A 72089-nucleotide genomic window follows, 5' to 3' on the forward strand; every position below is an offset into this window, starting at 1 on the left:
TCTGCTCAAAGTATAATATTTGTCAATGGTATTATGTCATTGCTATATATATTGTATTTCTGAAAATTTACTGAGAGTCCACTTGCACAGAACCACTTAGCAATTTTGTGAGAGACACTATTTACAATTTCCTTAGCTAAATCTTCTTTGTTCAGTGTGGTTACTATACTTGTTTCACCAGCAAAAATAACTAGCTTTGCATCTTCATGAATAGAGTAGCAAGTCATTAACATATATTAAGAATAATAACAGACCCAAAACTGAACCTTGTGGGACACCGTTCTTGATACTTCCCCAGTTAGAGGCCTTGCTGATTTTTGCAGACTACCTGTACTGTTAATTTCAACCTTCTGCATTCTTCCAGTTAATTGTAAATTAAACCATTTGTGCACTTTTTCACTCATAACACAATAATTAAGCTCATCTAGAAGAATTCCATGATTCACACAGTAAAAAGGCTTTGAGAGATCATAAAAATTTCCAATGCTTCACGCCCGATTATTGAGAGCACTTAATATTTTATCAGTGAAAGCGTAAATAGCATTTATTGTTGTAAAGCATTTCTGAAAACGAAACTGACATTTTGTTAGTACGTCATTTTTACAATCTTGGATAAAGATTGGAAGTGAGACTGGGCAATAGTTCTTAGTATCAGACCTATCCCCCTTTTTGTGCCATAGTTTAATAATAACATATTTCAATGTGTCCGAAAAAATGCCCTCTTTCAGCGAGCTACTACATAAGTTTACATTTTTTACATTAACGCCAACCATTTTTCGAGCGGTAGTCTGCAGTGTGAGTCCATGGACAGCAACAGCAGCAGTAGTAGTCTGATTCTATGTCATCATGTTTCAAAAGCATTCATCCGATTTCACAAGACTACATCTTCTACATGAATTAAAGCAGAGACTTAGGGTACATTTTAACAAACACATACGTCTAAAAAGTTTTTATTTTTAGGAGAACCATCCGATTTTACAAAGGTATATCTTTTACATTCATGCACATACGTCAGTGGGCTACATTTCAAAGTTATGTTCAGGATCAAAGTTTTCATTTACCCTTGACCAACGTTCAAGTAGCTCTCCACCGGAAGCACGACAAACATGCGAACGATTATCATACCAATTAACTCGAGCGTATCTCAAGTTACGCCGTTCGGTTCTGTTGCTGTTCGCCCTTACAGTTCACTCAGAGTTGTTGCCAGAGGAGGCACACAGACCGAGCCTTTCACGAACCATCATAAGAAATAAAAACACGCATACGGTGATATCAAGCGAACTTAAAGGCGAGTCGTGCAATGCAAGATCAGTAAGTTTGAGGAGGGACAGTGCTGTACTGTCGAAGAAAAAATCACGTCTTACAGTCGTAACTCAATTGCACCTGTCGAAAGCTGGAATGCAGAACATCTTTTGTTGCTGTGTTATCGCAGTCTTGGCTCTAAGAGGAAAGGAGCTGTTCCTGGGAGACTCTAACGAGCATCACATGAACCGGAAACTTACGACTAGCGCCAAGATAAACTTCTAGTTATGCAGCGTGGGTTAAAATTCACTTCAAATTTTTATTTTATTTCGTGTAGAAGAGGTGGTCTCGTGAAATAGAATGAATCTTCTTGTAACAGCCCGTCCTTTGTTTTACATGTGTAACTGAACGGTGGTCACTCACCTACTCCGGTTAGAAGCGTCACAAGGAACCGGTTGACATTTCAGCGGGCCAGCCCCGTTCCAGATATCTGAACGCCAAGATATCTGAATCTGCTCGACTCTGGAGCGTTTGTGAAAGCACTCGTGGAGGGCTGCGCAGTACAGATTCCGAGAAAAATACGTGTACACCGTCAGGGAGTTGCGTGAAGTCCGTAATGCTTATCTCATACGTGAATGATTGTGATCCAGTTAAACAATTAGTGTCCCAAAGAAACTGAACTGAGTAATTGTCATAAACTGAAGTTATGTGAGACCACACCAACTCGCGGTAACTTTTACTGTGCGTCAAGGCATCAAATAAGGGATGCGTTGAAAGTACCCGTATATACTGACAAGAAACCCCTTGATTGCGAGGTCGAAAGTTCAGTCTTTAGTAAGGAATATTTGAAAGTGTTGTGTTAACAGTTACGGCAAGGAAAATATTAACAGCTAATGACTCACCATGTGCTTCAGAAGGACGACAGAAAATGAGTGTTCTGGAGGTGTAGAGATCAAATTTCTATGGGATGTACGTATTACACTTCACAAAACGGACATCATGGACATTCGAGAAATGTTGGATGCAAATACTTGCAACATGAACACCGAATGAGAAATGGCGCTACGGTGATCACAAAGCTTTTCACCATCAAGATCGAATGCAGACTCCTTGGGAGTTACAAACCATGCTGGGCGTTTAGCTAACTATCCACTACTAAAGAATGTGTATATAGAATCGTATTTGTGTAATGGGGTGACGAGAACTGATGGAATGTGACGGCATGCAACAGAATGTGAAACAGTCAGACGCGTGTAACAGGCTATCCTTTAAGACGTAACTGTATATAATGCGACAGTATGTTTTATAGGCACAGATAAAAGAAACATGCAGAGGGGTTTAAACTGCAATGTTACACACTTTCCAAGAGGAATAGTTTAGTTTAAAGGAGTATGATTTTTATACACAGAGCAGGAATCAAGCAAAAGCGAAATGATTCGAATGGTTCTGAGCACTATGGGACTTAACATCTGAGGTCATCAGTCCCCTAGAACTTAGAACTACTTAATCCTGACTAATCTAAGGACGTCACACACATCCATGCCCGTGGCAGGATTCTAACCTGCGACCGTAGCGGCAGCGCGGTTCCGGACTGAAAAGTCTAGCACCTCTCTGCCACAGCGGCCGGCAAGCAAAAGCAAGTTATTTAGACCATCTATTGGCCAAAAGCAGTTCTCATACCACAACTGTAGTTCCCATATACCCATTTTCCCACTCTTGCTTTCTCTGAAGTAAATATTCCCTACGGCCCTTGCAAGGTCACACGGTAGAAAGAATCGGGGAGAAGGGGGGGGGGGGGGGGGAGGGGAGCAGAGCATCTCCAACTTCTCGCAGAACAATAAATAACTTTCCAGTCAATTTATCATCCAGATTAACAGTCTCATAATTACACACCATAATGCATTAAGCAACTGATGTTAGTTGACGATACAACTCTCTTGCTACCTTTAATTTTCCGCATTTCTTTCATGTGCATTTCCTCTTCAAATCCTGACTGGCTGTAGTTGAAAACAAATTCACTATCGAATGATAAGTATGTTTATCTCGTCTACAAATTTTCGAGCCAATTCTGCAGTTTGCTGTGCATCATCAAGTTGTGGCTTTGTTTGAAACTCCCTTACCTTACGTCTTCCAATTCCGTAGCACGTTAAAAATTATGCAGTCATCCACTACTTCCGTTGAAATCACTGTAATCCATGTCGTGCACAATTTGATGTGCATAACGCAGTAGATCACTATCATGCATATCTTGTAAACTGCATCGAGCGTCCTTGAAACGCGCAAACTCCAGTTTTTGCAATAAGTGTGACTTGTCCTCCCTTGAACATCCTAGTTTTTCTTATGCACTATACGGTTATATTACTGTGCATTTATTCTAAATCGGTACGTAATTGTTTCTTTACTACGCTGCGGATGACTTTCGATGTACGTAATAATATTTAGTACCTGCTCCTTGGACAGCGATTGTCCATTACTATGTTTCACTAGAGACGGGATTTGTGACTCCCTGCCCGAGGAAGATGATACATTACATGGCTCGACATCTGTTTCAGCATGTATCGTCACCATTGTATTCCTCATGTACATTACCCGCAAAGTACGGCACCATGTATGCCACTGACTCGAGCAGAAACGCTAATATCTCATATGCCAGTTCTTTCTCACTCTATGAAATACCTTGGGTTCCTTTCTGACAAAATGTCAACTTCGGCATCTGTTTTGTATATGTAATGCAATTTGGTTTGTTTATCGTTACCATTGCTCTGCTTTGTATCAACAGCACTGGCACTGTAGTCTTGTTGTGAGTCACTCGTCGAATAAGGAGTTCAGTTACTCTTCGTAGTCTCATGCCGAGCCCACCATTGGATACCTCCATTGCCGTCCCCTCTCGCCTTTAGCAGCGAATGTTGTGGTTGCGTGATAGACAATATGTGGGGCGTTGAAGGCCGTAAACGTCATTGGCCTGTTGCGACCTCGCACTGAAAGGGTTCCTTATGGGGATCCAGACCGTTAAGGCCGGCTCGTTGGTTGGTTCAAATGGCTCTGAGCACTATGGGACTTAACACCTGAGGTCATCGGTCCCCTAGAACTTAGAACTACTTAAACCTAACTAACCTAAGGACATCACACACATCCATGCCCGAGGCAGGATGCGAACTTGCGACCGTAGCGGTCGCGTGGTTCCAGACTGTAGCGCCTAGAACCGCTCGGCCACCCCGGCCGGCGCCGGCACCTTAATAGTGTGCAGGTCCACCTTTGTAACACCATACAGCAGCCACTCTGCGTGGCATGAATTTCGACAGGTCCTTTCTACATTTCCGGAAGAATGTGGCACCAGACGTCCATGCACAGGCCACGAAATTCCCGTAAATTATGTGCAAGCGGTTTGTAGCCGCAGAGCTGGCACCCAATAACGTTCTAGGATTGTTGGATCGGGTGGCCAAGCTATGAATGTGAATTCATTACCATGCTCCTCAAACTCTAGTATTTTTCTCGTCTGGTGACACAGGGAGCTACGTCACTCGATGATGTCGTCGCTGTTGGGGAAGACGTCAAGCATGAAGGGACGCAGGAGGTCCTCAGTAATGTACACCCACCGTCGGTTCCACAGCAGCCCAGGTGAATATCCACCGTAGCATAACAACGTCCCTCACCGGGGTGCGTCTGCACCGCTGTACGTGTGTCCGGATGACGGAGACTGCAAACAAACAGTGTAACAATAAACGTGACTCCTCGACCAGGCGACACATTTAGACTGATCCACGGGCCAGTACCGATGATTCTGCGCCCACTGTAATTGTAACTGCCGATATCGTTGGGTCAACAGGGGCCGCCGTAGAGATAGTCTGCTGCCGAGCCACAAGTTCAACAACGTGCGCTGAACGGCGTGCTCAGAAACACTTGTGTCTGCATCGGTATTGTACTCTGTCGTCAGACTTGTCACAGATCGCCGCCTATCCTGCCTCACGGAACGAGAGAGCTGCAGACCTCCAGTTTCTGTGAGGACGCCACTCGTAATTTCTGTTGTGTTGGCAGAAGAGCCAACACCGTGTTATCAGTGGAGGCCGAAATGCACGCGTTTTAGCTCACGCATGCTCGCGTGAGGAGGGAAGAACTATACTGGCGTGAGGTCTGGAACGTGACAAGGAATTAGAATTCAGAAAGAGGACGTAATTAGTTTGATACCTAACTTTAATCCATTAATGATGAACGTCGCTCTTGACGGTACATGATTCACAATATTATCTGTTCAGAATACATTCGTAGTAACTGAATATGGCGCCTTGCTACGTCGTAGCAAATGACGTAGCTGAAGGCTATGCTAAACTGTCGTCTCTGCAAACGAAAGCGTATGTGGACAGCGTAACATCGCTAGCAAAGTCGGCTGTACAACTGGGGCGCGTGCTAGTGATTCTCTCTAGACTAGACCTGCCGTGTGGCGGCGCTCGGTCTGCAATCACTGATAGTGGCGACACGCGGGTCCGACGTATACTAACGGACCGCGGCCGATTTAAAGGCTACCACCTAGCAAGTGTGGTATCTGGCGGTGACACCACATTTTCACCCTCCGTAAACCACTTTCCATAGATACTCACGGTAGTAGCACACGAACAGCCAACCAGCTTCACCATTTCCAAGACGCTCGTCCGCAGGAAGCGAGCCATAACAATCTGGCCTTAGGCGAAGTCGTTCATGCCACTTGTGGATTTCCTCGTTTGCGGCGCGAAAGAATCCACATTCCTCTCTGCTCCGCTTGTATACTGAGGAGGCAAAAGTCAAGGGATAGTGGTATACACTTATACAGGTGACGGAAGTATCGCATACACAAGGTATAAAAATGGCAAAAGGGCACTGCATTGGCAGAGATGTCATTTGTACTCAGGTGATTTTTGTGAAAATGTTCTTGACGTTGTTATGACCCCACGACGGGTATCAACAGACTTTGAACGCGGAATAGTGCTCGGAGCTACACGTAAGGGGCAGTCCCTTTCGGAAATCGTAGGAAAATCAATAATCCAAGACACACAGTGTCAGGAGTGTGAAAGTTGGACGTTTATGATTCTGCTGTGTGCGTAAACAAACTCTGAGTGTGAGATATTATTATCGCGAGTAGTAGCGAGCGAGCTGTTGTCGAGGGGAGTCGGAAGTGGTTAGACGCAGTGTGCGATGGAGAGAAGCCTGCCGTAATCGTGCTGGTAGCGCCGGAGGAGACTTTGGTGTTAATTGAGGTTTTTTCGGTAATTTGCCTTTTCACTGCACGTGGTTGTCGGTTGCTTGCACACTGGAAGGATTTTCTCAGGTTTACGTATGCATACACTCAGAGTCATATTCACCCGCCAGGGTTGCCGAGAGCGCTAATGCGGTGCCTCTTGGACTCGGGTAGGCGCGCCGGTCCCGGATCGAATCCGCCCGGCGGATTAACGCCGAGGGCCGGTATGCCGGCAAGCCTGGATGTGGTTTTTAGGCGGTTTTCCACATCCGCTAGGTGAATACCAGACTGGTCCCCACGTTCCACCGCTACACGACTCAGACACATTTGAAAACGTTCGCACTATTTCATGACCTACTCTAGATGTAGACAGCTGGGGTACACTACTTCCGTCCCAGGGGGTTTGGGGTGGCGTCAGGAAGGGCATGTGGGCACCCTCTGCAATTAACACTTCCAAATCCGTATTAACAAAGCCGACCCCGTGTTGGAGTGGGACAAAGACCCCGAGAAAGAAAGATAAACAATCAGAGTCATATTCGTATCTTTGTTGTGGCCAGAAACGTGTTTACTCAGTACAGATATCGTGGAAGTTGGCTCTGAGCACTATGGGACTTAACATCCATGGTCATCAGTCCCCTAGAACTTAGAACTACTTAAACCTAACTAACCTAAGGACGCCACATAGCACACAGTCATCACGAGGCAGAGAAAAGCCCTGACCCCGCCGAGAATCGAACCCGGGAACCCGGGCGTGGGAAGCGAGAACGCTACCGCACTACCACGAGCTACATCGTGGAACTCTCCGTAAAGTTTTTTCAGCATTTAAATCAACAATTTTCTGAATATAGTAAATTAAAAGTTTTTATTGGTTTCTTTCATTTTTCATTACATCGTTTAAGGTTAGTTAACCAAACTCCTCCTGGTCTTTCAATTTCTTTGTATAAAAGTATGGCAGTAATTGTTACAATTAGCCCTTGCATTGCAAACTGCATTGATCGCAGTATTGCTTTTTCAAATATTTTAGCATGTTGCTGATCACGCAGTTGCAGCGGGAAGACGAGATAAATTGTCTGTTGCGTACAAAGAGCATTGCAGAACAGTTGTTAGGAGATGTTAAGGGTTACTTTAAAACAGTCAGATGATAGAGAACTGATGTGTTTATAATTCGTGGGAATGATAAACATTTATTTTGAAAATTCTGTTCATTATTGTTCTAGCCGGCAGGTGTGGCCGTGAGGTTCTAGGCGCTTCAGTCTGGAACCGCGTGACCCTACGGTCGCAGGTTCGTATCCTGCCTCGGGCATTAATGTGTGTGATGTCCATAGATTAGTAGGTTTAAGTAGTTCTAAGTTCTAGAGGACTGATGACAACAGATGTTAAGTCCCATCGCGCTCAGAGACATTTGAACCTTTTTTATTTTTTTGGTTCTACATTACTGGCCATTAAATTTGCAACACCAAGAAGAAAAGCAGATGATAAACGGGTATTCATTGGACAAATATATTGTACTAGAACTGACATGTGATTACATTTTCACGCAATTTGGGTGCATAGATCCTGAGAAATCAGTACCCAGAACAACCACCTCAGGCCGTAATAACGGCTTTGATACGCCTGGGCATTGAGTCAAACAGAGCTCGGATGGCGTGTGCAGGTACAGCTTCAACACGATACCACAGTTCATCAAGAGTTGTGACTGGCGTATTGTGACAAGCCAGTTGCACGCCCACCATTGACCAGGCGTTGTCAATTGGTGAGAGATCTGGAAAATGTGCTGACTAGGGCAGCAGTCGAACATTTTCTGTGTCCAGAAAGGCCCGTACAGGACCTGCAACATGCGGTCGTGCATTATCCTGCTGAAATGTAAGGTTACGCAGGATTATCACGCCGGGTGATACGCCAGTATGGCGATGACGAATACTCGGTTCCAATGTGCGTTCACCGCGATGTCGCCAAACACGGAGGCGACCATCATGATGCTGTAAACAGAATCTAGATTCATGCGAAAAAATGACGTTATGCCATTAGTGCACCCAGGTTCGTCGTTGAGAACACCATCGCAGGCGCTCCTGTCTGTTAAGTAGCGTCAAAGGTAACCGCAGCCATGGTCTCCGGGCTGATAGGCCATGCTGCTGCAAACGTCGTCGAACTGTTCGTGCAGATGGTTGTTGTCTTGCAAACGTCCCCATCTGTTGACTCAGAGATCGAGACGTGGCTACACGATCCGTTGCAGCCATGCGGATAACATGCATGTCATCTCGACTGCTAGTGATACGATGCCGTTGGGATCCAGCACGGCGTTCCCTATTACCCTCCTGAACCCCCCGATTCCATATTCCGCTAACAGTCATTGGATCTAGACCAACGCGAGCAGCAATGTCGCGATACGGTAAACCGCAATCGTAATAGGCTACAATCCGACGTTTATCAAAGTCGGAAACGTTATGATACGCGTTTCTGCTCCTTACATGAGGCATCGCAACAACGTTTCACCAGGCAACGCCTGTCAACTGCAGTTTGTATATGAGAAATCGGTTGGAAACTTTCCTCATGTCAGCATGGTGTAGGTGTCGCCACCGGCGCCAACCTTGTGTGAATGCTCTGAAAAGCTAATCATTTGCATATCACAGTATCTTCTTCCTGTCGGTTAAATTTCACGTCTGTAGCACGTCATCTTCGTGGTGTAGCAATTTTAATGGCCAGTAATGTAAATCAGAGTTCCGTTATTGTCTGCTGAAGTTAAGCCACTGTTTAAGAAGGGAGATAATGAAATAGCATCAAATTTCCGACCATTTTCACTGTTGCCAGCATTCTCAACAATTTTAGAAAAAGTAATGTACAATCAGCTTTATAATCACCTTATCTCAGATAACATACTGTCAATGTCACAGTTTGGATTTCTAAAGGGTTCTGATATTGAGAAGGCTATCTACACTTGCAGTGAAAATGTGCTTATTTCATTAGACAAACAATTGCAGGCAACTGGTATATTCTGTGATCTGTCAAAGGCATTTGACAGTGTAAATGACAATATCCTTTTAAATAAATTAGAATATTATAGTGCAACAGGAAATTCTGCAAAATGGTTCAAATCTTATATCTCTGACTGGAAACAAAGGATGTTATTAGGAAAGAGACATGTATCAAGCTATCAGGCATCATCCAACTTGGAACTAATTACGTGTGGGGTCCCACAAGGTTCCATTTTGGGTCCCTTACTTTTTCTTGTGTTTATCAATGACCTTTCACTAGTAACATTACCAGATGCCAAGTTCGTTTTGTTTGGCGATGATAAAAACATTGCAATAGATAGCAAATCAAGTGTAGTCTTAGAAAGATCAGCTAATAAAATATTTGTGGACATTAATAACTGGTTCCTAGCCAATTCATTGTCACTAAACTTTGAAAAAACACACTACATTCAGTTCAGAACTTGTAAAGGGTGTGCCACAAGTATATGCCTAACATACGATGACTATCAGATAGAAGAAGTGGACAGTGTTAAATTCTTGAGATTACAGCTTGATAATAAATTCAACTGGGAGGAGCACACCATAGAGCTGCTGATGCGTCTTAACAAATCTCTGTTTGCAATGCAAATTGTGTCAGACACAGGGGACATAAAAATGAAAAAGGTGGCATACTATGCTTACTTTCATTCCATAATGTCATATGGGATTATTTTTTGGGGTTATTCATCAAGCCAAGCTAAAGTTTTTCGGGCACAAAAACGTGCAGTAAGAGTTATAGATGGTGTGAACTCAAGAACATCCTGCAGAAGCCTGTTTTGGGAACTAGGGATACTAACTACAGCTTCCCAATATATTTATTCCTTAATGAAATTTGTCATTAAAAATACATCACTTTTTCAAATCCACAGCTCAATTCATGGAATCAGTACTAAAAAAATAAGAATAATCTTCAAAAGGATTTAAAGTCACTTAGTCTTGTACAAAAAGGTGCGCATTATTCAGGAACACACATTTTCAATAACCAACCAATGAAATTCAGTTTAAGAGAAGCCTAAAGGATTTATTGATGGCCAACTCCTACTCCATTCATGAATTTCTCAGTAAAACCAACTGATATATATATATATATATATATATATATATATATATATATATATATATATATATAAGTACAATATAACTTCTTAACAATTTCACTGCAGTAATGTATTCATTGTAAATATGTGTGTGTGTAAGTACAATCTAACTTCTGCACCATTTCAGTGCAGTATTGTGTTCACTGTAAACAAGTATTATAGTAGTTGTATTACACGTTTATTACCTCATAAATAAACAAAAAACTTTTTTATTTTAAATTCAGTGCATTAGTATTTGTAAAATGACTCTTTCATATAGTGTTCATTAAGAAATGACGATCATTCCACTCGGGACCTGTGGAATGGTACATTAGCTTATTTGTTTTAGTTGTAAATATTTGTCATGTATTGTTGTCTTTCTGGCATGTTCTACATCCTGAAGGACCTCTTCACTACAGATCAAATGGAATGAAAGTAGCATTCGCAAGGACGACTGTTCATGTTCCGGTCCCGCCATCCAGTTTTAGATTTCCCGTGGTTTCCTTAAATCGCTTAAGGGAGAAGCCGAGACGGTTCCTTTTTAAATGAAAACGATTGATTTCCTTCTCAATGTTCAACCCATTCGGAGTTAGCGGCCCGGCTCTAAAGACCTAGTCGTCGACGGGACTTAAAACTCCGGTCGTCCTTCCTTCTTTTCTTTCTTGAAGTCTCTCTGATAATCATCCTGATTTAGTTTCCCCGTAGTTTCAGTAAAATATTTCTCCGAACGGTCCTATAGTTACTTCGATAAACCCACACACGGTCTCCTCTCCCGATATATGGCCACACGAAATTGATGTAAAGATCCAAATGTATATTTTCACCAAAGCAGTCTTGAAGGCAGTGTACTAGAAACAAATCGACAGGCTCTTTAAATGAAATTCATGAAATTTGTGACGTGTTTTTTACGTTACCTCCAGTTTCGGTTTGGTGACTGGGAGGCAGTAAGATCCTCAATTCAGGCTGATTTGCAAAGACTGTGTAACAAAAGATACGTGACTACTTCTCTGAGTGCCCGTGAAATATTTCTGACACTTCAGGAGCATTTCCTCTCTGAAAATGCTGTATACAAATGAAAAATGCTTAGAACCACAATATTACATTTTACGTTCGCCCATATTTAGTAGGGTTTCTCATATATTGGAAAGCCATGATTAAACAACTTCCTTTAGAAGCATGCCGAGTGAAACTGTGTTCAAATCAAATTTCTGTTTATGTTTTCTTGTTGCTTCACAGCTTCACAAAATAACAAGACTGTGCTTGGATCGAACCGATTTGGGTGCATGATTGAAACACAAAACATTAATTGGGAGGAATGATTGTCAGCACCCAATGAAGCACACGTTTTCTCGCTTTAGACAGGTCGCTGAGGCTTAACGCCGGAATAGTTCCTTCAAGAAGTCCGACCTTGTCCAATTATATGTTCTGATTTCCTTGACGTAGACGGGATATCCAACATAAAATTTTCTTCCCACCCTATTCGATTCAGTGATTCGGTTGTATTGAAACGACAAGTTAGTTGTCTATTGCTCTCCCTATTAGTCACACGATACCATCAGACTACTATTGCGACCTCTACACGGCTTTGCAATTCCTCAGTCCAGTAGTGTAATTGGAGACTGCGGTGGCAGGCAGTCACGCGGAAGAGCAATCGCGGACAGCATTCCAGCCCGCTGGCCTGTAGCAGCGCAGCTGGTAGCCAGGCAGGCGACATGTCGCAAGCCTTTGGAGAGCGTCCTCGACGGATGGATAAGGTTGCCATCCGTCCGTATTTTGTTGCATTAATGCAGCTGAAATGGAAAAAGAAATGAACATTGGAAGGACTGATTCAACGTACTGAAAATTCAAAAAAACCTTCGGTGAAATTAAAAGCAAAGGCGTCAACATCAAGAGTGTAAGAGGAATCCCATTGATAAATACAGAACAGACGGCGAATCGGTGGAAACAGGATATGGAAGTCATCTACGAGAGAGGATCCGTCTAATGACGTGACAGACGAAGATATGGGAGTCGGTATGGAAAACGTAGGGGATCCAATATTAGAGTTAGAAACTTCCTGGCAGATTAAAACTGTGTGCCGGACCGAGACCCGAACTCGGGACCTTTGCCTTTCGCGGGCAAGTGCTCTACCGGCTGAGCTACCCAAGCACGACTCACACCGCGTCCTCAAAGCTTTACTTCCGGCAGTACCTCGCCTCCTGCCTTCCAAACTTTACAGAAGCTCTCCTGCGAACCTTGCAGTACCAGCACTCCTGAAAGAAAGGATATTGCGGAGACTGGGCTTAGCCAGAGCCTGGGGGATGTTTCTCTACCAACTGAGCTACCCAAGCACGACTCACGACCCGCCCTCACAGCTTCAACTCTGCCAGTACCTCGTCTCCTACCTTCCAAACTGTCAGGAAGTTCCATATCAGCGCACACTACACTGCAGAGTGAAAATCTCATTCTGAAAACGACTGGGAAGCTCTTTTGAAATGCCAGCGGGTTTGAGCATGGTAATGTGTTGCGTTTTTGGTGTTTCCATATTTTTGTCCATGCCGTGTGTTTCTCTATTCTAGCCCAGGACTTCTCTGAGGAACGTAATGAAGAATATTACACGAATAGCAATTGCTTATCAGGCTTGTTACTATTCGCCCTGCAGTCCACCCCAGATGTGACCCGGCACCTCGGTTAGGAGTAGCTCACTGCCAGCAGTAGGAGGGGCATTTTGGTCCGAGCTGTTGTCAAACAACCGGCAGAGGAGTAGCTCGTATACACAGGCAGCTTCCAGCCTTGGCGGCCAGGTTTACCGCCGTTACGGCGGCTGCCGCTCTACGGTCTGCTGAGTTATTCGCCAAAACTGCCCTCCACGTAATGCTGGCTGATTTTTCCACTCTGTGCGAGGACGTTCTCGGCGACCTTGCTCGTCACTCTCGCAGAGGTGATTAAAGGCGACCTAATGAGCAAGCCACTGTAAATGTAGTGAGAGTGCTCGCGGCCGCAGGAATTCTGTACAAAATGAGGAGAAAAAGGATCAGAACGCGCAAGACGTTAGATTGGCTATAAAGATTGAAAATACTCTACTGACTAATTCTTGGAGAACTCTTGCACGTTTTCGTAGCCTTAACTGGAGCCCCATAGGCTACGCTAAGTGTGGCGCGAGAAACGCGATGTGTTGCACGTCACTTCCACGATTATACGTTGATAATCCCAAAAATAAGGTCTCCTATTTTTTTTATAAGTACATAGACCTGTTTATTTCTACAATGGCTTACATCAGTTTACAACTCGAACCTTTAGCTATTTTGAGACATAATCACCATTTCTGTCGATGCGTTTTTGTAGACGCTGTGGCACTTTTTGTATGCCCATATCATACCAGCTCACTAGGGGTAAGATAGATACTGCCTACAGGAAAATTAAAGAGACCTTTGGAGAGAAGAGAACCACGTGTATGAATATCAAGAGCTCAGATGGCAGCCCAGTTCTAAGCAAAGAAGGGAAGGCAGAAAGGTGGAAGGAGTATATAGAAGGTTTATACAAGGGCGATGTACTTGAGGACAATATTATGGAAATGCAAGAAGATGTAGATGAAGACGAAATGGGAGATACGATACTGCGTGTAGAGTTTGACAGAGCACTGAAAGACCTGAGTCGAAACAAGGCCCCCGGAGTAGACAACATTCCATTTGAACTACTGACGGCCTTGGGCCAACCAGTCCTGACAAAACTCTACCAGCTGGTGAGCAAGATGTATGAGACAGGCGAAATACCCTCAGACTTCAAGAAGAATATAATAATTCCAATCCCAAAGAAAGCAGGTGCTGAGAGATGTGAAAATTATCGAACTATCAGTTTAATAAGCCACAGCTGCAAAATACTAACACGAATTCTTTACAGACGAATGGAAAAACTGGTAGATGCAGACCTCGGGGAGGATCAGTTTGGATTCCGTCGAAATGTTGGAACACGTGAGGCAATACTGACCTTACGACTTATCTTAGAAGAAAGATTAGGAAATGAGACACTTAAAGTAGTAAAGGAGTTTTGCTATTTAGGAAGTAAAATAACTGATGATGGTCGAAGTAGAGAGGATATAAAATGTAGAGTGGAAATGGCAAGGAAAGCGTTTCTGAAGAAGAGAAATTTGGTAACATCGAATATAGATTTATGTATCAGGAAGTCGTTTCTGAAAGTATTTGTTTGGAGTGTAGCCAAGTATGGAAGTGAAACATGGACGATAACTAGTTTGGACAAGAAGAGAATAGAAACTTTCGAAATGTGGTGCTACAGAAGAATACTGAAGATAAGGTGGATAGAGCACGTAACTAATGAGGAGGTATTGAATAGGATTGGGGAGAAGAGAAGTTTGTGGCACAACTTGACTAGAAGAAGGGATCGGTTGGTAGGACATGTTTTGAGGCATCAAGGGATCACAAATTTAGCATTGGAGGGCAGCGTGGAGGGTAAAAATCGTAGAGGGAGACCGAGAGATGAGTACACTAAGCAGATTCAGAAGGATGTAGGTTGCAGTAGGTACTGGGAGATGAAGCAGCTTGCACAGGATAGAGTAGCATGGAGAGCTGCATCAAACCAGTCTCAGGACTGAAGACAACAACAACAACAACATCATACCAGCTCGCCGCCATGCTGTTTGGAAAGTTATGAACCTCTTCTTTTACCTCGTTGTCGGAGCCGAATAGCTGAGACCACAATTAACGCTGACAAGTACTGCGAGACTCTGAAAAAGCTCAAACGGGCAATTCAGAACCGGAGAAGAGGAATGTTGAGCAAGGGCGTACACATTCTCTATGACAACGCTCGCCCACACGTCACTCGGCAAACCGTTGCTCTCCTGCAACAGTTCCGGTGGAACATAGTCATCCACCCACCCTATAGTCCTGATGTGGCGACCAGTGGCTAACACCTGTTCCCTAGGTTAAAAGAGCATTTGGCCGCAAAGCGAGTCAGTTCCGACGACGAGGTGAAAGAAGGGGTTCATAGCTTTCTGAACAGCATTGCGGCAAGCTGATAAGACATGGTCATACGAAAACTGCTACAGCGTCTACAAAAACTCATCGACAGAAATGGTGATTATGTCGGAAAATATCTAAATGTTCAATCTGTAAACTGTTGGAAACCATTAGGTCTATGTACTTATAAATTAGGTCTATGTACTTATAAAAAAATAGGAAACCTTACTTTTGGGATTACCCTCGTAGAATGAAGTTGACGTGACTCGCCAGCTTCGTTATGCCCCGGTAGAGGTGATAAAAGTTGGTACTGCACCACCGATACATGCCCTGTAGCCGTCCATATGCATTCAGAAAGATACCGGGATCAGATCAGTAGACAGGAAAACCTACACCGCTAAATAATCAAAACACTGCCTCTAACAAGCTTCTGCGGATAGGCTACTCTCCACAAAGACACTAAAAGGTAGTAGTTCCACAGTTACACAAAATACAAGAACATTTCAATAGAAACAGGTGCCGTTTCTTAGCTTTTATTAATCCTTGTCAAGTGTGTCTCTCTCATTAGACACCACCTTCAGGTAGTAAACAGCTCCACACTTGCGAATCCTTTTAAGCTTTTCGTGCTGGCAGAACAACTTTACCGAAGACTGGTGATCAGTAGCTCTTAACTTGAAACACGCAACACTTAAAACTCAATTCTTCCGCACTGGGCCACAACTGCCGGCCAACTGTTAGATTTAAGACCTCCCACGAACTCCCAAAACTATTCTAATTGACACGTCATTCACCCAGTCAGCTTCAGCAACAGTAATGGAACATTCGAATTGATCACGTTCTTCTCCAGTTAACAAAAGTGCTCTAGAAAGTGCTTTCTCCTGCCAGGACTTCTCGGAAGGTTATTTCCGATATAAAAGTACTGGAAAAACTTGAACTGTGGAACGTGTCTAGCCCTAAGTCTGCCTCTTAAGGTTTGAACACAACTTTCAGCATCCCCTGTATATCTTTCCCACAGTCCACTACACGCGAGTTACTGAACAACTTATCAGCTCCAGGCCGTATAAAGCAAAATTGCGCCGGATGCCGGTTCTTGGGTCCCTAACAGCTAAGAGGACGTCCCCACCACGGGATCGTACCCGAAAGGAATACTATACTGTCCCGACTAAACTCCGGTTAGGCTAATTATTCCCTTGAAACGTTGTCTCAACAGGTATAAGACCGTTGGAAAAATAATAGAAGTAATAACGAAATCATAGTGACGCGTTTCGTTCTTACGACCACTTACCGCCTTTAACGCAGGTTGGGGGTAGAATGTGGAACGTTCAATATATGATGCCTTGTGGCTGTACGACAAACATCGAGAAATGCCACCGACATGCAGGGCGTCGCAAACCTTCGCGGACAAAAAATAAACAACAATAATAAAGAAGTGAAAGCTGAAAGTTGGAAGGAGTACACAAAGGCTTTTTTTTTTTTACAGGAGATATGAACTTACAGGTAATATTATAAAAACAGAACAGGACGTAGATGAAAATTAGATGTGAAACATGATTCTGCGAGAAGAATTTGACAGAGCACTGTAAGACCTAAGTCGAAACAAGGCCCCAGGAACAGACTACATTCCATCAGAATTACTGATAGCGTTGGGAGAACCAGCCATGGCAAAACTCTTCCATCTGATGTGCAATATCTATGAGACAGGCAAAATACCCTCTGACTTCAAGAAGAATGTAGTAATTCCATTTCCAAAGAAAGCAGGTGCTGACAGGTGTGAATATTACCGAACTATCGGTTTAATAAGCCATGGCAGCACATATAAAACACAGGCAGCAAAACGCTATTTACAACTTGAATAGAAATCAGACGACAGTTGTAAGAGTCGAGAGGCATGGAAGGCGAGCAGTGACTGGGAAGGGAGCTAGACAGGGTTGTAGCCTCTCCTCAATGTTATTCAGTCAGTACATTGAGCAAGCAGTAAAGCAAACCAAAGAAAAATTGGGAGTAAGAATGAAAGTCCAGGGAGAAGAAATAAGAACTTCGAGGCTTGGCGATGACACTGTAATTCTGTCACATACAGCAATTTACCTGGAAGAGCAGTTGAACGGAATGGACTGTGCCTTGAACTGAAAACATGAGATGAACATAAACAAAAGCAAAACAAGGATAATGAAATGTAGTCGAATTAAATCAGGAGATGCTAAGGGAATTAGATTATGAAACGAGACAACAAATTTGTGATACAAATAGACCAAAAGAAAGGATCAGTCTTTTCTGAAATTACACTCCTGGAAATTGAAATAAGAACACCGTGAATTCATTGTCCCAGGAAGGGGAAACTTTATTGACACATTCCTGGGGTCAGATACATCACATGATCACACTGACAGAACCACAGGCATATAGACACAGGCAACAGAGCATGCACAATGTCGGCACTAGTACGGTGAATATCCACCTTTCGCAGCAATGCAGGCTGCTATTCTCCCATGGAGACGATCGTAGAGATGCTGGATGTAGTCCTGTGGAACGGCTTGCCATGCCATTTCCACCTGGCGCCTCAGTTGGACCAGCGTTCGTGCTGGACGTGCAGACCGCGTGAGACGACGCTTCATCCAGTCCCAAACATGCTCAATGGGGGACAGATCCGGAGATCTTGCTGGCCGGGTAGTTGACTTACACCTTCCAGAGCACGTTGGGTGGCACGGGATACATGCGGACGTGCATTGTCCTGTTGGAACAGCAAGTTCTCTTGCCGGTCTACGAATGGTAGAACGATGGGTTCGATGACGGTTAGGATGTACCGTGCACTATTCAGTGTCCCCTCGACCATCACCAGAGGTGTACGGCCAGTGTAGGAGATCGCTCCCCACACCATGATGCCGGGTGTTGGCCCTGTGTGCCTCAGTCGTATGCAGTCCTGATTGTGGCGCTCACCTGCACAGCGCCAAACACGCATACGACCATCATTGGCACCAAGGCAGAAGCGACTCTCATCGCTGAAGACGACACGTCTCCATTCGTTCCTCCATTCACGCCTGTCGCGACACCACTGGAGGCGGGCTCTACGATGTTGGGGCGTGAGCGGAAGACGGCCTAACGGTGTGCGGGACCGTAGCCCAGCTTCATGGAGACGGTTGCGAATGGTCCTCGCCGATACCCCAGGAGCAACAGTGTCCCTAATTTGCTGGGAAGTGGCGGTGCGGTCCCCTACGGCACTGTGTAGGATCCTACGGTCTTGGCGTGCATCCGTGCGTCGCTGCGGTCCGGTCCCAGATCGACGGGCACGTGCACCTTCCGCAGAACACTGGCGACAACATCGATATACTGTGGAGACCTCACGCCCCACGTGTTGAGCAATTCGGCGGTACGTCCACCCGGCCTCCCACATGCCCACTATACGCCCTCGCTCAAAGTCCGTGAACTGCACATACGGTTCACGGCCACGCTGTCGCGGCATGCTACCAGTGTTAAAGACTGCGATGGAGCTCCGTATGCCACGGCAAACTGGCTGACACTGACGGCGGCGGTGCACAAATGCTGCGCAGCTAGCGCCATTCGACGGCCAACACCGCGGTTCCTGGTGTGTCCGCTGTGCCGTGCGTGTGATAATTGCTTGTACAGCCCTCTCGCAGTGTCCGGAGCAAGTATGGTGGGTCTGACACACCGGTGTCAATGTGTTCTTTTTTCCATTTCCAGGAGTGTATTTGTATGGAGTGTAGCCATGTACGGAAGTGAAAGACGCATCATAAACAGTGTAGACAAGAAGAGAACAGAAGCTTCTGAAATGTGGTGATACAGAAGAATGCTGAACATTAGACGGGTAGGTCACATTAACTAATGAAAATGCTGAATACAACTGAGGAAAAATGAAATTTGTGGCACAACCTAACCAGAAGGAGTGATCGGTTAATAGGACACATACTTAGTACTGAAGGGAAGTGTGGCACCTAAAAATCGAGGAATGAGGCGAAGAGACGAATACAGCAAGCAGAGTCACAAGGATGTAGGTTGCAGCAGTTATTCTGAAATGAAGAGGCTTGCACAGGTTAGAGTAGAATGGGGGGGGGGGTTGCATTAAACTAGTCTTCGGACTGAAGACAACAACAAAAATAAGAATACAATAGAGGATCTTAAACCGAGGATTTTGGGATAAAAAAACAATAGTGGAAAAGAATAATTTGAGGTTTACGTGATCTAGAAGCAGAAATGCGTGTTTCTAAACTGCTTATGTATCACAATTAAATACTTTCTGCTACGCGGTTAGCTGAAACCAATACTTGTAAAACAGTACACAATGCCTCCCCCCCCATGAACCATGGACCTTGCCGTTGGTGGGGAGGCTTGCGTGCCTCAACGATACAGATAGCCGTACCGTAGGTGCAACCACAACGGAGGGGTATCTGTTGAGAGGCCAGACAAACGTGTGGTTCCTAAAGAGGGGCGGCAGCCTTTTCAGTAGTTGCAGGGGCAACAGTCTGGATGATTGACTGATCTGGCGTTGTAACACTAACCAAAACGCCTTGCTGTGCTGGTACTAAAAAATGGTTCAAATGGCTCTGAGCACTATGTGACTCAACTGCTGTGGTCATTAGTCCCCTAGAACTTAGAACTACTTAAACCTAACTAACCTTAGGACATCACACACATCCATGCCCGAGGCCCGATTCGAACCTGCGACCGTAGCAGTCGCACGGTTCCGGACTGCGCGCCTAGAACCGCGAGACCACCGCGGCCGGCTGTGCTGGTAATGCGAACGGCTGAAAGCAAGGGGAAACTACGGCCGTAATTTTTCCCCAGGGCATGCAGCTTTACTGTATGATTAAATGATGATGGCGTCCTCTTGGGTAAAATATTCCGGAGGTAAAACAGTCCCCCATTCGGATCTCCGGGAAGGGACTACTCAAGAGGATGTCGTTATCAGGAGAAAGAAAACTGGCGTTCTACGGATCGGAGTGTTGAATGTCAGATCCCTTAATCGGGCAGGTAGGTTAGAAAATTTAAAAAGGGGAATGGGTAGGTTAAAGTTAGATATAGTGGGAATTGGTGAAGTACGGTGGCAGGAGGAACAAGACTTCTGGTCAGGTGACTACAGGGTTATAAACACAAAATCAAATAGGGGTAGTGCAGGAGTAGGTTTAATAATGAATAGGAAAATAGGAATGCGGGTAAGCTACTACAAACAGCATAGTGAACGCATTATTGTGGCCAAGATAGATACGAAGCCCACACCTACTACAGTAGTACAAGTTTATATGCCAACTAGCTCTGCAGATGATGAAGAAATTGAAGAAATGTATGATGAGATAAAAGAAATTATTCAGATAGTAAAGGGTGACGAAAATTTAATAGTCATGGGTGACTGGAATTCGAGTGTACGAAAAGGGAGAGAAGGAAACGTAGTGGGTGGATATGGATTGGGGCTAAGAAATGAAAGAGGAAGCCGCCTGGTAGAATTTTGCACAGAGCACAACATAGTCATAGCTAACACTTGATTTCAGAATCGTGAAAGAAGGTTGTATACATGGAAGAACCCTGGAGATACTAAAAGGTATCAGATAGATTATATAATGGTAAGACAGAGATTTAGGAACCAGGTTTTAAATTGTTAGACATTTCCAGGGGCAGATGTGGACTCTGACCACAATCTATTGGTTATGACCTGTAGATTAAAACTGAAGAAACCTCAAAAAGGTGGGAATTTAAGGAAATGGGACCTGCAAAAACTGAAAGAACCAGAGGTTGTACAGAGTTTCAGGGGGAGCATAAGCGAACAATTGTTAAGAATATGGGAAATAAAAACGTCTCGAAAATGAGATCGACAGGAAGTGCAAAATGGCTAAGCAGGGATGGCTAGAGGACAAATGTAAGGATGTAGAGGGTTATCTTCCTAGGGGTAAGATAGATACTGCCTACAGGAAAATTAAAGAGACTTTTGGAGATAAGAGAACCACTTGTATGAACATGAAGAGCTCAGATGGAAACCCAGTTCTAAGCAAAGAAAGGAAAGGAGTATATAGAGGGTCTATACAAGGGCGATGTACTTGAGGACAATATTATGGAAATGGTAGAGGATGTAGATGAAGATGAAATGAGAGATACGATACTGCGTGAAGAGTTTGACAGAGCACTGAAAGACCTGAGTCGAAACAAGGCCCCCGGAGTCGACAACATTCCATTGGAACTACTGACTGCCTTGGGAGAGCCAGTCCTGACAAAACTCTACCATCTGGTGAGCAAGATGTATGAGACAGGCGAAATACTCTCAGACTTCAAGAAGAATATAATAATTCCAATCCCAAAGAAAGCAGGTGTAGACAGATGTGAAAATTACCAAACTATCATTTTAATAAGCCATAGCTGCAAAATACTAACACGAATTCTGTACAGACGAATGGAAAAACTAGTAGAAGCCGACATCGGGGATGATCAGTTTGGATTCCGTAGAAATACTGGAACACGTGAGGCAATACTGACCTTACGACTTATCTTAGAAGAAGGATTAAGGAAAGGGAAACCTACGTTTCTAGCATTTGTAGACTTAGAGAAAGCTTTTGACAATGTTGACTGGAATACTCTCTTTCAAAATCTAAAGGTGGCAGGGGTAAAATACAGGGAGCGAAAGGCTATTTACAATTTGTACAGAAACCAGATAGCAGTTATAAGAGTCGAGGGACATGAAAGGGAAACAGTGGTTGGGAAGGGAGTAAGACAGGGTCGTAGCTTCTCCCCGATGTTATTCAATCTGTATATTGAGCAAGCAGTAAAGGAAACAAAAGAAAAATTTGGAGTAGGTATTAAAATCCATGGAGAAGAAATAAAAACTTTGAGGTTCGCCGATGACATTGTCATTCTGTCAGAGACAGCAAGGGACTTGGAAGAGCAGTTGAATGGAATGGACATTGTCTTGAGAGGAGTATATAAGATGAACATTAACAAAAGCAAAACGAGGATAATGGAATTTAGTCGAATTAAGTCGGATGATGCTGAGGGAATTAGATTAGGAAATGAGACACTTAAAGTAGTAAATGAGTTTTGCTATTTGGGGAGCAAAATAACTGATGATGGTCGAAGTAGAGGGGATATAAAATGTAGTCTGGCAATGGCAAGGAAAGCGTTTCTGAAGAAGAGAAATTTGTTAACGTCCAGTATAGATTTCAGTACCAGGAAGTCTTTTCTGCAAGTATTTGTATGGGCTGTAGCCATGTATGGAAGTGAAACATGGACGATAAATAGTTTTGACAAGAAGAGAATAGAGGCTTTCGAAATGTGGTGCCACAGAAGAATGCTGAAGATTAGATGGGTAGATGACATAACTAATGAGGAAGTATTGAATAGGATTGGGGAGAAGAGAAGTTTGTGGCAGAGCTTGACAAGAAGAAGGGATCGGTTGGTAGGACATGTTCTGAGGCATCAAGGGATCACCAATTTAATATTGGAGGGCAGCATGGAGGGTAAAAATCGTAGAGGGAGACCAAGAGATGAATACACTAAGCAGATTCAGAAGGATGTAGGTTGCAGTAGGTACTGGGAGATGTAGAAGCTTGCACAGGATAGAGTAGCATGGAGAGCTGCATCAAACCAGTCTCAGCACTGAAGACCACAACAATAACAACAGTACACAATGGTTTGTGATGTGTTCACGGTAGAGTCTTGCCAATTTTTACAGCGGTTCTATGCCTGTAACAGACATGGAGACACCAGAAAATTCCACATCGGTTACGCAATGTTAAGACAAAAGTTTAGAAACCAGATTTTGAACTGCAAACCATTTACAGGGGGAAATGTTGACTTTTTGGTTATGAACTGCAGATGAAGACTGAATGCATCGCAGAAAGGTAAGAAATTCAGGAGACGGGACGCGGATAAGTTGAAAGAATCAGAGGCTGTTGCAATTTTCGGAGGCGACATTATGCAACTATTGGCTGAAACTGGAGAAAGGAGCACAGCAGAAGACGAGCGGGTAGCTTTGGGAGATGTATAGTGCAAGCAGCACAGTAATAACCGCGGAGAGTGGCATGGTCAGATATAACACAAGAGGTATTGAATGTAAATGACCAAAGCAGCAAATAGAAGAAGACATCAAGTGAAGCAGGCGAAAAGGAAAACAGATATCTAAAAGAAATGAGACTGATAAAAGGTCAAAATGGCAAAGCAGAACTGGCTAGAAGACAAAATGGAGGCTGTAGAAGCATGCGTGTCTATGAGGAAGATAGATACAGCCCATAGGAAAATTAAAGAAACCTATGGGCAAAAAGACAAGCCGTTGTATGAAAATCAAAAGCTCGGGTGACAAGCTAGAAACAAGCAAAGAAGGGCATGCTGAAACATGGAAGGCGTATGTAGAGGGGCAAAACAAAGGTAAACATCCGTTGTAATGTTGTCTATATTTTATTGCAGATCAAGAGTTCAGCTGACAGCGCAGCACCAGAGCGTTACAAGTAGGCGTGTAGACCAGTGTAGTTGAAACGAAACATTTTACAATATCAGTCTGACTGATGCCTGTACATGTCAAAGTTATATTGAAATATGTGTCGTTACAACTATAATGGTCTATACGACTACTTGTTACGCACTGGTGATAGCCGCGTTGTCAACTGAAATTTACACTACATTAAAATTCCTACACCACGAAAATGACATGCTACAGACGCGAAATTTAACCGACAGGAAAAAGATGCTGTGATATGCAAATGATGAGCTATTCAAAGCATTCACACAAGGTTGGCACCGATGGCGACACCTACAACGTGTTGACATGAGGAAAGTTTCCAACCGATTTCTCATACACAAACAGCAGTTGCCCGGCGTTACCTGGTGAAACGTTGTTGTGATGCCTCGTGTAAGGAGGAGAAATGCGTACCATCAAGTTTCCGACTTTGATAAAGATCGGATTGTAGCCTATCGCGATTGCGGTTTATCGTATCGCGACTTTGCTGCTCTCGTTGGTCGAGATCCAATGACTGTTAGCAGAATATGGAATCGATGGGTTCAGGAGGGTAATACGAAACGCCGTGCTGGATCCCAACGTCCTCGTATCACTAGCAGTCGAGATAACAGGCATCTTATCCGCATGGCTGTAACGGATCGTGCAGCCACGTCTCGATCCCTGAGTCAACAGATGGGGACGTTTGCAAGACAACAACCATCTGCACGAACAGTTAGACGACATTTGCAGCAGCAAGGACTATCAACCCGGAGGCCGTGGCTGCGGTTACCCTTAACACTGCATCACAGGCAGGAGCGCCTGCGATGATGTACTCAACGACGAACCTGGGTGCACGAATGGCATAACGTCATGTTTTCGGATGAATCCAGGCACTGTTTACAGCATCATGATGGTCGCATCTGTGTTTGGCGACATGGCGGTGAACGCACATTGGAAGCGTGTATTCGTCATCGCCAAACTGGCGTAACACCCGGCGTGATGGTTCGGGGTGCCATTGGTTACACATCTCGGTCACCTCTTTTTCGCATTGACGGTACTTTGAACAATGGACGTTACATTTCAGATGTGTTACGACCCGTGGGTCTACCCTTCATTCAATCCCCGTGAAACCCCACATTTCAGCAGGATAATGCGCGAACGCATTTTGCAGGTCCTGTACGGGCCTTTCTGGACACAGATTTCTCACCAACTGAAAACGTCTGGTTAATGGTGGCCGAGCACTGGCTCGTCACAATACGCCAGTCACAACTCTTGATGAACTGTGGTATCGTGTTGACGCTGCATAGGCAGCTGTACCTGTACACGCCATCCAAGCTCTGTTTGACTCAATGCCCAGGCGTATCAAGGCCGCTATTACGGCCCTAAGTGGTTGTTCTGGGTACCGATTTCTCAGGATCTATGCACCCAAATTGCGTGAAAATGTAATCACATGTCAGTTCTAGTATAGTAGTCCAATGAACACCCGTTTATCATTTTCATTTCTTCTTGGTGTATTAATTTCAACGGCCAGTAGTGTATATCGGTCCCCTGGGGGACGCCCGAAGTTATTTTTAGGTCTGTTGACTTCTCTCTATTGAGAATAACAAGCAGTATTCTGTTTGGTAGAAATTCTTCAATCCAATCACACAGCTGGTCTGATATTGCGTATGATTGCATTTTGTTCATTGTGTGGCAGTGCGGAACTATATCGCCTTCAGGAAGTCTAGGAACGCGGCACCTACCTGTGTGTGACTATGGATTGAGAACAGTAAGCAGGTTCCAATGGATGTTGTTGTTGTTGTGGTCTTCAGTCCTGAGACTGGTTTGATGCAGCTCTCCATGCTACTCTATCCTGTGCAAGTTTCTTCATTTCCCAGTACCTACTGCAACCTACATCCTTCTGAATCTGCTTAGTGTATTCATCTCTTGGTCTCCCTCCACGATTTTTACCCTCCACGCTGCCCTCCAATACTAAATTGGTGATCCCTTGATGCCTCAGAACATGTCCTACCAACCGATCCCTTCTTCTAGTGAAGTTGTGCCACAAACTTCTCTTCTTCCCAATCCTATTCAATACCTCCTCATTAGTTCCATGACCTACCCATCTAATCTTCAGCATTCTTCTGTAGCACCACGTTTCGAAAGCTTCTATTCTCTCCTTGTCCAAACTAGTCATCGTCCATGTTTCACTTCCATACATGGCTACACTCCATACAAATACTTTCAGCAACGACTTCCTGACGCTTAAATCTATCTACTTTGACCATCATCGGTTATTTTGCTCCCCAAATAGCAAAACTCTTTTACTACTTTAAGTGTCTCATTTCCTAATCGAATTCTCTCAGCATCACCGGACTTAATTCGACTACATTCCATTATTCTCGTTTTGCTTTTGGCACAATTATTCCCACGGAATGAAACCACATGTATAGAAGTCTATACAAACGAAGCGAGCTATAAAACTACACAAAGCAGATTCAATGGATGTAGGTTGCAGTCGTTATGCGGGGCTGAAGAAGGTCGGACAGGATAGAATAGCGTGGAATCTACATCAAATCGCTCTTCAGACTGTAAACCACATCATCAACAACAGAGTTTAAGGACTGGTGGTTGCAAATGAAGCATTCTTTGCAAGAACTTCAAGAGATACATTTAAGTGGGCTGTAGCGTCCGGAAACCTAATGAATGTGCAGATAACAATTTCGCAACAGACCACATACTGAATGGAAGAAATTTATTGTTGTGGATGGAAACTTACGAGGTAATTATTCGTGCCAGTAACAGAAAGCTGACTAAAATTCCTGACAAAGAATTGTTCGCACAACGGAAGTTTAGGAGATGTTGTTGCACCGTGTGGGAAACGAGTGGTCAATAACAAACCATTAAATTTCCAGAAAAATGCGCATTCGAAGAGTGCTGTGTGTTCGTGTGCGTAGAACGATATTTTTATTTTCTATGTGTTGCCCGTGGACCACGGTTTTCTTTGGACTGAATACCGTCCATTCGGATTGTATGGACTGTATTAAATGACGTATGTCATTGGGAAATCGCTTATTGCTCACGAAAAAAGGAATATTTACTTCATAAAACACTTGTTCCCTCTTTCATACACAAAGCAGTCAGCGGCGTGGTGGTGCGCCGACTGCAAGGTTACCACAAAGCGACCGGCCAGGGCATTGTTCACTGCTTCTCCCTCGCGGGGTGCGTGTGTACCGTCAAGTGCTTTTGTACCGGACTATCTGCTGAACATCGTCCCCCAGGCACCCGTAACTTCAGAGAGGGCAGCACTCACTCGCTCGAATCCAGCGAAGGAACACAGGGAGAGAGTAACGTTAAAGCAAGAATTCTACATCTACATGTATACTGACGACGCATGGCGTTAGGTACATCGTACCAGTCTCGTTGATTTTCTGTCCCCGCACGAGGCCTAATCTTATTCTCAGTGATCCTACGTGGGAAGTACAATGGTGTCAGCATAAACTGCCGCACAGTATTCTTAGGATACAGGTTCTCTAGATTCGGCCGACTGGGTTTCGTGAGAACTGAGTCATCCTTCTGCCAGACATCCCTATTTCACTTTGGTACGCACTATGTCGACCAGCCACGTTCCTGGCAGCGAGTCTATGAATTTTTCCGATGTCTTTTGTTGTTGTTGTTGTTGTTGTGTTCTTCAATCCGTAGACTGGTTTAGCACTGCTCTTCGCGCTCGTCAATTCTGTGGAAGCCTCTTCGTCTCTGCACAGTTACGACAGCAGATCCTGCTTACTGTTCTCAACCCATGGTCACCGTCTACAGTTTTCACTCCTCCTCCACACCCACTCCCCACCCCTCACCTCCTCACATCTCCCTCGATTACCAAATTGACGATTTCTTGACGCCTCAGTATGTATCACGTCAATCGATCCCCACTTTTACTCAAGTTGTGCCCCACATTCCGTTTTTCTAATCCGTGCCACGTATCAGAGTATTTGAGTCCGAAGATATTCCAGAGAGATTAATTTCGTTTTTCCCCAACTCCATTCAGTACCTCCTCTTTGGTTATCCAATCTACCCTTCGGATCTCCGGCATTCTTCTGAAGCCCCGCGCATCAAAAGCTTCAATTCTCTTTCTGTCTGAACTGTTTAATGCCCACGTTGCACTTTCGTGCAACATTACACTTCATAGTAGACTTCCTAATATTTAAATTTCTATTCGATGTCTCCATTTTATATTCACTCCACTTCGGCTCTCGTATTCTGCTGCCAAAATAACAAAGCTCATCTATTTTACCATGTTATTTTCTAGTGTATTTTCCCAGCGTCACCTATCAACTTAATTGTTTCGAAAAAAGCCAAATTCTAGTGTACAGCCATTGTTTCCATATGTTAAACACTGTTCAGGATGAAGGCTGTCTGTGGAACATAGAAAAGTTTTCAGTGTATAAGTGAAGGATATCAATGGAAACATGGAAGGAGTTGGATTTGGTTCAAATGGCTCTAAGCACTATGGGACTTAACATCTGAGGTCATCAGTCCCCTAGACTTAGAACTGCTTAAACCTAACTAACCTAAGGGCATCACACACTTCCATGCCCAGAGCAGGATTCGAACCTGTTGACCGTAGCAGCTGCGTACTTCCGGACTGAAGCGCCTACAACCGCTCGACCACTGCGCCGGCTGTTGGATTTGGAAAGGATTATTGCATACAATAAAGTTGTGATTATCTTAAATTAATTGAAATAAATAAATAAGTTAACTTGAGCCAATGGTAAGATAAACCGCATATATCACTGGTTTACTAAGCATTAATAAACAACGTGGCTCTTATAATTAGACAAAGTGCGTATTTGGGAGTGTGTGGCACTGCAATGCGTAGTTATCCGAATATGCACATTAAACAATGTATTACAAACTTGATAAAAAGAACGAAAGACCTGATTTCAACTGAGCATGGAAACAGCTTTAGTATGTGCACGTATAACTCAGCAAATATGGGGATATACACTACTGGCCATTAAAATTGCTACACCATGAAGATGACGTGTTACAGACGTGGAATTTAACCGACAGGAAGAAGATGCTCTGATATGCAAATCATTAGCTTTTCAGAACATTCACATAAGGTTGGCACAGGTGGCAACACCTACAACGTGCTGACACGAGGAGAGTTTCCAACCGATTTCTCATACACAAAGAGGTGTTGACAGGCGTTGCCGGGTGAAACGTTGTTGTGATGCCTCGTGTAAGTAGGAGAAAGGCGTACCATCACTTTTCCGACTATGATAAAGTTCGGATTGTAGCCTGTCGTGATTGCGGTTTATCGTATCGCGACACTGCTGCTCGGGTTGGTCGAGATCCAATGAATGTTAGCGGAATATGGAATCGGTGGGATCAGGAGGGTAATACGGAACGCCGTGCTGGATCCCAACGTCCTCGTATCACTAGCAGTCGAGATGACAGACATCTTATCCGCATGGCTGTAACGGATCGTGCAGCCACGTCTTGATCCCTGAGTCAACAGATGGGAACGTTTGCAAGATAACAACCATCTGCACGGACAGTTTGACGACGTTTGCAGCAGCATGGACTATCAGCTCGGAGACCATGGCTGTGGTTACCCTTGACGCTGCATCACAGACAGGAGCGCCTGCGATGGTGTACTCAACGACGAACCTGGGTGAACGAATGGTAAAACGTAATTTTTTCGGATGAATCCAGGCACTGTTTACAGCATCATGATGGTCGCATCTGTGTTTGGCGACATGGCGGTGAACGCACATTGGAAGCGAGTATTCGTCATCGCCAAACTGGCGTAACACCCGGCGTGATGGTACGGGGTGCCATTGGTTATACGTCTCGGTCACCTCTTTTTCGCATTGACGGTACTTTGAACAATGGACGTTACATTTCAGATGTGTTACGACCCGTGGGTCTACCCTTCATTCAATCCCTGCGAAACCCCACATTTCAGCAGAATAATGCACGACCGCATGTTGCAGGTCCTGTACGGGCCTTTCTGGACACAGATTTCTCACCCAACTGAAAACGTCTGGTTAATGGTGGCCGAGCAACTGGTTCGTCACAATACGCCAGTCACAACTCTTGATGAACTGTGGTATCGTGTTGACGCTGCATGGGCAGCTGTACCTGTACACGCCGTCCAAGCTCTGTTTGACTCAATGCCCAGGCGTATCAAGGCCGTTATTACGGCCAGAGGTGTTTGTTCTGGGTACTGATTTCTCAGGATCTATGCACCCAAATAGAGTGAAAATGTAATCACATGTCAGTTCTAGTATAATATATTTGTCCAGTGAATACCCGTTTATCATCTGCATTTCTTCTTGGTGTAGCAATTTTAATGGCCAGTAGTGTATTCCTAATACTGCATCTGAAATTCAATTCAATGTGAACTGAACATTTTATTTATGAGACATATTCACCAGATGCAAGGACATTAAAATGCAGTTAGTCTCAACTGCTAGTGCCCGCTTCACTAGATATGATTCACAGAATTAACACGAATATCTGACCTCGTAGCTTGTGCACAGTAAATAGTTGGCAAAATGTAGATAGCGGAGTGCACAGGGACACAAACGTACTTTGACATTCACACTAGGACAGTACAGACAGCAGGCAAAGAGGACATCTCTCACAACCACATGCATCATTAATGGAACTTGGGAACTTCACACATTAAAACTGAATAAGAAGCCAGAGAATCAGATGGAATTTAGGTTAAAGTAGTGATTCAAACGGACAGGAGTGTATGGTTCAGCTGCATGGACCAGAAAGGAACTACGTAGCCGAACAGGTTGGCATGCAGAATGACGCGTGAACTCCACGGTTACAAAAAACGTTAGCGGCATCGACAAGAAATAAAAAACGTATAGAAACGTGGGACAATGAAATACAGGGTGGTCCAAACGTCCGGAAACACCCTCATAAAATTCAAATTGAGTATCAAACAAGGAAACAGAGTCCTTAAACACGAGGAACGGGAAGGGGGAAACTTTATAGGCTATGACACCAACATGGCGGCCATCTTGAAAGCTGCATCTTGGAATTAACTCCAAAATTTCAAATGGGAATGTGGTAATGTGACATATCAAACAGATAGAGAGTTTCACCAGAAAAACAATGCCGTTGTTATTTTGTACATAGCTTTATTCATTCTAGGGTTATAGGGGGTTACATGTGGCAGCGGCGGGGCGCTCGGCAGCATGTGTGTTATGTGCCGAAGAGACATGACGCCTACGTTACTCAGTACCGAGAGACCACCAACAGTCATAGGAATGTTGTCCATTAGGTTGGATTGTTAATGCTATCTTCCGAACCCAGTCCTGATGAACTGTGACCAACACATCTGGCTGAATTTGACCACAAGCACCAACAGTGCGCTGCCTTAGATGATGCAAATCCCGTATTTTCACAGAATAAGCCAGTGCTTTCACATGACCCCAAAGATAAAAATCCAAAGGAGTCAAATCTGGTGTACGTGGTGGCCACTCCACAGCTCCACTACGACCAATCCACTTTTGAGGGCACTGCACATCCAGGTATGCTCGCACATTGTGCCCATAATGTGGTGGGGCTACATCATGCTGGAAGAATTCTGGAAATGTCCCATCCTCTGTTGACAACGAGGGAAAAACTTCTTCATCCAGTAACCTCAGATAACCGTTGGCTGTTAACGTACCATCAATAAAAAAAGGTCCAACGACTTTGGTACCCCACAAACCCCACCAGACCATCACTTTTTGTGAGTCGACCGTTTTGGAAGCACCAATCCAGTGCGGATTTGTGTCGGACCAGTATCTGTGATTCTGCTTGTTCACTTCACCATTGACAAAGAAATTGGCTTCATCAGTGAACAGCACTTGATAGGGGAAACCTGGGTATATCTGCAGCTGCTGTGTCACCCATTCTTCCAACTGTACCCGACGATCTGGGTCATGCTCTTTCAGGTGTTGGAGCAGCTGAATTTTGTACGAGTGCCATTTGTGCTGCGATAAAATTCGCAGTATGGAGGTATGGCTAACCCCTCATTCTTGTGACAGGCGACGAGTACTCCGTTGCGGACTCATGCTGAATGATGCCAACACGCTCACTGTTGTTGCTTCATCGGTGGCCTTAGGTTTATCTGCGACAGCACCTGTTGCTCGGAATTTGGCCATAAGCTCGGCAACTGCGCTGTGAGTGATGGGCTGTCTGGTTGGGTGACGACTGTTGAAATCCTCAGCAATGACCCGTTTGCTTCTTTCTCCTGATATCAAGATGATTTCAATGCGTTCATCATGTGTTAAGGACATTTTGTAACCTGTAAATAAGGAAACAATTATTAAAACGTTAGCATGAGTAAATGATACCTAACAGTTAAACACTTGTAACATATCAGGCATGGGATAGTCACTTTACAACGTTTCATACCCCGTTTGATGACTTCTCAGGACGTAATACGCTGCCGAGCGACCCATTGCTGCCACAAGTAATTGGCTATATCTCAAAAATGAATAAAGCTACGTTTAAAATAACAACGGCAATGTTTTTCTGGTTACATTCTCCATTTGTTTGATGTGTCACATGACCACATTCCCATTTGAAATTTTGGAGTTGAATCCAAGATGGCGGCTTTCAAGATGGCCGCCATGTTGGTGGCATAGCCTATAAAGTTTCCCCCTTCCCGTTCCTGTGTGTAGGGACTCTGTTTCCTTCTTTGCTACTCCATTTGGATTTTATCAGGGTGTTTCCGGACTTTTGGACCACCCTGTATATGCAGGTTTCAAGCATGCGCAAGCCACATCGATTACAGTGCCATATAAGACATTTATGCAACAAAAGAACACCGAAATTGCAGTTGATGGAAAGGGATGCAAATTAAAATTAATATACTTGCGAATACAATTAAACTGAAAGGTTAACAGCACAAAAGAAACTGATAAATGAGACACTGAAAGCTCATCCGTTTACCAAGCACGTGGAGCACGTCACAGCCGGCCGTTGTGACCGAGCGGTTCTAGGTGCTTCAGTCTGGAATCGTGTTGCTGCTACGGACGCAGGTTCGAATCCTGCCTAGGGAATGGATGTGTGTGATGTCCTTAGGTTAGTTAGGTTTAATTGTTTTACACGTCACACAAAGCAACTACGTGCAAAATCATCACAATTGTAAAACCGTTTCAAGATTCCTTCATACAAAAGGGTACACCTACATCTACATGTACATTTATACTCCGCAGGCCACCCAACGGTGTGTGGCGGAGGGCACCTTACGTGCCACTGTCACTGCCTCCCTTTCCTGTTCCAGTCGTGCATGCTTCGCGGGAAGAACGACTGCCGGAAAGCCTCCGTGCGCGCTCGATTCTCTCTAATTTTATTCGTGATCTCCTCGGGAGGTATAAGTAGGGAGAAGCAATATATTCCATACCTCATCCAGAGACGCACCCTCTCGAAACCTGGGCAGCAAGCTACACCTGGATTCAGAGTGCCTCTCTTGCAGAGTCTGCCACATTAGTTAGCTAAACATTTCCGTAACGCTATCACGCTTACCAAATAACCCTGTGACGAAACGCGCCGCTCTTCTTTGAATCTTCTCTATCTCCTCTGTCAACCCGACCTGGTACGGATCCCACACTGATTAGCAATACACAAGTAAAGGTCGAACGAGTGATTTGTAAGCCACCTCCTTTGTTGATGGCTACATTTCCTAAGGACTCTCCCAATAAATTTCAACCTTGCACCCACCTTACCAACAATCAATTTTATATGATCTTTCCACTTCAAATCGTCCCAGATATTTTACAGAAGTAACTGCTGCCAGTGTTTGTTCCGCTATCATATAATTATTCAATAAAGGATCCTTCTTTCTATGTATTCGCAATACATTACATTTGTCTATGTTAAGGGTCAGTTGCCACTCCCTGCACCAAGTGCCTATACGCTGCAGATCTTCCTGCATTTCGCTGCAATTTTGTAATGCTACAACCTCTCTGTATAGTACAGCATCATCCGCGAAAAGCCGCATGGAACTTCCGACACTATGTGAAGTTCAGTAGAAGAGAACAGTATCAGATTGTTGAAGTCTATGCACTTCGTAAGTGAACAAGTGAAACTCACAGGCAGAGACACCCACATGAAATAAGCAGATAATTACAGAGTAAAAATGAAAAGCACGAAAAGGAAGAATTTACAACATAAGAACGCACGCACATTCACAATAAAAAACACGAAAGGTATCGGACGCCTGTACGCACGATGATTACGAAATCTACCAAGACAGTTTCAGAGGATGATGTGGACTGTTTTCCGCGTATTTTGTTTAAAAGAACGAGTGGCTAGTAGTTGAGTGATTGCTTCTGTTGTTACCTTCGTGACAGTAATCCACTAATAACACCTCCGCGCTGAGGCAGTTGCACCTGCGCACAGTATGTTACGGATGTCGCAGTTACGCAAAAAACTTTGGCACATGTTACGGGTGCCGCGGTTACGCAAAAAATTTTCCGTTGATTCATGGTTTCTCTGTTGACGGGTCAGTTAGACGACCTCGCCTCTTCGCCCTCAGACTTCAGTTTGTGTACACCTCGGATTGTTGCCGGCAGTGTTCGTCGAATGTCGGAAGTCAGCTGACGCACACCTGGAGGGAGCAGTGGGATGCAATGGAGGAATGCCAAACCGACGCTATGAAAAGATGCTCCCGCGGTAATAGCAGCGCATCAGAATCTTTGGCAGCACTCTAGGAGAAGATGCGACGAAAATTTACTAGACAAAAAGAAGTGAAATATCTCTACATCTACATCGACATGCATACTCCTCTACCCATCAAGCGGTGTCGGACGGAGGACACTATTGGCGGCAAAGTCAATTCCCCCCCCCCTACCCCCCCCCCCCCCCCTGTTCCACTCGCGGATCGCGCGAGGGAAAAACGACTCTCTGAACGCCTCAGTGCGAGCGCTTGTTTCTCTTATCTTTGAATGGTAATCACTGCGTGATTTGAAAGTTGGTGGTAATAATATATGCTCTACATCCTCGGCGAAAATCGGATTTCGGAATTTAGAGAGCAGCCCCTTCCGTTTAGTGCGTCGTGTATATGCAAGTGTGTCCCACTTCAAACTTTCTGTGAGATTTGTAACGCTCTCGCTATGGCTAAATGTACCAGTCACGAATCTTGCCGCTCTTCTTTGGACCTTCTCAACTGGTAAGGGTCCCATACAGACGAACAATACTCCAAGACTGGACGAACTAACATATTGTAAGCTATTTCCTTTGTTGAAGGACTGCATCGCTTCAGGATTCTACCAATAAAGCGCAATCTAGAGTTCGCCTGACCCGTTACTTGTGTAATCTGATCATTCCATCTGAGATCATTTCGAACAGTCACACCCAGATACTCGACGGACGTTACCGGTTTACCGCTTCCAAAGACACGGCATTTACTTTGTACTCGTACATTAATGGGGATTTTCGCATTGTTATACGCTGTAGGTTACACTTACTAACATTGAGAGATAACTGCCACTCATTACACCACGCACTTATTTTTTGAAAATCCTCATTGATTTGTTCACAACTTTCGTGTGATACTACTTTCTGTAGACTACAGTATCATCGGCAAACAGTCTAAGGCCGCTGTCAGTGCCATCAACCAGATCATTTACGTAAATCGTAAAAAGCAGAGGACCTGTTACACTGCCCTGCGGCACCCCTGAACTTACGCTTCCAGAATGGTTGGGTAGCTCAGGTGGTAGAGCATTTGCCCGCGAAAGTCAAAAGTCCCGAGTTCGAGTCTCGGCGCGGTACACAGTTTTAATCTGCCAGGAAGTTTGATGTTACGCTGGTTTCTGTTGAAGTTACCCCGTCCAGGACGACATACTGCTCCCTGTATGTTAGAAAACTTTTTATCCAACCGCATATGTCATCGGATAGACCGTATGCGCGCACTTTTTGGAGCAAGCGACAGTGCGGAACTGAGTCGAACGCCTTTCGAAAGTCGAGAAATATGGCATCAACCTGGGACCCGGTATCTAGAGCCTGTTGTATATCATGCACAAAGAGGGCCAGCTGTGTCTCGTATGACCGCTGTTTCCTAAAACCGCGCTGGTTTCTGCAGATGAGCTTCTCAGAGTCTAGAAAGGTCATTATGTCTGAACACAAAATATGTTTCATGATTCTACAACAAATTGATGTCAGTGAAATTGGCCGGTAATTGTGTGCATCCCATTTTCTACCCTTTTTATAGGTTGCTATGACGTGTGCCTTCTTCCAGTCCCGTGGAAATTTCCGTTGTTCCAATGATCTCTGTTAGCATACGGTTATTTTCATGACCTAATAAAACAGAATTATCTCGTTACAGGAGCTGTTCGCAACATCGTCCGCAGTGTTGAGAACGGTGTATACAACGACGCACTACGAACAGCACTACAAGGCTCAAGAATCTGAGGTGGCCACAAGACTTGAGATCGATTCTCGCTGGACGTAACCGGATTGGAAGCGAACATCGCCTTAAGATGGACATGCGTGACATTTCGCGTAGTATCGAAAGACGAAACAGGTTACGAAATACACCCGGTATAAAAAATTTGACAATATAGTACCAGAATGAAGGAAATACTGATAATAAAGATTATTAGTGGTTAAAGCGCAATTCATAACGGATGTTCTTAATATAGACTCATGGTAAATTGTCCATCTTGCTGAGAAGTGAAAAAAGGGAAACTAAAGTCCGAAAATTTTAAACCATTAACATTTATTATTTGCGGAAAATAAATGGACGTAACATATCACAAAATGTATAAAACGCAGAACAGAGCTTTTTACCTGATCCATGGTGTTTTGTTTTCTTTCTAAGGACCAAATAACGCCAAAAAACTGTTCTGTTCTGCTTGAATATAGCTGACTTTTTCACTGAAAGCAAAGGTTCATTACTGAAGTTTCGTCAAATTATGTTCTTATTTATCTGAGCGTTATCTTTATCGAAGTCTTGCAAGCCTTTCAAAATAGTTGGCGTCATCTGTGGAAGAACATTAACCCTTCGGTGGGCGCGGTTGCGGCAGATAGGCGCAAGATTTAGTTTTCTGTTAGTATTACAGATAGCGTTATAATTGCGACCACGTTCAAATACGGATTCGTTGTTCTCAACGGATGTCACCACTTGCTACATTTGCGCGATTCATGCTTTCAGCAGTTTGGTCACTTTTGTTGTTTGAAATGTGAGTATTGCGGTGTGTTTGTCGCTACGCGCCTTCTATACTTGTGTTTTTCTTTCGCCTCAAGGCAATCTTTCTTTTATATTAGTATATAATGAATATTCGAATCGAATCAAATTTCCTATATGCAATTTTCATTACTTTTTACAGTCTTGGATATTGATTTGCTACAATGTATTACTTTTACAAAAAACATGTGTTTCAAATGGCTTTGAGCACTATGGGACTCAACTACTGTGGTCATCAGTTCCCTAGAACTTAGGACTACTTAAACCTAACCAACCTAAGAACATCACACACATCCATGCCCGAGGCAGGATTCGAACCTGCAACCGTAGCGGTCACGCGGTTCCAGACTGAAGAACCTAGAACCGCACGGCCACAACGGCCGGTGCATGTGTTTCATTAGATCTCATTAAAGCATGGAAATGGAGAAAAAGAAGGCATTTGACAGGCACCGTCTAATTGTGCGTCATGAAGACTATGAAAAAATACTGCGAGAACTGTCAGAAGAAGAATTACAGGAGTTGTCAGATTCATGTGATTCTGAGTCAGAAGAGACGTTATCGAAGAAGAAAACGACAGCAGTAACACCGAACAATCGATAGGCGAAACAGATGACCACCTGGTTGAAGAGGGGAGAGAACAAACAGAGGATTACCGATTTTACGTAGCAAAAGATGAAACTACTTGGATAAGTGAACCGCTTCCTTCTTCTTCTAAAACCAAGGCCAAAAACATCCTAAAAGTTTTGCCAGATCCAAAAGTAAGTGCTGAAATTACGGAAAAATAAATTGATGCATTTTACCTATCGATTAATGATGGGACGACAACTTTTCGCTCGGATCTCGTGGTCGTGCCGTAGCGTTCTCGCTTCCCACGCCCGGGTTCCCGGGTTCGATTCCCGGAGGGGTTAGTGATTTTCTCTGCCTCGTGATGGCTGAGTGTTGTGTGCTGTCCTTAGGTTACTTAGGTTTAAGTAGTTCTAAGTTCTAGGGGACTGATGACCATAGATGTTAAGTCCCATAGTGCTCAGAGCCATTTAAACCATTTTTTTAAAATTACTTTTCGTTAGAATAAAAATGAAAGACTAATTGTGGTGCAAAAGCCGCAAGACGCCCACTCATGGAAGTATGAAAGTCGCGCCCACCGAAGGGTTAATATGAAAAATATTCAAGTCCTCACGGAACCTACGCAGTCACTTTTGGCACAGGACGTGCGCTGTATGGCCAGAGGTGGGAACACGTAATGCAACATTGGCGAACATGATCGCTTCGGTGATCCAGGCGTTATGGCGTGAGGAGGCTAAATGTCGCACGGGCGTGTTGGCATTCAGATCTTTGAACACGATAAGCTCATCGGTGAACGTCATTGTGACTCTGTACTCCTTCTCCCATGTGCGTCTTTTCAGGAGTGCATTCGGCAGTAACTCCACTTTTATGCATGACAAAGCGCCACTGCATCGAACGTGTCAGATGGAGGAAGTGTTGGGACAAGAAAGTATTCGGTGAATGGACTGGCCCGCCCGCTCTCCCATCGAGCACGTGTGGAATGTGTTTGGGGAGACGTGTCGCAGCACGCCCACCTGCACCAACGGCCATTCAAAGTTGGCAACCGCGCCGATGGAGGAATGGGGCGTCCTGTCTCGTTTGAGCAGATGCCCGCGAGCTCGTGCGCATGCGCAGAGCTGAATTCGCGTATCGTATGAGCAGTGCTTTCCTCCCGCTTCTGGCTACTTGAAGCGTGGCTGTTTACCGTATGAGCAGTAGGTGCAAATAGCCGGGTGCTACCCGGTAAAATTTTTCCGGTGCGCCCAAGCTGCCAGATTGGCGCATGCGCAGAGGTAGCTGAGCTATAGTGCGCGGTCATTCTCCACGTGAGCCGTGTATATGTTTCGTGATATTGCTCCCACGTTAAACGAGAACAAAACAAATTTCTGTGTCCGGGAGCTATCAAGTGAATTAATATACATTCTCATTATCATGAAAGACCAAAATAAGTTAGTAGTTTCAATTTTCTGATTTTATATTATTTCCACGTTATTAGCAATCGACCATTAATGTGTTAATGAAGCTGATTCTGTCAATTTTGTAGAGAAATTTGCTTCTATTAATTTTTACCACCGAGGCAGTTAGCTTATTTGAAACGAAGTGTTTCATTCCGCACTGTTGGCTACTTTCACTTCGTTCAGTTTCAAGTGCAAATTGCCGCGCGGGATTAGCCGAGCCGTCTGAGGCGCTACAGTTATGGACTGTGCGGCTCGTCCCGGGCATGGGTGTGTGTGTGTTTGTGCTTAGGATAATTTAGGTTCAAAAATGCTTCAAATGGTTCTGAGTACTATGGGACTTAACATCTCAGGTCATAAGTCCCCTAGAACTTAGACCTACTTAAACCTAACTAACCTAAGGGCATCACACACATCCATACCCGAGGCAGGATTCGAACCTGCGACCGTAGCGGTCGCGCCGTTCCAGACTGAAGCGCCTAGAACCGCTCGGCCTATCTGGGCGGCGATAATTTAGGTTAAGTAGTGTGTAAGCTTAGGGACTGGTGACCTTAGCAGTTAAGTCCCATAAGATTTCACACACATTTTAACATTTGAAGTGCAAATTTTCATTTTGTGGGACGAATGGCATTATACCATAATAAAGAACCAAACATGAGAATACAGCACTGGACCTCCAAAAAAACTAGTATCACTAAAACCAGATAGAAAAGCTGAATATCAGGTACTTCAGAGTGCATCTGGACATAAAAATGGGCAATTAGAACGGAATGAAGCATTTTAGTATGGTTTATGAAATTGCGATGCTGGTGGAGTAGTCTCTGATGTCCTGTTCGTTTTGTGACACTGTAAGATCTCTTAATGCTATACACGTACGAACATACGTAAGCAATCTTATGGCGGGCATGGCAGCACGTAGCAGATCATGCTTTATCGTCCCTGGTGGTCATACTGTACATCCCATTAAGAACCGTGGTTGGTTGTTTTGGGGAAGGAGACCAGATAGCGAGGTCATCGGTCTCATCGGATTAGGGAAGGACGGGGAAGGAAGTCGGCCGTCCGCTTTGAAAGGAACCATCCCCGCATTTGCCTGGAGCGATTTAGGGAAATCACAGAAAACCTAAATCAGGATGGCCGGACACGGGATTGGACCGTCATCCTCCCGAATGCGGGTCCAGTGTCTAACCACTGCGCCACCTCGCTCGGTTTGTGAACCATGCCTCACACTTTGTAACGCCCTGGGGATCTTCATAAATCACGGTGACTTCAATGTAATTATTTCTATCCGCCTCGTTCCGTATTTCTTTCGGGTAACTACTGTACTATGCTGTTGCAGTTCCTTCTTTTTACAGTTTAAGTTTCATCGAGATATGTTACTCGGCTGTTGCATTGTTTTTAAGTTTCCCACACCCGCGTAGTATACAGGCAGTGCGGATTGTGATATTTTACCATCTATAAGCCAGAGTTTATGCAACGTCTACGACAGTTGGAAACGTGGATGTCGTTTTCGTTTATGGCGAACATCGCTAGATTGTCAGAGCAGCGGTGTCGTCGTGTGTTGAAAAATATCCTGATCGTACAAAGCCATCACCATCTGTCTTTGTTAACATAGTAAAAAAATTTAAAGATTAAAATACGGCAACGGAAAAGAGTAGTCGCTGATGAGAAAACTATGACTAGTATTTTAGCAACGGTAACGTACAAACCAAATGTCACTAGGATGTAGCTTCAACATGCGAGTGCAATTATCCATGGGAGTATTATTTGAATGTATTACATTCCAACACATTTCAGCCTTTCCACATTTTGTTCCAATCGTAGCTTTATGGCAATGACTTTCAGTATCGGCTACAGTTCTCTGAATGGTGTCTACAAGAATTCAAAAGTGGTGTGGCGTTTCTAAGCAAATTTTTGTTTACGAAAAAAGCATCATTTACCAACTATGAACAAATCAATCTTCGCAATTCGCACTAATGGCTAACTGAAAATTCACGCTGACTGAGAGAAATTGACAATAACGACCTTGGTCTGTCAAGTATGCTGCTATAAGTTTTTCTAGAACTGCAACATTTGTTCCTGTTTTATTGATGAGTCTGTAAGTGGCCACATGCAACTACGGTTCCTAACACATATGCTGACGCAGTTAGTGGCAAACGTTCCAGTGGACATACGGCAGTCCATGCGGCACCAACATGACGTGTGTCCTGCTCATTCCACACACATGATTACAGACATCCTTCATAGAAAGTTTAAGGACCGTTGGATCCGTTGTTCTCGAAATAGAAACTGGCTTGCATGTTCATCAGACTTAACACTCTGGGCTTTTATCTGTAAGGAAAATTAAAAGATGATGTTTACAAGGAATTACCGGTGAATCCAGAATACATCTTATGTCGAAAAAAGCCGGCCGCTGTGTCCGAGTGATTCTAGGCTTTTCTGTCAGGAACCGCACTGCTGCTACGGTCGCAGGTTCGAATCCTGCCTCAGGCATCGATGTGTGTGATGTCCTTAGGTTAGTTGGGTTAAAGTAGTTCTAAGTCTAGGGGACTGATGACCTCATTCGTTAAGTCCCATAGTGCTTAGAGCCATTTTTTGTCGAAAAACGCGGGCCTGAGCTCCGATAAATCTAGATGAAATTCAACATGCCATGTGGTATGTCTATAATCCCTTAAATACGTATCAGTTCGCAAGGCCAACATTTTGAACACTTGATAAGATAATCACAATAACAAACACACGACCCTTAGCCGAGTTACTTTTTTCCTAGTATCTGGTACGATAGAACAGATCTTCGTTGGCCCTTTTCTCCTGACGCCTGGACAGAGGTTTGTGGCTATATTGTCTTATTACCATTCGACCAACATTCACACACATTACGCCGTTGAAGTCCTCTTCGAACGTCCTTTCCGATGGCAAAGAAAGCGTTCATAGTTCCATTAAAAACAGCTAAGTCAGCATCGTAATTCGGCAGCTATAAAAGCAAAAATTTCTCGTGAACGGCAGAAAATTCAAGACACTGTTAGCTTTAAATTTATGAAAACTACTCAATAAATTTACTCATTCTGGATACACGCAGCCTGACAAAAAATTGAAGTACAAGAATGGGAGGTGGAGCAGTCGAAATTAAGCTGCACGGGTGATGTTATTGCAGTGATTACAAAATCGAGTCAGATTTACAGAGAACTTGGCAACGTGAGCCCACTGATGAGTATGACGTTCCACCTTCTATGGCCAGATTGCAAGTACAGCTTTGCTTGGGAAGGGTGTCATCAAGTTGTTGCAGCTCCGTTGAATTCACTGTAGCATGCAGCCAAAGAGCGGAAACATGTCGCGTTGTCCTACTGAAACAAGGCATCTCCATCAACTTGCCCAAATGACAGAAAAAATTGACATAACGTGCGCCTGTCATTGGTCCCTTCAGGCGGACAGTGAGGCCTAATTGTGACCACGTGAACAAAGACAAGACCACGACTGAGCCGCCTCCTCCCTAGGTTCAGCCTTGTAGACACGAAGGAACCATAGCTTGATGGTAGAATGCTACGCGCGCCGGTCGAGTGGCGAAGTTCGCGGATGCGTGGCAGTCGTTGAGTCAGCAACAGGAGACTAGTCGATCGTTGCCTGCAGAAGCATACGCGATGGATGCATTTCTTCAGCTTGCGAGTACAAAGCCACACATTCAAGCCGGCCGGAGTGGCCGTGCGGTTCTAGGCGCTACAGTCTGGAACCGCGTGACCGCTACGGTCGCAGGTTCGAATCTTGCCTCGGGCATGGATGTGTGTGATGTCCTTAGGTTAGTTAGGTTTAAGTAGTTCTACGTTCTAGGGGACTGATGGCCACAGCAGTTAAGTCCCATAGTGCTCAGAGTCATTTGAACCATTTTGAACCACACATTCAAGTCGGCGGCGATCTGACTAACGAGGGAACATTCACAAGTGTCAATAAACGATCCTAATGAAACCTACAATACTATTCTTTTTTGTTTGTACCCATTTTCACTTTTAAGTGATAAAACACTCTTCAAAAGGTAATCTGGTATGTTAGGTTTGGAGGGAATATCTTAGAAACGATAGTATATAAAAATGTTTCTCATATAGAAGTCGATATGTATTTAACGTTCTTGAAAACTGTATAATCTAATTTTGTAGTAATTTGAGATTTTGCAAAATATCCCATCACGATTAATTAATTTTCGAAAATGAAAACTTTTCAAACAACGTAAATAAAAGAAACTTTCAAGCTACTATGTGTAATAAAGGTGGTTTCTGAAATACCATTTATGGAAATAAGCTTTATACAGTGTGCTCTCAGAGTATTTTCAACATACCTGATTAAGATAGCTAAACTCTCACCGTTAGTCTCGTTATTTATTTTACTTACATTTCTTTTATGCTTTAAATTGTTATGTTATGATTTTTAGTTTAACGTTTCACATACGTGTATTTCTTTAATTTAAAGTAATAAGTAACTCAGTATTATGATACAGAACCATTACAATAATGACAGTCTGCAAATATGTAAATGTAACGTTTTCTTACATACTGCCCATAAAATGAATGAAATTTCTTCACGTAACATACATGACAGAGTTCAACTAAAATTCAGCAGGATTTCAAATTGTCACGGGTGATCCGTCAAACATCCTGAATTGTATCAGGATTGTATCAGTACATTGGAAAGCCTTGGCGAAAACAATTGATTATGTACTAATGACTGCAGCTTGATTATATTGCTTCTCAAGCGAAGACTGACTTATAGTTCAACAGAACTACATCTGAAAAACTTCTCGAATAGTTCTTCCATCATCGAAAGCCGTATACATACCACGTCTGTACCAGCGCCGTCGAGTCCTTTGGGATCACTAGATGAACATGTTTCTTGTCCTCGAATACGATAGTTAAAACGGTTTTCTCACACTGACTACCTACCTTTTCACAGTTTTAAAAGAAACCATGACTCCGCAATATCCTTTCTTCCAGGAGTGCTAGTTCTGCAAGGTTCGCAGGAGAGCTTCTGTGAAGTATGGAAGGTAGGAGACGAGGTACTGGTGGAATTAAAGCTGAGCACAGACCGTGAGTCGTGCTTGGGTAGCTCAGTTGGTAAAGCACTTGCCCGCGAAAGGCAAAGGTCCCGTGTTGAGTCTCGGTCCGGCTCACAGTTTTAATCTGTCAGGAAGTTTCAAACTAATGATGAGTTTGAATCGAGAATCTGAGAACCTCTTCTTGAAGCCTTGGCAGAAAACGGTAACCAGGGCAGTACTTCGCGAGATTAGGCCTATAGACTGTGTATTTGGACGAGGTTTTGTCAGAAGTAACCTGAGTTGATATCATTTTGCCCCAGACAAACTCGTTTTAGTTACGAAATGTGTGGATGTGGAGAATGTGATTCAACCTAGTCGCTAAATTATGTAAATCAGACACAGTTCAGTTACTAATCCCGTAGTCCGCAGCTCGTGATCGTGTGGTAGCGTTCTCGCTTCCCGCGCCCGGGTTCCCGGGTTCGATTCCCGGCGGTGTCAGGGATTTTCTCTGCCTTGTGATGACTGGGTGTTATGTGATGTCCTTAGGTTAGTTAGGTTTAGGTAGTTCTAAGTTCTAGGGGACTGATGACCTTAGATGTTAAGTCCCATAGTGCTCAGAGCCATTTAAACCATTTTTAAAACTAATCCCCTTAAACACCGCAGGATTAGACATGCATCTGTTCATTTATCCCTAGAATCATCAACAACCAAGTCGTTTCTCATGAAACTGTGTTAGCATGTTACTTCCTGGCAGATTAAAACTGTGTGCCGGACCGAGACTCGAACTCGGGACTTTAGCCTATCGCGGGCAAGTGCTCCACCAGTTAAGCTACCCAAGCACGACTCTCGCCCTCTCCTCACAGCTTTATTTCTGCCAGTATCTCGCCTCCCACCTTCCAAACTTTACAGAAGCTCTCCTGCGAACATAACTCTAAGGACGATATAGTCTGCGTATATTGACACCTGTCACATTCAATGTTGCCCTGGCCGCGAAGCTTAGACTAATAGCGAACAAGCACCAGCTCTAATTCTATTTGTCGGAGCCCAGAAACTAATGGCGGACGCCGCGATATACACTCACAATCGTATTAGACAATAAAATATGCCAACTCACTTTTGAAATTAACACTGCACACGCATTTGTAACACTTCCCTTCAAGAGGCACACAACAAACATGCAATTGCAGCAACAGTAATTTAAAAGTAAGACATAGCTCATGTAAGAAAAATATTTATAGTTAATTGTGGATCAACAAAGCTACCTGAAAGTTAATAATTTACTTTCAGCAATTTATTAAGTAACAAAAGTTAAGAAAAGGAGAAAAAAGAATATAGTTGTATAATGAAACTAACAATTTTCAATCCGAACTGCTAAATTCTGCCAGTCTTTTAACTGAGGTGAGCGTACAGCACAGTAGTTTATCTATTCGTTCTTGGAGTGACGCGGCGCCGTGTTGAGATGACGGCAGCAGCTTGTGATGTTCCAGATAAAGTTGTTACAGCAACTCCGTTCGTTGTGTTTGCACGGAAAGGTATCCTGGTGAAGTCTCTCCTCGGTTTTACTGCGAAGTCATCTGCTGTGGCGTTTAACAGGCCACTGACTGAATAGTCATAATTGTGGCTAACAATCCACAGGCTCAGCAAGTGTACGTTTATTACTCGTTATAAAAACCTCGTTCCCGTTTCACTACCTTTCACACTGTTAGTGGCAATTTCCAACGGCGAAATACTTGTTCGTCGAGTGTGCATATGATTACCACAAACGCAAATTCACAATAATAATAATCGTTCTTGCACCTGATCCACAATAGTTATTACGTTCACAGCGACAGTTAACGGTTTCAAACACTCGGCTGTTCATTAAGAAAGAACACAATGCACAATTTTATCGAGCCTTGGCTCTCTTTATGCGTTCAAATATAAAAGCAGTTCCAATCACACGGTAGCAATAACAATAATAACCACTCGCGTAAGCATTGTCAGTAGCGGTTGAGATGCAATCTGTTTAGTAATACTGAAACCGCACGCTCTTTCTGCCCATAATAATCACTTCATTTTTCATCAGGCACAGCGACAGTAATCCCAATAGTCTGTCGCTAACTTCCACGATTCTCAGCGAGTTTTTGCGTCTCAAATCAACAACGCGCGTCTCGCCATACTGCCGCACACATTCACTGACTGACTAACACCTCCCCCACTGTGTATAGCTGCTCCACTGTCACTCTCGCTCTCTGTGCTGCCATGTATACAATTTCATTGCAGTTCTTCGTTCAACAATTAATATAACAAATACAGATTAAAACAACAGAAATTATAGTCTTTCCTTATCAAGTAACAATAAAAATACGTAAAACTTCCTAACAGATTGAAACTGTGTGCTGGACCGAGACTCGAACTCGGGACCTTTGCCTTTCGCGCGCAAGTGCTCTACCGACTGAGCAACCCTAGCATGACTCACGGCCCGTCCTCACAGCTTTACTTCTGCCAGTATCTCGTCTCCTATCTTCCAAACTTTACAGAAGCTCTCCTGCGAACCTTGCAGAACTAGTACTCCTGAAAGAAAGGATATTGCGGAGACGTGGCTTAGCCACAGCCTGGGGGATGTTTCCAGAATGAGATTTTCACTCTGCAGCGGAGTGTGCACCGATATGAAGCTTCCTGGCAGATTAAAACTGTGAAAGGAAAGCTTCTGTGAAGTTTGGAAGCTAGGAGTCGAGGTACTGCCAGAAGTGAAGTCGTGAGGAGGGGGCGTGAGTCGTGCTTGAGTAATTCAGTTGGTAGAGCACTTGCCCGTGAAAGGCAAACGTCCCTAGTTCGAGTCTCGGTCCGGCACACAGTTTTAATCTGCCAGGAAGTTTCAAATCAGTACACATTCGGCTGCAGAGTGAAAATCTCATTCTATAAAAATACTTATTTATCCATTAGAGAAAACGAAATAAACTGCAGCTAGTTTTTAGCGCTATTGCCAAACACAGCTATGCTACACCATCAAAGATGTGAATACTTAGTGCAAGAAAGCGCAAGAAAGACAGAGAAAGGAAAAAAATAACCTATCACTAATGGCTATATCTTCACAAGCCCCGAATATCGATGCGACAGCATCAAAATGTGGTAACAGGCGTCTGATTGGCTCAAAAGATATTTGAAAGATGTTTTCTTTCCCAGTGAGGAAGAAGAATCTGTATTATTGTCGTATTCTTAGGGCTGTCAGTGCGAAATAAGTATATTGAGCATCATACCTGAGGACAAGGAATTTGTTTCTGTGGCAATCCCAAAGGGCTTGATGGCACAGGTACAGTCATGGGATATATATGGCTTTAGATGATGGAAGAACTTTGTGAGAAGATTTTCAAATGTAGTTCTGTTGATTGATTTCGATGTCAGTCTCCTTTAGAGAAACAATATAATCAAGCTTCAGTCACTTGTACATAATCAATTGTTTTCGCTGAGGCTTTCCAATGTACTGAAATAATCCTGACACAAATCAGAATATTTAGACGATCAATCATGGGAATTTAAAATTCTACTGAATTTTGTTTTGCGTTGTGTTCTCTGTCATTTACATTAGGGGTAGAAATTGCGCTCATTTTATATGCATGGTGTCAGAAAACGTTATGTTTTAAGCATTTATTTACACATTATCATTATTGTAATGATTTTGTATCATAATAACGAGTTCCTTATCATCATCGGGGAGACCAAGAGATGACTACACCAAGCAGATTTAGAAGGATGTAGGTTGCAGTAGGTACTGGGAGATGGAGACGCTTGCACAAGATAGAGTAGCATGGAGAGCTGCATCAAACCAGTCTCAGGACTGAAACCACAACAACAACATCATTTTAAATTAACAAAATAAACGTGTGTGAAACAGTAGATTAAAAACAAAAAAAAACTAAAACAAAAAATGAATGTAAAGTGTAAAATAACAATTTAAAACAGAAAACAAATAATAGTAAGAGAAATAGACTAATACTGAATCCTCAGATATTTTAATCAGATACGTTGAAAATATTCTGAGAGCACATTGTGTACAGCTTAGTTTCAAAAAACTCGAAGTCTTGTATTATCTCCGATATGCTATAATCCATGAGTCTTATACCGATCATCATCTCACGTTAAAAGTCGGTTTTACTTATGACGTGCTGCTATGCTCATTCCAACATATATATAGTAAAGGTGCTTTAGAAAGGGATCATATTCTACTTCGATCTTCGATATTTGGTCGCAAAAGCGTTGTCGTGGACAGTGCTGCAATGTGGCCTGGACGTAACCAAAGCGTGTCAAGAGGAGGGGGGGAGCAACAAATGGAAATCCAGCGCAGTCCGGCCGCCACCCTCCCCCCCCCCCCCCCCCCTTTATCACCTAATTGAAATTACAGGCGACCAAGTTGCGTATTGTGAAATTGAATGATATCTTTATTTTCTAGCATACGCACTGTGAAATTGAATGATATCTTTATTTTCTATCATACGCACTATCGATAATCAACAAGACCAACGATAAATGTAAACTGTTGTTGTGGTCTTCAGTCCACAGACTGGTTTGATTCAGCTCTCCATGCTACTCTATCCTGTACAAGCTTCTTCATTTCCCAGTACCTACTGCAACCTACATCTTTCTGAATCTGTTTAGTGTATTCATCTCTTGGTCTCCCTCTACGATTTTTACCCTCCACGCTGCTCTCCAATACTAAATTGGTGATCCCTTGATGCGTCAGAATATGTCCCACCAAGTGATCCCTTCTCCCAGTCAAATTATGCCACAAACTTCTCCCCAGTGCTATTCAATACCTCCCCATCTAATCTTCAGCATTCTTCTGTAGCACCACATTTCGAAAGTTTCTATTCTCTTCTAGTCTAAACTATTTATCGTTCACGTTTCAGTTGCATACATGGCTACACTCCATACAAATACTTTCAGAAGCGAATTCCTGACACTTAAATATATACTCGATGTTAACAAATTTTTCTTCTTCAGAAACGCTTTCCTTGCCAGACTACATTTTATATCCTCTCTACTTCGACCATCATCAGTTATTTTGCTCCCCAAATAGCAAAACTCATTTACTACTTTAAGCGTCTCATTTCCTTATCTAATTCCTTCAACATCACTCGATTTAATTCGACTACATTCCATTATCCTCGTTTTGCTTTTGTTGATGTTCATCTTATATCCTCGTTTCAAGACACTGTCCATTCCGTTCAACTGCTCTTCCAAGTCCTTTGCTGTCCGTGACAGAATGACAATGTCATCGGCAAACCTCAACGCTCTTATTTCTTCTCCATGGATTTTAATACCTACTCCGAACTTTTTTTTTTCTTTACTGCTTGCTCAATATACAGATTGAATAACATCGGGGACAGGCTACAACTCTGTCTCACTCCCTTCTTAACCGCTGCTTCCCTTTCACGACCCTCGACTCTTATAACTGCCATCTGCTTTCTGTACAAACTGTAAATAGCCTTTCGCTCCCTGTATTTTACCCCTGCCACCTTCAGAATTTGAAAGAGAGTATTCCAGTCAACATTGTCAAAAGCTTTCTCTAAGTCTACAAATGCTAGAAACGTAGGTTTCCCTTTCCTTAATCTATCTTCTAAGATAAATCGTAGGGTCAGCATTGCCTCACATGTTCCATCATTTCTATGGAATCCAAACTGATCAACCCGAGGTCGGCTTCTACCAGTTTTTCCATTAGTCTGTAAAGAATTCGCGTTAGTATTTTGCAGCCGTGGATTATTAAACTGATAGTTCGGTAATTTTCACATCTGTCAACACCTGCTTTCTTTGGGATTGGAATTATTATATTCTTCCTGAAGTCTGAGGGTATTTTGCCTGTCTCATACATCATGCTCACCAGATGGTAGAGTTTTGTGAGGGGTGATTCTTCCAAGGCTATGGAATGTTGTCTACGCCTTGTTTCGACTTAGATCTTTCAGTGCTCTGTCAAACTCTTCACGCAGTATCACATCTCCCATTTCATCGTCATCTACATCCTCTTCCATTTCCGTAATATAGTCCTCAAGAACATCGCCCTTGTATAGACCCTCTATATACTCCTTCCACCTTTCTGCTTTCCCTTCTTTGCTTAGAACTGGGTTTCCATCTGAGCCCTTGATATTCATGCAAGTGGTTCTCTTTTCTCCAAAGGTCTCTTTAATTTTCCTGTAGGCAGTATCTATCTTACCCCTAATGATATACGCCTCTACATCCTTACATTTGTCCTCTAGCCATCCCTGCTTAGCCAATTTGCACTTCATTTTTAAGACGACTGTATTCCTTTTTCCCTGCTTTATTTACTCAATTTTTATATTTTACTCCTTTCATCAATTAAATTAAATATCTCTTCTGTTACCCAAGTATTTCTATTAGCCCTCGTCTTTTAACCTACTTGATCCTCTGCTGCCTTCACTATTTCATCTCTCAAAGCTACCCATTCTTCTTCTACTGCATTCTTTCCCCCATTCTTGTCAATCGTTCCCTAATGCTCGCCCTGAAACTCTCTACAACCTCTGGTTCAGCCAGTTTATCCAGGTCCCAGCTCCTTAAACTCCCACCTCATTGCAGTTTCTTCAGTTTTAATCTATAGTTCATAACCAATAGATTGTGGTCAGAGTCCACATCTGCCCCTGGAAATGTCTTACAATTTAAAACCTGATTCCTAAATCTATGTCTTACGATTACATAATCTATCTGATACCTACCAGTATCTCCAGGCTTCTTCCATGTATATAATCTTCTTTCATGATTCTTGAACCAAGTGTTGGCTATGATTAAGTTATGCTCTGTTCAAAATTCTACCAGACGGCTCCCTCTTTCATTTCTGACCCCCATTCCATATTCACCTACTACGTTTCGTTCGCTTCCTGTTGCCAAACCCGCCTTATTCACCTGATGTGGCTCCATCAGACTTCCATCTCTTCCTAAAACGGGAAATTTTTCTTGGTGGACGAAGATTCACTTCAAATTAAGAATTGATAGCCGTAGTTGACAACTATTTTGTAGGCCTCGAGGAAACCCATTTTCTAGATGGGATGAAGGCACTGGAAGATCGTTGGACCAAGTGCATCAATGTATAAAGAGACTACATTTAAAATAAAAAAGTGTCAGTGATGTAAGTTTTTTTTCTATTCTATTCCCAGAACTTCTGTCGTAAATAAAAATTCTGTTGGCATAGCGGGAAGATACTGGAACGTGACACTATAACATGCAAAAAATATGGTGAGTATTATGAATTACGTTGCTTAAAGTGAAAATCTTGGTTGGTTATGTAAATGGACAACGGTAATCACTAGTCAAATGTTGTTACACCGCCCATTTTGCCACACATATGTACAAACCATCGACAGCAATGATAATTGCATCGTCCATGAGTGGATGTAAACAAGATATCATTTCTAACATTCATATCGGGAACGAAAAAGTGTTTGTGTGACAGGTATCAGCCAACTGGCCGAAGTGTAGCTTCTTGGGTACACAAAAATTCTGCCCGCCAAACAGAGTTTCCATCCAACTAATTTAATGCACCCATGACTCTCATAAGAGAAAGTATTTAATGTAATGAAAATTTTTATAAATTTATATTATATAAATGTGACAAATTATATTAATATAATTATATCTGCGATAAATATGCATTGATTATTACCTGTTCGTTAAATAATAAAAATTAAGAAACGGGAAGTATTGAACGTCAAGGAATAACGACTGACAGAACATTACTTTAAATACAAAAAATAACAGTATTACTAAACAAAAAACATAAATTCGTATTAATGAATATTTGGACGAAGTAAAATAGCAACCCAAGGTCTAGGTGCCAGATGCAACCAGCTCGATCAGTAGCTGTGATAACCAACCAGTATATAGCTGACCAATCACTGCAAAAACATTTGATTGGCGATTAACGTTGTCAGTGTCGCCCTAACCGCCGTCTGCTTCACGTCTGCTGTGCAGCGAGCTACCTTAATTTAAGTATTATCTGTATTTTTCTTACTTGTCACTTCTTCTTCTGCGTGTTTTTGCTTTTAGGAAGCTTTAATAGTAGAGTGCTATTAAGTGTTCCATAGATCTCGTGTGTGTTTCGAATACAGTCAGAGAGTCCCTTTAGTCAGCCATAGTGCTCGTAGTGCTAGTGTTTGTTTTCAATACCGTCCAGAGACAGGTAGTGCTATTTTCCTTGTTTCTACAAGAAGTGGTTAGCAATCACAGTTTAGTCAATAATCAACCGCCTTTAGTGAATTAGCAGTCTAGTTAAAAGCTGATTAACACTCTATAGTAAATTGATTTCTTAGGATGGCTAGGATGTGTGGCTGCTGTGTACGGACGCAGGAGGAGCTGGCCACTCTTCGCGAACAGCTGAGCGTGTTGATGGCCGCGGTCAGCCGTCTTCAGGCTGCTGCCTCGGAGTGTAGCGGCAGTGGGGAGTCTGGTGCGTCGCATGGTGCACCCCAGGTGTTAGATGCTTCACCCACTGTCCCTGCTGTCGAGACATCTTCGCGGGTACCGGGCGCGGTTGGGCCACCCTCTCCCCAAGGGGAGTGGGGGGTTCAGCGGCGTTCGCGGCGCACGAGGCGGAGGGTCAATGTGGAGGCTGGCCGTGTGGCATCGCCCGCTCTGTCTGTGAGTGGACATGTGGCTGCTCCTTCAGCAAGGTCCGAGCAGGCACACGGGGGGAGGGGTTTATTAGTTATTGGGAGCTCCAACGTTAGGCGGGTGATGGAGCCCCTTAGGGAAATAGCGGAAAGGTCGGGGAAGAAGGCCAGTGTTCACTCTGTCTGCTTGCCGGGGGGTCTCATCCGAGATGTGGAGGAGGCCCTACCGGCGGCGATAGAGAGCACTGGGTGCACCCGACTGCAAATTGTTGCTCATGTCGGCACCAATGACTCTTGCCGTCTGGGTTCAGAGGTCATCCTCAGTTCGTACAGGCGGTTGGCGGAGTTGGTGAAGGTGGAAAGCCTCGCTCGCGGGGTGGAATCAGAGCTAACTATTTGTAGTATCGTTCCGAGAACCGATCGCGGTCCTCTGGTTTGGAGCCGAGTGGAAGGCTTAAACCAGAGGCTCAGACGATTCTGCGGAGAGCTGGGGTGCAAATTTCTCGACCTCCGCTATCGGGTGGAGAAATGTAGGGTCCCCCTGAATAGGTCAGGCGTGCACTACACGCCGGAAGCGGCTACGAGGGTAGCGGAGTACGTGTGGAGTGCACATGGGGTTTTTTTAGGTTAGAGAATTCCCTCCCTAGGCCCGACAAGACGCCTCCTGAGACGCGGCAAGGCAGGAGTAGGCAAAATGCAACAAGGAATAACAATATTAATGTGCTAATAGTAAACTGCAGAAGCGTCTATAGAAAGGTCCCAGAACTGCTCTCATTAATAAACGGTCACAACGCCCATATAGTACTAGGAACAGAAAGTTGGCTGAAACCAGACGTAAACAGTAATGAAATCCTAAACTCTGATTGGAATGTATACCGCAGAGATAGGCTGGACAGTGAAGGGGGAGGCGTGTTTATAGCGATAAGAAGTGCAATAGTATCGAAGGAAATTGACGGAGATTCGAATTGTGAAATGATTTGGGTGAAGGTCACGGTTAAAGCAGGCTCAGACATGGTAATTAGATGTCTCTATAGGCCCCCGGGCTCAGCAGCTGTTGTGGCTCAGCACCTGAAGAATAATTTGGAAAATATTTCGAGTAGATTTCCCCACCATGTTATAGTTCTGGGTGGAGATTTTAATTTGCCGGATATAGACTGGGAGACTCAAACGTTCATAACGGGTGGCAGGGACAAAGAATCCAGTGAAATATTTTTAAGTGCTTTATCTGAAAACTACCTTGAGCAGTTAAACAGAAAACCGACTCGTGGCAATAATATATTAGACCTTCTGGTGACAAACAGACCCGAACTATTTGAATCAGTTAATGCAGAACAGGGAATCAGCGATCATAAAGCGGTTACTGCGTCGATGATTTCAGCCGTAAATAGAAATATTAAAAAAGGTAGGAAGATTTTTCTGTTTAGCAAAAGTGACAAAAAGCAGATTACAGAGTACCTGACGGCTCAACACAAAAGTTTTGTCTCAAGTGCAGATAGTGTTGAGGATCAGTGGACAAAGTTCAAAACCATGGTACAATATGCGTTAGATGAGTATGTGCCAAGCAAGATCGTAAGAGATGGAAAAGAGCCACCGTGGTACAACAACCGAGTTAGAAAACTGCTGCGGAAGCAAAGGGAACTTCACAGCAAACATAAACATAGCGAAAGCCTTGCAGACAAACAAAAATTACGCGAAGCGAAATGTAGTGTGAGGAGGGCTATGCGAGAGGCTTTCAATGAATTCGAAAGTAACGTTCTATGTACTGACTTGGCAGAAAATCCTAAGAAATTTTGGTCCTATGTCAAAGCGGTAGGTGGATCAAAACAAAATGTCCAGACACTCTGTGACCAAAATGGTACTGAAACAGAGGATGACAGACTAAAGGCCGAATTACTAAATGTCTTCTTCCAAAGCTGTTTCACAGAGGAAACTGCACTGTGCTTCCTTCTCTAGATTGTCGCACAGTTGACAAAATGGTAGATATCGAAGTAGACGACAGAGGGATAGAGAAACAATTAAAATCGCTCAAAAGAGGAAAGGCCGCTGGTCCTGATGGGATACCAGTTCGATTTTACACAGAGTACGCGAAGGAACTTGCCCCCCTTCTTGCAGCGGTGTACCGTAGGTCTCTAGAAGAGCGAAGCGTTCCAAAGGATTGGAAAAGGGCACAGGTCATCCCCGTTCTCAAGAAGGGACGTCGAACAGATGTGCAGAACTATAGACCTATATCTCTAACGTCGATCAGTTGTAGAATTTTGGAACACGTATTATGTTCGAGTATAATGTCTTTTCTGGAGACTAGAAATCTACTCTGTAGGAATCAGCATGGGTTTCGAAAAAGACGATCGTGTGAAACCCAGCTCGCGCTATTCGTCCACGAGACTCAGAGGGCCTTAGACACGGGTTCACAGGTAGATGCCGTGTTTCTTGACTTCCGCAAGGCGTTTGACACAGTTCCCCGTAGTCGTTTAATGAACAAAGTAAGAGCATACGGACTATCAGATCAATTGTGTGATTGGATTGAGGAGTTCCTAGATAACAGAACGCAGCACGTCATTCTCAATGGAGAGAAGTCTTCCGAAGTAAGAGTGATTTCAGGTGTGCCGCAGGGGAGTGTCATAGGACCGTTGCTATTCACAATATACATAAATGACCTGGTGGATGACATCGGAAGTCCACTGAGGCTTTTTGCAGATGATGCTGTGGTGTATCGAGAGGTTGCAACAATGGAAAATTGTACTGAAATGCAGGAGGATCTGCAGCGAATTGACGCATGGTGCACGGAATGGCAATTGAATCTCAATGTAGCGAAGTGTAATGTGATGCGAATACATAGAAAGATAGGTCCCTTATCATTTAGCTACAAAATAGCAGGTCAGCAACTGGAAGCAGTTAATTCCATAAATTATCTGGGAGTACGCATTAGGAGTGATTTAAAATGGAATGATCATATAAAGTTGATCGTCGGTAAAGCAGATGCCAGACTGAGATTCATTGGAAGAATCCTAAGGAAATGCAATCCGACAACAAAGGAAGTAGGTTACAGTACGCTTGTTCGCCCAATGCTTGAATACTGCTCAGCAGTGTGGGATCCGCACCAGGTAGGGTTGATAGAAGAGATAGAGAAGATCCAACGGAGAGCAGCGCGCTTCGTTACAGGATCATTTAGTAATTGCGAAAGCGTTACGGAGATGATAGATAAACTCCAGTGGAAGACTCTGCAGGAGAGACGCTCAGTAGCTCGGTACGGGCTTTTGTTGAAGTTTCGAGAACATACCTTCACCGCAGAGTCAAGCAGTATATTGCTCCCTCCTACGTATATCTCGCGAAGAGACCATGAGGATAAAATCAGAGAGATTAGAGCCCACACAGAAGCATACCGACAATCCTTCTTTCCACGTACAATACGAGACTGGAATAGAAGGGAGAACCGATAGAGGTACTCAGGGTACCCTCCGCCACACACTGTCAGGTGGCTTGCGGAGTACGGATGTAGATGTAGATGTAGATGTCAGTCTACATAACTAAGATTTTCACCTTAAGTAAGGTACTTCACATTACTCACCATTTACTTTTGCATAGTTGCAATATTAAAATATTATACTAAATTTTATTCAATTATATATATATTTATTCTATTATTTTATTAAATATTAAAGTAAAATATAGTTGCAATATTAAAAAGTGACACTATACCATGTCACGTTTTAATATTTTCCGTTTATGCCTATAGGACTTTTTATTTAACTAGGACGACTTAGATCTAAGGAATACGACGATGTGTAATGTGTGTCACACACTGAACACCATTTTAGAGTGGCATATACTGCGTAGTGGACACTCAAGTACTGAATGTATTTTTCATTGTTCACGTTTTATACGCAATTTTATGTATTTTTAAGTCTGAAGATGGCTCGGCAATGAGCCGAAATGGGTAATCAAGAAAGGGAAATGCGATCTTGTTGTAAGATTTTTGGCAACACATGTTTTAAAACGATAGACTGCATTTCTACCCCTACTGACAATTTGAAAGAATAACACAGAAATTTTGTATCATTATGCCGCCTTGAAATTCTTTGAAGTAAACAAGATGTTTCCTTAATTTATTATAATACCAATTACAACAGCGAGAAAATGTCGCAATGAATTTTTTTTTCACGAACAGAAGTTGTACATCTCTTGTGGAACAGCGGTGTATCATGGCTTCAAGATTTATACAAGAACTACGTTCTACTGTGAAGTGTCTTTTTCGTGATATTCTTAGAACAGTGAGTCCAACCGTCACCATTCAACGTTTTTGTGAATAAACATCATATAAACGACAATGTATGTTGTACACTTAGACGAGTTTATTAGCATCAAAGACCGTATAACGATATTATAATGAGGTTGTATACATTAGAAGTCCAGTTGAAAGCAATGGATGAGTCAATGTTAAGATCCCAAAACAGTAGCTCAGTATTTGTGTACTTCGTTTTGTTTTACAAATAAATTTGGTTGCTGTAGTTTCAAGTTGTCTGTTGAAATAATATTTCAAAAAGAAGTTCTTCGTCACTTAAGGAAGTTCAAAAAATAAAATGAAATGAAAGCTACATTAATAAAATTTGAGACTAATTGTGGTTCTTAGGATGCTTGGATGTACTGAAGAAATTCTGATTTTGTTTCAGTTGGCTATTCGTCAACGTGGTTTGCATTTGGGGCTACGAGTTTTACATTCTCTCAAGACGTGCCTAAAGCAGTAATGGATGGTGTAACCAGTGGTGTGCGCTGGTGAACAAAAATAAAATGAAAATTTTATTAGTATTTAAAAAAACCCTCAATGAAATCCTTCAGTCCTTCTAAAGCATTGTATACTTATATGTACTATGAAGCTTATTAATGAATAGTGAAATTTAAAGAAGTACATAAAGCTTCTGTACGAATCACCAGTAACTAGAAACCAAAGGGTGATCGCCAATCTGGTTGTGATGGTGTACGCTCCCTACTATATGTATCGGTTTTAGCAATTCTCCTGCCTGTTACTTGTCCGAGATATTCGAAATCGTATTTCAATGTTCTGATAAATTTCTAGAACAGGTATTCATCCATCATCAGTTCACTCTTTAGTTTTCCTGAAGCATACCGCTTACTTAAGAAAGAACACATCCACAAAGACCGATTTCTCTTCTTCTCTCGTATGGGATTCCTTAAGTGATGTAAAACCAATACAGCAGCACTCATTTGCACTAGCTCTCGTTCGTCACATTTTATGGCCATAGTGTGACCTCAGCATTTCTGGCCCGGAAATGTATTGCTGTAAACATTGCCGAACTTTGAGCGGCTGGTCCCGGCGGAGGTTCGAGTCCTCCCTCGGGCATGGGTGTGTTTGTTTGTCCTTAGGACAATTTAGGTTAAGTAGTGTGTAAGCTTAGGGACTGATGACCTTAGCAGTTAAGTTCCATAAGATTTCACACACATTTTTTTCCGAACTTTGATGGCCGATAAGGTTGTAGTACATTTGACTGCGCATCGTGTGGCCGGTATGGTGCCAGACAACATTGTTGGCATGTATTGCAGGCAACATGCAATTCTCAGGCCATGTAAAAGTGCCGTAAGAGACTGGTCAGGTATCGTGTGCGCACTCGCACCTAATGTCGTTCGGGAGCTATACATGACATCTTTAAATAGGACAACCTCTTGTCCTCTCGGATTAATTTAAGTATAAGAAGTTACGCAGGTAGAGATTCTGATTAAAATCGTAACAATATACCGGAAACACTTGCTGGCCTCTGAAGCCGATAGTGGAGAACGCATGTGCTATTTTGCATTGCCTATGGCAAGTCAAATTTAAGCTGCTACAGTTATGGGCTTATACGACGAATAGTGTTATAACAGAAGTACTCTTTTGTATTTTTAAGTACCTTTGGCGCAAAATTCCCACACAGAACAAACGAATTAAGAATTTTTATAGCACAAGGCAGCGAATGCTATAAAGTAGTAAACCCAACAAAGTTAAATATAAGTTCTCGATGGTGCTGAAACACAGTCATACAGTATTTGAAAGAATGCAAAGCCATTTGACAGTATATAACTGTACTTTTCTTCTGTAAAATCTAGATTTTTGCTTTCACGCAACACGTCCGCTCATTGATATAAATGGAACAAAATTAACGTCTTGTAGGAATACATCACATTAACGTACAAGACGTCATATCTGTTACAGTCAGCCCAAAGCAGGTAAACACAAGACTAGAACATGCCTCTAAGATGTAACTATTGAAATCCACCTGGTCAGCATTCCTACAAGAGATTAATTTTGTACCATTTTTATTAACGTTATGTAAATGTTTTGAATGGTGTATTTGTCGTTCTGCACAGTACACAGCAAAATGATGTTATTGGTCTAAGAACATTGTATTCGATGATGGCGTGGGAGCCGAAATCGAGATTCTACAGAAGAAAAATACATCAATATATAGAACTGGCGACGTGTTCTGTCAAAAGTTAAATGTTTTGAAAATGCTGTCGAAGATAAAGGCTACATCTTACTTGTTATTAGTAGGAATGTGAGGGGAACATTTACAGTAACTCTAGGAACTGAAGTGGAAACATTATCATCATTGTCTTCACTTCATGGAGTAGGTTGCACAGCCTGTTCCGGAACCCATTTTGTCTCCGGACATACAACACTTCGCCGTATAGTGAGCTCGTAGTTCATGGCTATTCAAGGCAAACAATCTTCAAAATGGCTATGAGCACTATGGGACTTAACATCTGAGGTCATCAGTCCCCTGGAGTTAGAACTACTTAAACCATCACACACATCCGTGCCCGAGGCAGGATTCGAGGCTGCGACCGTAGCAGAAGCACTTGCTACTTGAACTTATATTTTTAACTTTGATTTCGAAATAGATTCTCTGTAGCTCTTGTCTTATTTCTCTGTTATCCGTGGTTTTTTTTGTTTTTTTTTTTTTTTGTTTTTTTGTTTTTTTACCTGGTCAGTTTGCAGTCTCTGAGTGTCCTGAGATATTACATGTCAGTGGACGTAATTTTCCTTTCTCTTTCCTCGAGAATATTGACGTCTCACTTCTCTACATTACTACAGATGCCGCCATTCTTTTTTATCCAGCTCCAATTTAGTTTCTTTTCTAGTTGTATGTTTCACAGTTCTATGAATTGTTCCGTATATATGTTCACATTTGCAAAGTTTTGTTTCTGTGTCGCCATCTATTCACGTTCAATGGATACTTCCTCCATATTTTACCATTTACCTCGACATTCGATCTTATTATGTTCTTCCTCAGAAATTCCATTGCTTTTGATTTATGTGGTAATATTTACAGTCTACACTTTTCTACTGTATTTCTTAAAAGTTTTTTAATAACTGATACGTGTAATAAACTCGAGTGTCAGCGGCTGATACGAAGCCAGGCCTACCATTCGTCAGGCATTTCCTATCCAATCCTTTCCACAAACGGTTACTTTCTCATCCACTGGGTGAACAGCTAACACGCCGAAATGTTCAGCCATAATTTACACTACTCGTTTCGCACAGTATGCGCAACTTATATGCAACTGAATCAACGGGAAAGTATGGTAACAGCGCCACGAAAGTGCTTAGTTTCTCAACACCCTGTGAAATTCCTGCCACGTCACCGTCCACCTGGTCACCTGTCCTCTACGAACGGTCAATATCACTCACACAAGTTTTGGTGCGGAGGTCAACAAGAGCAGCTGTGCAGCACAGAGAGCCAACTGCATTCCTCCGGCGGAATCTGAGAGGCCATCAATTCAGCCGGCGAGCGACTCGGGGATCGATGCAGCGACCTCACTGCGGCAGCCAGGTGTTCCCCAGAGCTGCCGGCGCGCTTTGTGCTTCGCCCCGAAACTCTTACTACACTACTGGCCATTAAAATTGCCACACCAAGAAGAAATGCCGATCATAAACGGGGGATTCATTGGACAAATATATTATACTAGAACTGACATATGATTACATTTTCACGCAATTTGGGTGCATAGATCCTGAAAAATCAGTACCCCGAAAAACCACCTCTGGCCGTAATAACGGCCTTGATACGTCTGGGCATTGAGTCAAACAGAGCTTGGATGGCGTGTACAGATACAGTTGCCCACGCAGCTTCAACACGATACCACAGTTCATCATGAATAGTGACTGGCGTATTGTGACGAGCCAGTTGCTCGGCCACCATTGACCAGACGTTTTCAATTGGTGAGAGATCTGGAGAATGTGCTGGCCAGGGCAGCAGTCGAAAATTTTCTGTATCCAGAAAGGCCCGTACAGGGCCTGAAACATGCGGTTGTGCATTATCCTGATGAAATGTTGGGTTTTTGCAGGGATCGAATGAGGGGTAGAGCCACGGGTCGTAACACATCTGAAATGTAACGTCCACTGTTCAAAGTGCCGTCAGTGCGAACAAGAGGTGACCGAGAGGTGTAACCAATGGCACCCCATACCACCACGCTGAGTGATACGCCAGTAGGCGATGAGGAATATGCGCTCCCAATGTGCGTTCACCGCCATGTCACCAAACACAGATGCGACCATCATGATCCTGTAAACAGAACCTGGATTCATCCGAAAAAATGACGTTTTGCCATTCGTGCACCCATGTTCGTCGTTGAGTACACCATCGCAGGCGCTCCTGTCTGTGATGCACCGTCAAGGGTAACCGCAGCCGTGGTCTCCGAGCTGATAGTCCATGCTGCTGCAAACGTCGTCGAACTGTTCGTGCAGATGGTTGTTGTCTTGCAAACGTCCCCATCTGTTGACTCAGGAATCGAGAAGTGGCTGCACGATCCGTTACAGCCATGCGGATAAGATGCCAGTCATCTCGACTGCTAGTGATAGAGGCCGTTGGGATCCAGCACGGCGTTCTGTATTACCCTCCTGAACCCACCGATTCCATATTCTGCTAACAGTCATTGGATCTCGGCCAATGCGAGCAGCAATGTCGCCATACTATAAGCCACAATAGCGATAGGCTACAATCCGACCTTTATCAAAGTCAGAAACGTGATGGTACGCATTTCTCCTCCTTACACGAGGCATCACAACAACGTTTCACCAGGCAACGCCGGTCAATTGCTGTTTATGCATGAGAAATCGGTTGGAAACTTTCCTCATGTCAGCACGTTGTAGGTGTCACCACCGGAGCCAACCTTGTGTGAATGCTCTGAAAAGCTAATCATTTGTATATCACAGCATCTTCTTCCTGTCGGTTAAATTTCGCGTCTGTTGCACGTCATCTTCGTGATGTAGCACTTTTAATGGCCAGTAGTTTGTTTTCGGTGATTATCTAGTTCTGGTATAGTAATTTAGATTCTTTTGTTTATCAGTTTACTTTTGTCTGTTGTTTAATACTCGTGTCTTTGCGTAATTTCTATTCCCAAGTATCAGAACGTTGTGAAATGTTCTAGAAATCGATAAACTGAACTGTGGCTGTGCGACATCAGACTGGACAACAAAGCCCATTTTGGATGCGAAGATGGTGATCCAAGACACATCACATTAATAGAAAGAAACGAGCCAATTCATGACTCAATCATCATAAGCAGGAAACCAGACCAGTGATCTTCTTCTTCCTCAGTGTTCATCCCTCATTGTTGCGGGATCCGCCCTTCTGGTATTCTGTCTTCACTTGACGCAGTGTTCTGTCATCATTTGCCGCGATATTGGTGGCCAATCTTATTACACTTGCCATTTACATACAGATTTTGTTGCTGGCGTAAAGGAAAAGGTCCATCAAGAATAATCACAGACGCTGGAGATTTCGCAACAGTCCAAAGGAAGACATTATGCCGCAATACAGCCGATTATTGTTCGAAAAACCTGGTTCTCCCAAATCAAGCTATCCAGACATCATACAACTACTATAATGAGCATCCACTTGGGTCACGGCCGTTATCCTTCAGTTCTCTACAGAATGAAAGTTCAGCCATCTACATTCTGCGAAATCCACACAACTAAGATTGTAGATCTTAACCGCGTGATACTAGGATGTCACGCTATGACAGACAACGCCTTGATCAGAGCAGGAATTCCACAAGCTACATCTGTGACCGAACTCTTTCCACAGCTGAACACAACGGACTAAGTCAGTTTCTGATTCTGCAAGAAGCATATATCTAGTTATAAGTCAGACACGAAGATTCCAAAATGAGAAGTTATGATATATGGACTGCACTGAGTGTGTGAATGTACTAAGTGTACCATGAAGTTTACCTGTAATTAATGTAATTTCTAATGCCTACGAGGGTAATCCCAAAAGTAAGGTCTCCTATTTTAAGTACATAGACCTGTTTATTTCTACAATGGTTTACAACAGTTTACAGCTTGAACATTTAGCTATTTTCCGAGATAATCACCATTTGTGTCGATGCATTTTTGTGGACTCTGTGGTAGTTTTTGTATGCAAATGTCATACCAGCTCACTGTCATGCTGTTCACGAAGTTATGAACCTCTATTTTTACCTCGTCGTCGGAGCTGAATCGCTTTCCAGCCAATTGTCACTCGTGACAATTGAGTCCAGAAAGTTTTCCTGTTCGACTGCAAGTCGGTGAAGAAATGCCCGGGAAGCATCAACTCGTTGTGGTCCTCAGTCAGCATGCGTGGCACCCATCTTGCGCACACCTTCCGGTAGGTCAATGTTTCCGTCAAAATGCTGTGAGCGGTGCTTCGGGAAACCTCAGGAACCAACGTGCAGAGATCATCCAGGGTGATCCACCGATCTTCACGCGTGCTTTCCTCAGCCTTCAACACTGTCTCCTCAGAAACTGACCGTCTCCCGCTCCTTTGTTCGTCGTGAATTTCGGTCCGACCAGCTGCAAACTCTCTACACCACTTACGAACATTTTTGACATCCATGCACGCCTGACCATGCACTCCCGTCAATTGGCGATGGATTTCAATCGGTGCAGTACCCTTTGCGTTCAAAAAAACTTATAACTGCGCGCAATTCGCACTTGGCGGTAACATTCAACGGGATCTCAATTCTCAACGGTTGCCAAGCCAAGACTGAGCGCCTCAGCGCGCGTGCGCATGGTTACACACTCTTCGTAACAGTGTGACCAACTGCCACATAAACAGAGTTCTGCACCTATATAAAAAAATAGGAGACCTTACTTTTGGGAATAACGATCTGACGTATGAAGTATGTCCCCACACCACGCTAGGCAGCTTTCGTTCGTCTTCCCGGCGATAGATGCTACTCCGTACCACCTGCAAATTTCAAAATTGCTCACGTGATCATGAAACGTCAGTCCATATGTACGAGTTACATGGAAGCACTTTGATTTCCATTAAAGCACGGTGTTGTTCTGCTCCTTTTGTTGTGAGCCAGCATTCTGTACCGTACAAGGCAACTGGGCGTATTTCAGAGTACCCTTTCGATGTCAGTCGGGCAGGGATCTTATCACGAAGCACAGCAGTCACTGACCGCCATTTAAGCCACGCGTTGTTAGCGTGGTTTGTGATTTCGGGAACGCGAGAGCTGTCGGCATTATTTTTGAGCCAAGATAAATTATCACTAAGATCTGCGTAGGAAAGACTTTGTCGTCTTTTTGATCAGACACGTGACTCAAAGATAACGAAAAGCAAATACAGTAGACAATCTACGTCTGCGTTGTGCATACGCTTACGTTGTGAGCAGGTGTAATAACCTCTTAAAGCAGTTTTGAAGTCCCCTCCTATCGCTTACCTATCTGGCCGTCTCAGACAACCAAAATCAGTTTGAAACTTCTTGGGAGATTAAAACTGGTGTATCACATGGAGACTCGAAACTGGGACCTTTGTTAATTTAGCTGGCAAGTGCTGTACCGAATGAGCTATCCAAACAGGAGTCACGACCTGCTCCCCCACACCACTTCCACCACCCGCACCAGACTCCTCCCCTCTCCTGCACCCTTCACCGACCTTTACTTCCGCTAATACCTCATCTCCTACCTTCCAAACTTCACTGAAGCTCTCCTGCGGAGCTTACGCGACTAGCCCGCTTGCAATATTGGATATATAAGATCTGGTTTACCCACTGCCTGGCGGATTGTTTCCAGAACGAATTTTCGTCTTTTAGCAGAGTGTGCGCTGATATCAAACTTCGTGGCAGATTAAAAAGCGGAGGTCACGTGTTCGAATCCCACTTCGACATAAAGCTCTAATCTGCTTGGAAGTTTCGAATCAGCGCACACTCCGCTATAGAGCGAAAATTCATTCTGGAAGCAGAACCAGTTGTTTATGTACGCATGTCGGCCTAATGCACGTTCCTGGGCGATTACACCTCGTTCCTTCCGTCGTAGGAGTGGGTCGCGCACCGTTACATATGCATCTTTACTTCGCAAAAATGTAGAAGGTTTTACGAATGATACTGCGGCCGAACAGATTTATGTTAGGCAAGTCTGTGAAATATTAAACAGATGAACAATGAAATCTGCTTTCGCAGGACTGAGCGGATCAGGTTGTGGAAAGGGGCCAAGATCAGTTACTGTTTGCTACACAAGAACACACAACTTTATTCCTCGAAAACCAATGCACAGTTTTCTCTTTAAAACAACAAGGATCAATTTACGCCTGATGGCGCAAGTAACTTCTCAATAATAAAGTTCAAATAATTCCTTTTAAAACATAAGGGTTAGAGAAACGGCTGAAGGCCTTACTTAAATAAAGTTAAAATATCTTCTTGGCTACAGTCCCAAATAATATTTGAGATCAGCATTTACCAATTTCGGCTGAAAGCCCAATAATATTTCAACATAATAAAAGACAACATTTAAAGACAATCATTTACACAGTAAAACAGAAAACTTGAAATATCTTGACGGCTGAAGGCCCAAACAATTATTCAAAATAATTAAAGACAAACCTTAAGATAAGCATTTGCACAGTGCGGCTGAAGGCCGTTTTAAGAAATAAAGATAATTAAAGAGAAACTTTAGAGACAGGAATTTACAAATTACGACTGAAGGCGTAAATAGAGAGCAAACAAGAATTTTAAATAAAACACGGCTGAAGGCCTAATCTTAAAATACTTTACGTAAGGTTCGGCTGAAGGCCATATACTGAACATTGAACAGACAAAATTAATACACGGCTGAAGGCCTGGCACAGTACTTACGAGAAAGGAAAATCACAATTATAAACAACAAACAGTGGTGCTCAGAAGTGTTCCAAGGGTCAGCCTGGGGAGGAAACTCTAACAACAGTTTAGGTGAGAGAGGCAGCCAAGCGTAACACTAAGCAATCGGGTGGCAACACGGCCTAGGGACAGCTGACGAACCAACCAGTAACCTTATCAGTTCCCTTCCACGCGCAACCAACCGACTGGCTACTCCAGTACGCAGACAGCATTCATCTGCTCAGCGGAAATCATAGAAGCTACACACCGTACCACGTAAACACCTGCACCGAGAACTCCGACAATACTAAAACCGATCACCGTGGAACAACAAGGAGAAATGACAAGTCAGACACGAAGAGAGTTTCCATAAGCGGTCGGCGACCAAATACACGTCGTCCGATGAGACGACCGACCGAACGACCAACCAAGGTCGTCTCCACTCAGGTTATGAGAGTCGACAACGGTGGGCCGAGTCTTGGCTGTCCGGAGCTCACTGCAGCTCCAGCCCGACTCAACTCGATGTCCGTTCGGAACTCGGAGACACGGCGACCCGGGCACACTGGCTCGGACCCACCCATGCAGAGGTAACCTTGCCTTTTGGCCACCCGACATCTCTGCACAAGGAAGGAACCGACCCGCGCCCGGCAAGATGACCAACTGACGAGGCCCAGAAACGATCAAAAGACCAAACACACGTCGCCTAATGAGACGACCAACCGAACGGGCAACCGGCGGTCGTTACCGCCCCAGTCTCCTCCCGTCGGACAGTGCACGTGTGTCCCCAGCAGTCGGGCGAGTACTGGCTGTACAGACCTGCGTCCCGGCTGAACTCCAGACAGACGACCCGGAAAAATACTAGCGGTCGCTCCAGAGATAGTACGACAGTGCATTTACCGATAAGCGCTGCTGCTGCCACTCACGGGCAAGCAAACCAGCAATCTAGTGACGCCAGTAAGTCGAATTAAAAGAAAAACGAGGCGACAAAACCACCAAAACAAAATGACGAGCAATAAACGGCATAACCGTGAGCCGCGCACAGCTCAAACGAGATAACTCCGAATGATGCAACCCGAAGGCTGTTTGTTTAAATTAAGTCAGTAATTTATTGGATATCATTATCAACATATTAGCGAATAGCGGCCTTACAAGGAAATTTTCGGAAATAAATGGAGTGTTACTTAAATCAATGATACACTATATGTGGCGTTAATCTTGCGTATCAGCAGAAACTTGCTCACAGCTTCCCATAAGTATGTACTCATCTAAAAGGTGAGCTCATATAAATTACTGAAGCACAGTACCCACCAGTGACAATTGTGACGTGTGCTGCAGATGGGCGGTAATGCTCCACCTCCATCTACTTGTTCTGATGTATGAATTTCTCGCAAGTAAAGTTATCGACTGCATGGGCTATTCATCAATGTCTCAAGATACGAATTCTATCGACTATCTCTGAGATGCAAAGAGAAGACGAACTGCAGCTTCCCAACCCCTCCAGATTTCTGTGCAGTTCTTTTCCATGAATATGAAGCAAACTTTTCTTTCCAAAAGTTATGGATTGCGTTTACCTCCTTCATATTTCAGTATTTTTGTACTGGATATTTATTTTGTGTAGAAAATACTTATTAAATAACAAAAGACTGAAATTTTCTGACAGTGTCTTCTCACTGCAGATGTAACGGAAATAATCGCATTGGACTATAGTACAGCGTGTAATATAGTGCAGTGCAACGAACCGAGACACTTTTCCCCTAAAATACTTTAAAATAAACACAAGAAGAATAGCAACAACGAGAAACTTTAAAACTCCCACTTAGTACCTTGGCTCTTTTTGTGTTGTGCATCTGCGGTAGCTCGGAGATCAGCAGAGTTCAGTACAGTCTGCCTCCTACACTCGCGAACTCAAAGCACAATTACATTCTCCAGCAAATTCAGCTAAATAGTGGAAAGCGTGAGACGCTCGGGGTTCAGCAGTAATTAGTGCAATCTGCCTGCCACACTCGTGAATTCGGAACACGATTATTTCCACCAGGAGAAAAGTACATTGTGGAATTATCACACCACAGAATGATACTGAAAAAGCAGAGCAATCTCTCTGCTATGTGCAGAAGCACGAGCACACAGGTCAGAGGTAAAAAAAAAAAAAAAAAAAAAAAAAAAAAAAAAAAAAAAAAACATATGGCGATATTGGCCCCATCACCCGACTAACACTGAAGCTCCCAATTACAAATGCCAATGATATCTCGTCAGTTCTAGCCTCCTGCAAATATCATTTCTACGCCGACGATCTTCAGCTTAACCTAAGTACTAGAAGCGAAGACATGAATATTGCGATCGTCCACTTCAGTGATAAGATGCGCAGGAAACGCAGGATTTAAACTAAATACGAAATTGTCGCAAGCTATTTTTGTCGCCCCCCAGAAATTGGTAAACGATTCTAACCCGCGTCAGGCCATCCAGATTTAGGTTTTCCGTGATTTCTCTAAATCGTTCCAGGAAAATGCCGAGATAGTTCCTTTTAAAGGGCAAGGCCGATTTCCTTCCCATCCTTGACTCAATTTGAGCTTCTACTACGTCTCTAATGATTTCGACGTCGACGAGACGTTACATCCAATCTTTCTTCCTTCAGAAATTATTAAGTTCTGAATTCCGTGAACATCTGCCATTATTTTTCCCCACAGTACTGCAATGCCTTATACATGAAAAAGAAAAAAACGAAGAATTTGGGTGTATCTTTGCATGGTCGTTTCAGCTGGGCAGTATATAGTGTCGTCACAAGCACAAACACTTTCGTCTGTCTCTATATCCTTAATAAGTTTCGCAACATTTTTCGTCAGGATATGAAACGTAAACCCGTGGAATCACTGGTTCTACCAAACGTCCACTATTGGCGTGTGATCCAGTATAGCACGAGCAGGGAGAACACTACAAAGTTGGAAGTAACCACGAATGCTTGTGTGCGTTACCACACTATGTTTACTTCATCGGCTCCACAGTGCACAAGCTCCCCAAAGCCTTGCACCTGAGATTAACTACCTGTCTTTACACGATAATGACAACACAAGGCCTCACGCATCTTGTACGCTAGCTCAGTGCTTAATTTCTAAACTTTTAGGTGCCGGAAAATACTGTTCTGAAATTCAGGTTTTTAAACCATAATATCTTATAATAAAAAACATAACACCACGAGGTTCCAATATAAACAACAGCCGCCACCGCCTACCGCCGTACCAGTGCCACTGTGCTCCATAGTTCGGCTTCATACGTATTGGCACAAGTCGGCAGTCTTCGTGACTATGACATCACGTTTTCAAATGCTGCCAGCCGCAACGTTCGAACAGATGATTTGTAGCCGCTCTATGAACGTGTGTTCAGTATTAATCAACAAGGCATTTAGCGGTTAATGACGATGAAGATATTCCTGCTCCATCTGAGTCTCGTACAATTCCGATTTCCCACGTCTTCACGAAACGTGTGCAATTTAAACGGCTGAACAGACCTTCAGAAATATAGCTAAGAATCGTCCCGATTAAACCAGCTTAAAAAAAAAAAATAAAAAAAATAAAAAAAAAAGTTTTAAAATTGGAACTTTCGTTTGAGAGCTATGTTGGATCAGACAGACTTAAGGGGTAAACATATACACCTCCGTTCTGCAATGGGAGTTCAAATTTTCCCCCTGTGGGCGCTCCCCTCTACTGTACAGCGTCAACCATGTTCTAACAAGGGTGCGGGCAGATAAAGATTGATAGGTCAAAGTGCCGTGTACAAGGGGACGTATCGGCTCGAAAGGCTGCCAAATTTTAGTCATGCGTGCTCCATACGCACATTTGATTAGTAGCTGTGACATAAATTACGACACGGAATAAAATGATTTCGTGAAAACACATTATACAGACGTTCACATTCAAACACGGCTTACGTTATTTATTTCTCATTGGCACACATAACATGAGACGTCGCCTTGCTACTACATCGCTGAGGTTGTTGGCAGTCGTAAACAAAAGGCGATATGTACCTATCACTACTTTGGAATGATACTCAACTTATCTTGGGTACACTGTACGTGCGTACACACATACACACATACACACACACACACACACACACACTCACACACACAAACACAGTACCTACTGCCCGTCACATCACGCAGGCGACCCATTGTCACGTTCACTTGTGCTGCTGCAGCAGCAAATTATAGTTACGTTGTGATTTAATACACGTGTACTATTTCAAATCTCCGGTGCTGAACTGTTAATGAAAAAGAAAAAAAAAAAAAAAAGAAAGTCTCTGGGAGGTGCCGGAACGCGTTGCGGCCGAAATTAAGCCCTGTCCTAGCTATTGTTCTTGTTGTTGTTGTTGTTGTCTTCAGTCCTGAGACTGGTTTGATGTAGCTCTCCATGCTATTCTATCTTGTGCAAGCTTCTTCATCTCCCAGTGCTTACTGCAACCTACATCCTTCTGAATCTGCTTAGTGTATTCAACTCTTGGTCTTCCTCTACGATTTTTATCCTCCACGCTGCACTCCAATGCTAAATTTGTGATCCTTTGACGCCTCAGAACATGTCCTATCAACCGATCTCTTCTTCTAGTCAAGTTGTGCCACAAACTTCTCTTCTCCCCAATCCTATTCAATACCTCCTCATTAGTTACGTGATCTACCCATCTGATCTTCAGCATTCTTCTGTAGCACCACATTTCAAAAGGTTCTATTCTCTTCTTATCCAAACTATTTATCGTTCATGTTTCACTTCCATACATGGCTACACTCCATACAAATACTTTCAGAAACGACATTCTGACACTTAAATGTATACTCGATGTTACCAAATTTCTCTTCTTCAGAAACGCTTTCCTTGCCATTGCCAGTATCCTCTCTACTTCGACCATTATCAGTTATTTTGCTCCCCAAATAGCAAAACTCCCAGTCAAATTATGCCACAAATTTCTCTTCTCCCCAGTGCTATTCAATACCTCCCCATCTAATCTTCAGCATTCTTCTGTAGCACCACATTTCGAAAGCTTCTATTCTCTTCTAGTCTAAACTATTTATCGTCCACGTTTCAGTTGCATACATGGCTACACTCCATACAAATACTTTCAGAAGCGACTTCCTGACACTTAAATATATACTCGATGTTAACAAATTTCTCTTCTTCAGAAACGCTTTCCTTGCCATTGCCAGACTACATTTTATATCCTCTCTACTTCGACCATCATCAGTTATTTTTCTCCCAAAATAGCAAAACTCATTTACTACTTTAAGTGTCTCATTTCCTTATCTAATTCCTTCAACATCACTCGATTTAATTCTACTACATTCCATTATCCTCGTTTTGTTTTTGTTGATGTTCATCTTATATCCTCGTTTCAAGACACTGTCCATTCCGTTCAACTGCTCTTCCAAGTCCTTTGCTGTCCGTGACAGAATTACAATGTCATCGGCGAACCTCAACGCTTTTATTTCTTCTCCATGGATTTTAATACCTACTCCGAACTTTTCTTTTGTTTTCTTTACTGCTTGCTCAATATACAGATTGAATAACGTCGGGGACAGGCTACAACCCTGTCTCACTCCCTTCTTAACCGCTGCTTCCCTTTCATGCCCCTCGACTCTTATAACTGCCATCTGCTTTCTGTACAAACTGTAAATAGCCTTTCGCTCCCTGTATTTTACCCCTGCCATCTTTAGAATTTGAAAGAGAGTATTCCAGTCAACATTGTCGAAAGCTTTCTCTAAGTCTACAAATGTTAGAAAAGTAGGTTTGCCTTTCCTTAATCTATTTTCTAAGATAAGTCGTAGGGTCAGTATTGCATCACGTGTTCCAATATTTCTGTGCAATCCAAACTGATCTTCCCCGAGATCGGCTTCTACCAGTTTTTCCATACGTCTGCAAAGAATTCGCGTTAGTATTTTGCATCAGTGACTTTTCACATCTGTCAACACCAAGCTGTGCCCTCCCATAAAGCACACGCAACATCTTGTTCTCTGTTGCTAGTAGTCGCCTCTGGAAAGGCTACTCCGTCTGAGTGCATAACTGCTTTGAGGAAGTTGAAACACGCTTATTTCCCACCCGCGATACAGCTAATTAAAGTTCCGCTAGGCTTCAGCCTGTCAAACAGTAACACAAATGCTCCCGTCACCCGTTACCGACTGCGAGAGAATATGTATGCAGTGGAGCGCGCGATGCTACGGCGTGAAGAGCTCGGAGCGCGCGACGTCGAAGAGAGCCGCCTCGGCAGCGCAGGGGGCGATCGGGCGTGCCCAGC

Source organism: Schistocerca gregaria, chromosome 2 (genome assembly GCF_023897955.1).
Source record: "Schistocerca gregaria isolate iqSchGreg1 chromosome 2, iqSchGreg1.2, whole genome shotgun sequence".
Lineage (NCBI taxonomy): Eukaryota > Metazoa > Arthropoda > Insecta > Orthoptera > Acrididae > Schistocerca > Schistocerca gregaria.